Source organism: Crinia signifera, chromosome 8, assembly GCF_055691185.1.
Source record: "Crinia signifera chromosome 8, ASM5569118v1, whole genome shotgun sequence".
NCBI classification, from domain to species: domain Eukaryota; kingdom Metazoa; phylum Chordata; class Amphibia; order Anura; family Myobatrachidae; genus Crinia; species Crinia signifera.
Window position 1 is genome coordinate 81,612,902 of NC_139224.1, and position 60,948 is coordinate 81,673,849.

Here is a 60,948-nt window from a genome sequence, read left to right on the forward strand (position 1 = left end):
AGTGGCTCGCTGCGCTCGCCACACTTTCTATTCTCAACTCCACGCCGACGTGGATAGTAGGGGTATGAAAAGGTCGTAGGACACGTTCCACCACCCCTCTCGCCAATTTTAGCAACTGGGAAAACAATATTCCCATCTAATTCCTTGGTTAACTATATTTGTCACAGTTGCAAAGAAGGCTATCCTGAAACACTGGGTATCGAAATCCTCACCCTCTATATCAGAGATACACGGAAAAATGGTACTATACTTTGATAGAAAGTCAGCCACTACTCCAAACATGGAAACCGGTATACATAAATTTTACAAACTATGGGATGACTTTTTTGAGACTTTAGATCATACAACCAAACAACATATTTTTAGTATCTTTGACAAAACAGAATGGGCGCTCCATAGGCAAATCTTAAACACAACGACATTTCCACCACATTGAAGAGTTATAAGATTTATTGAGATGTTTAAGATGCAACTAAGAAACATTTTGTGAACGACATCAATATCCTCCTCCCTCCCTTCCCTACTTTCCCTATCCTCATGTGTCTCCCCTCTGTCTACTTGTTATGTTTCATTCATATTTTACTAAATAACCTATATTGGATATGTCTTTTGCAGAAGGTATAGTGGTAAGAGCTGCCCTACTGTAGGTACGCAAATATCCACTCTCCTAGTTAATTTATATCGAAACACAATGGGTTTTCTGTCTCCTTATTTAAAGGAAGGTTTTATTATATGGTTATAATAATTTCTGGAATGACAAATATATTTTTATGACGTTATGTACCTTCGATATGTGTACCTTGTTGCAGGGCAATCGTGTGAGCCCTATATTCATCTGAAACTTCAAAATCTTATTCAATGCCTTGTAACATTTGACGTTATAGGTTTATTGTACTATGTTCACTGAAAAACGTTCAAATAAACAAACCAAAAAAAAAAGTAGGCAAGTATGCCCTGAAAGTGGGAAGAGGACATTTGGACTCAATTTGGATATGGAAAAAAGTCTGGGGTGGTTCAATACTTTTGGAACTGAATTCACTCATGCCTAGAATAAACTGTTTACGAAACTGTCAAAATTACAGAACAACATAACAATAACATCATATATATGACCTCTGACGAAGTCCTAGTGACGAAACACGTTGGGGCGTGGCCTGGCCACGGAGAAAGACTGAGAGTGTAACCGCTCCAACCTGATCACTGCGTGAAGCAGATCGTGTATGATGTAAAACACCAGCGGTTGTGCTAAAATGCGGTACGTGATATTTTATCCAGTTCATTCCTGGAAGGATTTTTAAACAATAAACCTTTTATAAGATGATGCTGTGCACTATGGAGCACTTCTTTGTTTTGTTGTTTTAGTGTGTGTATATATATATATATATATATATATATATATATATATATATATATATATATATATATAGTCCAAATAGATAATGGCACTCGCTATAAATGCAATCCTGGTCCTGTTGCCATCCGCAATTAGGAGCACTCGGTCCCCACAAATAGACAATGTCCGGTGGCACTCAGGAACTTGAAAGAAGGACACAGCCACAGGCGCTATTAAGCGTTCCTGAGTGCCGCCGGACATTGTCTAATATTTCATAAATAAAGACACAAAACAAAAGTGGTCTTTGGTCTTAAAAAAAATAATATATATATATATATATATATATATATATATATATATATATATATATATATATATATATATATAGCAAATTTCCAAATAAATGAACCACTCTCAAAACGTGATAACTGTATTCAAATCATCAAAAGTGGATAAAACGTCAGCATAAACTTGTCAACAGTTTCGGAGCATTGCGCCCCTTCCTCAGGACAACTGACAGTGCAAAACTCAAAATAAGCAGTGGAGAAATAAAAAATAAAAAAAACCTGTCAAAGCTCGCCAACAGCATTAATTACACCACAATGTGTAATGGACAATATGGTGTGCATAATCTAGGCGCAGTTGCAATCCAGTGCATGGATTTTTATGGTATATATTTATATTTCTTATACTTGAAATTTGAAATAAACAAAATAAAACACTATGCTTTTTTTGTGTGTTGGGGGGAGCCAAAACATATTTTTGCACCTGGGCCCACAACTTGAACATGGCAGGAATAGACAAGTCAGGACTCGGCCCTGTAATTGAATAGGGCAAATCTGACCTAATTGAATACCCCATATGTACTATTTACTTATTGTCATTACTTCTGTGCATGCAATGTGGGTGTACTTATAGTACAAGTGAGACATTGTACTTGTTTTGTTAACAAAGAGCAGCCAAACAAATGCATTGCCACATGAAGGTCACCACTAGTTAATTTTTCACAAGGTTGTCCTTTGTACAACTGGATAAATCTCAGACACCAATTTATCTGTTTCTATCGCTTCATGCCTGAGAAGCAGGTAAGCATATACTGTATGTAACAGTATTTTGGTGGTGTGCAAATTAGCATATGTCTAGTTTACACTATTTTCTACTAGTGTGCCAGGAGTTGAACAATGTACAACTGTTCTATCGATATATGTCATTATACCGTTCAATACTCAGCAATAAACCAAAGGTTATACAAGCAGATGCTCACAGCATAGACACAATCCACAGAGGACTGTTAAATAGCTGCAAGCATTTCTTAGAAATCCAGCAAAGTTTGCTGTTCAAGGCAGTAGTGTCATATTTTAGCCTGTAACCTATTACAGTGTGCTAAAAATACACATATATAATGTGTAAAAATGAATACTCTATTCCCCAATAAAATTGTAGGTCTAAAAGCATAGTTGCCTTCCCTCCTGTATTCTGCAGGAGACTCCCTGAAATAGCAGCAATCTCCCTCTCTCCCTCATTAGTCTAGAATTATCCCTCATTTTACCTAGTCCACATTACACTGTTATATTTTTGGGGAAAAAAGGAATGAGAGACAGATACATTTACAATTGCTAATCAGCAGCATTTCCCAGCACTTTAGCAAGTATAGTAGCTCTTACTAACTGCTTTGGGGCTCATCTACATTTGAATATAAGTAATTTTAGAAAATTCCTCTCAGATATAGCAGTACACACCCATACATTCTTGGTGCCACGTTCACAAATCTCTTTTCACAGTCTCTCCATAGATGGAACCATTGGCGGATTCAGGGGGGAGGGGGGGCACGTGCCCCCCTGTATTTTGTAGCTGAGGACCAGGGCTTTTCAACAAGCCCAACCCCATGTCTCTAGCCCCCCGGGAACCGGAGATATAGCCTGGCAAAGCTGTAACGTTTTTCCCCATAGGATAATATGGGACCCGTTAATTCCGACCCCCACCCGGTTCCGATGGCTGCCAATTTCCCCCCTGGCATCACAGAAGCTTGTGGTTGCACTCATACAATTCCAAATATTGGTCCTTCAATATGATACCAGGCTGGTCTATATCGGTTAATCGGTTCCAGAGATAATGCGGGTAAACTGATTTTTTATTTTTAAATGTAATTTCATGGTTGTTCCTGTTGAGATAACTGGTTAAAGGGGGGGAGGGGTGGTTGTCTCTCCCCCTCACACCAGAAAGTGCAAGGACTAGGCTGGTGTAAAAGGGGCCAACCTGGGAATGCATTTTCTGGTGTGAAACAGGTATTATTTCAAATAGCCGGGACCTGCAGTGCTCTGAATACAGCCAGGCTCTGCCACTGTCAGTGGCTATCACTTCTGCCTGGCGGCGGCTGTACCCCCGTTTACCACGAGCATTTATCCCCGCAATGAGCATATAATCCCGCATGGCAACGAGCATGGAACATCTGGCAATGAGCATGGAACCCTTGGTAATGAGCATGCAGATAAGCAGCATTTATGTAGCATAATTTTTAATAGGCATTATGGTATTTGGCATAATACATAATGGACATAATGGTGTGTAACTTAACGTATAATGGATATTATGGTGTAAATGTTTAATGCGCGCCTTTGCTGGACAATGTCCCTGTTTATGAAGCGTATTGTGAATTTTGGCTCAATCCATGTGACATTATGTGAATTTTGGCTCAATCCATGTGGCATTATGGGAATTTTGGCTCAATCCGTGTGGCAACATGTGAATTTTGAAACAATCCATGTGGCATTATGTGAATTTTGGCTCAATCCGTGTGGCATTATGTGAATTTTGGCTCAATCCGTGTGGCATTATGTGAATTTTGGCTCAATCTGTGTGGCATTATGTGAATTTTTACACAATCCATGTGGCATTATGTGAATTTTTTCTCAATCCATTTGGCATTATGTGAATTTTGGCTCAATCCGTTTGTTATTATGTGAGTTTTTGCTCAATCCGTGTGGCATTATGTGAATTTTGACACAATCCATTTGGCTTCATGTGTAAGGGGCAAGAATAATGGGGTCTAGTATTTTGTTGCATATTGTCTAGAAGTTCTATATGGTGTGGTACACTACACTCAAGGACACGCCCCCTGTTCAGTGGCCACACCCCCTTTTCCGGAGCGCGCCTTCGGCGCGTGCACAACTACATCCTTCACTTTTGTCGCCATGGTGGGCCTGCATACTTTAAATGCCAGGGCCTAATTTTAATCCCATTCCCACCCTCTCTCTGCCGCTCTCTTAGCATGTACACTGGCACCACTAACACCGCCCCTCCCCCACCCAAACCCTCTTTTATCGTGGTGCCCCCCCCTGTCATTTTATCCTGGATCCGCCCGTGATTGCCTTTAAACCTGGGTGGTTAGAGGTTCTACAGCGGTCCCTACTATAGCTGCATGAACTATTAACTGACATTTTTCTGATCCTCCCAGAGGTCACTGGGGTTCATTCAGCCCCTAATGAGATCCTGTCTAAGAAGTTTTTAGTCAGCGAGTCCTCGGCCCAGGAAAAGCATAGTAATCTATGGCCGAAGCTTTCACTGGAGGAGCGTCAGCGGCGTAGAAAATTAAATCTGTTCTTATACTGTGGAGATTCAGGCCAATATCTCCAGGCTTGTGAATTGCGCAACCCTGGTGGTGGCGAAAGGTTTTTTCCTATGGCCAAGTCGAGTCAGGTTGTAAGATTTATGCCTGTCTCCACTATGGCAAAGGAACTTGCCGCTGAATCATTCATTGAAAGCACTCTGATTTATGATGGGGGTCCGAGGACTAAGAAGCCCCATTTTAGGTTCAGGAATCAACCGAGGATGTTCTCATCACATATGGTAATTTCTGATAAGGATGCATTCGATCCTGAAATTCCATAAGGAGTATTCAATGTATTTCAACCTAAATCAGAGTTGCAAACCCCAAAGGGGAAATGCCAGGTGATTGGCTCAGGTAGGATGTCTAGTAGCATCGCCTCCGATGTTGAGGGTCCCAGAGTTGCCTCCGATGTTGAGGGTCCCAGAGTTGCCTCCGATGTTGAGGGTCCCGGATTGCCTCCGATGTTGGGGGTTCCGGATTGGTACCCAATGTCCCGGTCCCAGTAAGAGGCCCCATTGCCGGGGGGGCCCGCTGGGAGGCTCCTTTGCCAGGGGCCCGCAGGGAGGCTCCATTGCCGGGGGCCCGCCGAGCGAGTTTGATGCTGGGGCCCGCTGGGCAATTGGAATGCTCGGGGCCCGCCAAGTGAGGCCACAGTTTGGAACCCCAAGCGGGGGCCCACAGTCTCAGTTTGTAGCCCCAAGTGGGGCCCACAGTCTCAGTTTGTAGCCGAAAAGTGGGGGCCCACAGTCTCAGTTTGTAGCCCCAAGTGGGTGCTCAAAGGCCACTGCCTCTGCTGAGGTTCCGAAAGGCCACTGCCTCTGCCGAGGTCCCGACAGGCCGCTGCCGAGGTCCCGACAGGCCACTGTCTCAGAAAGGGTCCCGGAGACTGTTGCTCCAGGATGGGTCTCGGAGTTCTTAGCCCTACAGGAGATTTTGAAGGCCATAACCCTAAGGGGTTCCTAAAAGTCACTGCCTCAAGTGAGGTCACTGGTGCTATTGCCCCAGTTAAGCACTTAGGCCAGTCAGTGCCAAACACCCAGCCCATAGCTATTGCAGCTGGATGTGCTCAACTGTCTTCTCCCTACAGGAACTCTCCTAAAGTTTCAATTCCTAGGGGAATGGAACCAATATATGGTCTATTCTCTGATTCTGAAGCAGATGAGATTCCTAGAATATAATTCGTATGAGCACTGCCACCAATAGCTATAACTAAGTATTAGCAGAGAATAGTGGCAAACCTAATAGCAACTATTTGTGTATTACTGACATGTTCACTGGTCCTTTAAAATACTGTATTACGTGCGGCAGATAATAGGGACCCTTCACGGCGGATCTGTGAACTAGCGGTCCAGCGGACACAGATCAGCTTAGTAGCATCAAAATAAAGATTCTTTTGAATATATCCCATACAGCCACACACAGACCATGCAGACCAACACAGGCTGTGTACAGTGATTTGACACTTTTTCAAAGGACATCCATGACTATTGCAGACTGCATACACTGTTGTATACATTTTTCTGCAGACTGTAGAAATTACTACAAAGATCCCTCATCACACCTTTAGCAGAAATTACTGCATTTGTATGCCAACCACGGTCACTCGGTGTGAATCACACCTATTAATGTCATTACACGCCACAGTAGCAATATATAGCTAATTCAATGCTCACAGTCTGTTCTATCACGGCTCCACGGTAGTTTAACCATTTTTAAACACCTTTTCTATTCTTTGTACACCTAACTGTCATTCTATATTTTAGTTGTTTGATTGTGACACCTCCCACACATTCTGTGGGTGGGTATCACATTTTTTATATTTTCCTATGGGATATAATAAAAGTTAATTTTTATTGTAAATATTACATTTAGTGGAACCCTGAATAACCGTTAGAGTGTGCACCCACGAAGTCTCTTTCTTTTTTCTTCCTTGTCTTTGATTGTTGTACATGCAACTAGAGACGGGTAGCACCATCCTCAATATTCTAAGAGGAATACAGATTTATTATTAACAACACTTGAACAGTAATAAGTGGGATCTGTGCGGATCTACATAAAACTTCTATGAGATTCCTAATGTGTCTGGGCATTTAAGTAGGAAAGGGAAGAATCATCTGGCTGCTAGATCTATATTTTTTGAAGATTATTTTGAACCAGAGATCTCTTCCTTTGCTGGTGTCTCCAGGGGAAAAAAGTATAAAAGAGGCACTGACGATTGCCTTTTACCTGCTTGTAAATTTATTTTGGTCTGGTCTTGTGTCCATTGGCCACCTTCGGGGGGGGGGGCACTGTTACAAGCTGCAGTCGCAGCTTGTTTCTGTTTTTTCATGTTTTTGTTGCTAATACCCGCATACCAGGCTTTTGGATGTATTCATGTTGTAGAAAACATGGTATTGGGGTCCCTTGACCCCTCTTCAAGGGGTACTGCTACAATCCGCCTCCAGTGAATGTGCAGTTTATATATTCTGTTTGTAGCTTTGTATGTTTTCCCTGGATCTGTACTCCGGGTTTTGTGGATCCAGCTCCCTGGGTTTCATGCATACCCTGCTTCTTGGGTGTGGCTGCATGCAAGGTTATTTAGTTAGGTTCCCAGCATGCAGACCCTGCCAGTTATAGTTCTTTTTAAGCCTAGTCCTAGCTGCTTGTCAGCTTGCAGAGTTCCTAGTTCTCAGTACAGTTTGGCTTGTCTAGGCTCCTGCTCCAGAGCGGTCAAAGTCCTTTATCCAGTGTCCCATGCCCAGCTCTGCTTATGCTACAGTGTCCGTGTTCCTGGTCCCAATCAGCAGACCTGTCTACCTGCGCTGCAGCCTCCTAAGATCTGTCTGCTGTAATACCATTCCAGATAAGTCAGTGGGCTTCTCCCTGCAGCTGCTTCTTTTATTATTATTTTGTATAGTACCATCTCTGCATTGTTGCAGAAGCTCACACTGGGGGTCTTGTTGCCCTCTAGAGACCATTCCTTCTTTTCGCAGTATTTTGTATTTGTTATTTACCACCTTAGTGCATTGTTGCACCCGCATTTTGTAGACTCTGGGAGTACCCCATCCTGTGTGTCTCTTTAGTCAGCTTTCCTCTTGCACTCTCCTCGCCTTGGAGGACACGTTGTCTCGCGTAAGGCCTGGCCCATATCGGGGTTGGAGCTGGCATAACCAGCTTCTCCGAACACGGTTGTTATAGGTGAAGACTAGCACCGCACGTGTCCATCAACCACGAGGAGAGGCAACAGAGTTAGGAGTCAGGTTTGGTGATACCTTCCACAGCCTAACAGTGATGCTCCAGATACTTAACTAGCTCAAAAGAAGGCCAGTTTTATAGCTTCTCTAAGGAGCCAACCTGTCTTTAGCTGTGCTCAAATAATTGCACAAGGGTTTCTATTCATCCATTAGTCTTTTTTTTTTTTTTTTTGCAAACACAATGTACCATTAGGACACCAGAGTGATGGTTGCTGAAAATGGGCCTCTATACACCTTACCTCCCAACATGACCCTCTCCAGAAGGGACAGAATGCTCTATTCCTGGACTTCCCTTTTAATCACAGTTGCCTACCCTCCTGCATTCTGCAGGAGACTCCCTGAATTAGCAGCAATCTCCCTCTCTCCCACATTAGTCTAGCAATCTCCCTCATTTCACCTAGCCCACATTACACTGTTACATTTTTGGGGAAAAAAGGAATGAGAGATAGATACATTTACATTGAATCATCAGCACCATTTCCCATCACTTTACCAAGTATAGTAGCTCTTACTAACTGCTTTGGGGCTCATCTACATTTGGATATAAGTAATTTAAAATTACACACCCATGCTTCTAGGTGCCACGTTCTCAATCTTTTTCCACAATTTCTCTATATATGGAAGTAGCCACACCCTTTGGGTGGAGCATGGCATGCCCCCTCAATGGGGCGCTGTGCAAAATTCTGCTACCAACCATAATCTCCATGAAACTACTTTTCAAAAGTAGGCAAGTATGATTTTAATTTAAGATTACCATCACCTGTGGCGAAACGTCTTTGCCATTACCTGTTTGAAACAGGTTAAATAACAATCATACTTTTAGAAGGAAGTCCAGAAACAGAGCTTTGTGTCCCTCCTGGAATGGGTCATGATGGGAGGTATGATACACCTGCTGTATGTAAACAATCCTTTAAAAAGATGTTTGCAGCAAATATAGTCAATTACCACATTAACAAAGTATAGAATGTATTTCTGATTAATTTAATGTTATCTTCATTGAAAAAAACCCAGTGCTTTTCTTTAAAAAATAAGGACATTTGTAAGTAACACCAAACTTTTGAATGGTAGTGTACTGTATATACTGATTTGGAAATTTGGAATAAGCTAGTCTACCATTGTGTTACTGACAGCATTCTCACTCTGTGAGAGTTCTGAGTCAACAGTAACCATAGGGTGTGATGGAATACCATATTTGTATTGCGCAAGTCCATGATTGTAATTTCATTGCTTTTTTTTTTTAGTTTGAGAGGTAGAAATTCCGTAGATTTGTGAAATTTTAGATCATTTTAGACCGTAAGGTTATAAGGTGTCTTTAGTGTTTATTGTAGCACCGGTCATCTTTCAAAACCCATGCAGTTCCTCTTCCCTGCCTGGGGTGTCACTGTCTGCTTCTAGCACAGTGTGGTCTGTATATCAGCACTGATATGCAAACCAGACCTGTGCTAGAAACACCACAGCAGACAGTGACACCCCAGGCAGGGAACAGGAACTGCATGGGGTTTCAAAGCTAGCTAGAATGAACACTAGTCTTAAGATGAAGCGTTGTTTTTGTTTTTTAAATAGAAGATGCTTATCTTTCTAGAGAGATGCAGTGTAACATAATGTGTTCTGCACAAGGCAAAATGACCCCGAAACCAGACCGGACAGATGAGCCGCACGGTGTTTGTGTACATCGTGCGGCTCCGCCTCCCGAATGCCGCTATTGGCCGCCTTGCGGCCTAGCGGCTCCTGATTGGCCGCTAGGCCGCAAGGCGGCCAATAGCGGCATTCGGGAGGCTGAGCCGCACGATGTACACAAACACTGTGCGGCTCATCTGTCCGGTCTGGTTTCGCGTGTCGGTTTGTTTTTTTGCAAAGACCCTTACCTGGACTACGTCGCCCTGGGACAGGTGAGTATGGTTTCCTTCCACAGCTTCCTCCATGGATTTCGTCGGACTCCGGACGCCGATGCCATCGCCGACAGCGACGTCGACATGGAGCAGAACGCCAACACAGGACCAGGACATCAGGACCAGGGCTACCTACGGGAAGAAGATAGGTAAGTATCAGTATGTAAGGGCTTTGTATGTATTAAAGTTTTATTTTAAGTGTGTGTCAGTGTGTTTTATTTTACTATTTTTAATACTGTGGAACTACAAGACCCAGCGGGCCCTTTAATGCCCCTCAGGCTGGGACTTGTGGTTCTCCAAGTCCCAGCTTGCGGGGGAGGCTTGCTGGAACTCATAGTGCCCCAGTATTAGACAATAGATTATTCTATTTTTTACACCACTATCAGCTCGATGCCCAGGGGCATCGAGGACAGCACCAGGCTTCAGCCTGGTCAGGTAAGTCCTGGAGGGGGGGGACCCCTTCATTGGGGGGGTCCCCACTCCCCCAGGGCCCCTGGCCAGGCTGACTGGTCGGTAGGGTTAATGTTTTGGCCGCGGGACCTTATATCATAAGTGTCCCCCGGCTGTGGCATTACCCTGCTGGCTGGTTTGGCCTGGGGCTGGTTCTTAAAATACGGGGGACCCCTAGTCATTTTGTCCCCCGTATTTTGGGAACCAGCCCCGGACCTGGAGCCAGGGGCTGGTTGTTAAAAATCGGGGAACCCCTATTTGACGGGTTCCCTGATTTTTTAATTACCGGCCACGGCTCCGTCAGCCTGGTGCTGTTACAGCTGTGGGGGGGACCCCACGCTGTTTTTTTTTTTATATTTATTTTTTTTTTCTATTTTTTTTACACTGAAGCCTGCACGGATCTGACTGATCCGTGCAGGCTTAAAGCAAATACGACAGGGAAAGCAAGGTGTATTTTCCTGTCTTATTTGCTTGGGTGTTTTACACCACTTAGCAGCCGTATTATCAGTACGGCTGCTTAGTAAATCAGGAACCACCATTCTTTTGAATGGTGATTTCTGTCGTATTCTATCGATGGTGTAGACATTCGTATTTGTAAATACAAATACGAATGTTCCATCTTTAGGAATACGAATTGTTGTATTTTCGGGATTGTAAATCCCGAAAATACAAATGTGTAAAAAATAGGTGTATTTCTGCCTACGAATTCACCTATTTTTTACGAATCCATTTTGGTTAATTTTCCCCTGTGTAACTAGCAATATGGGAGGACAGAGAAGAGTGTCATGCGCTGGTGCACCTCAAGAAATAGAACTAATAAAACATAATCTTTGATGAATTCATATTAAAAATAGCTGCGAAATAAAACCACACATACATACATACATACATATAACAACAACATGACGTTTTTAAAAAGGAAACACACCTAGGCCCTTATTCTGATCGGTGCGGATATTCCCGCATTCTTACGGAGCGGTCCGCACGCCACGGTGTTCTGCCGCGTGCGGCCATCGTCCGTAGAAACGCCCACGGGTCCTCCGCATTCGGACGAACTCACTCTTTAAGAACAGGGCGTGTTTACGGACGACATACAAACCATGCGTGTGCGGGAGAAACACTCAGATTCTGCACGGTATTACAGAGTATTACAGATTATGCTCGGGAATACCGCATCCGAACGGGAGCCAAGCGGTGCTACCGCCCGTAAGCGGAGTATTTACGCCAAACAACCCACTATTATGTATCTTCTGCAATACATCACATGACCCACTTATTCAATTACCTATCCTCATAAAAAACTTCTTATTTGGAATTGGAATCAATTAGATGCCAATATATCCTTACAAGCATGCCTAACACATGCATTGCACACATTAACCCTTACAGCAATTGAAGTGCAATGGTTTCTATTAGACCCTGTGTAAAAGATTATAAACAATCTACACATATACTGTTTAATGTGCAAAGAAAACCAACAACTGTGAACTTGCATAAAACATTTATTATAAACCAAAATTAACATGTCAATCACAAAATATAAAATTATAAATTATATCAGGAGATCGCGAAGGTCCTGCAGATCTGCTAGTAAGAGCCTCAAATGGTGCTCCGCCCGCAGGAGGGCCCCAATAACTCCCTCATCTGCCGGTGTGGTGTCATCTGTGGGCATGTCAAAGGGGCAAAAATTAGTCATGATATTCATGCATACATTTCACATACTGCTACATAAATTGCACAAATGCTAGGTGACATGTGTATATATATATATCTATGTAGAGAGATAGAGACACACATAGATAAATAGATATGACACATACATATCTACATACATACACACTTATTTACTACATACTGTGTTTTTGTCCCTCTACCCTTTACTCTGCAGAAGACATAACAGTCATAGTGTTTCTTCTCAGTCACAACCCACCCATGACTAACCAATGACAAGCATGTCATGGCCTCCGTCAATAAGAACTTGTCACAATCTCCTCAGTCTAAGTTCAGTGATGGTTCGTGGCATGGGAGTTATGCAAATGTCAGGAATGCACAGTACACATCCTCCAAATCATAATTCTGTCTAAACCAACCTACAATTCTGTGACGGCAAAAAAACAATCTGAACTACAGGGGGTGTTTAGGTAGAGGAGGCTCCTGGGACACTGGCAACTTGTGACTCCATTCCAAGGTAGGCCGGCCCATACTCCATTTATAGCATACATCCTATAGTTTAGAAATAACATTCACCAACAATATAGATTCCACTATTTGATGGGTCATAATCAACGCTTGCAGCAGGTGAATTTAATCCACAAATGATCCACTCATCCCTTTACTCCAGGATCCTGTTTAACTACAACGGTTATGTGGCAGTCAAAATGGAGCTCCAAGCCATCCCACAAACCTGTGTAATTCAGAGGTGTCCTGGATGAAAGGGATGCCTTGGACACCCCATCTAACCCGTACCTGTATCTGTAGCTACCCACTTTGGGGTCTGTATTAATAGTATTGTAACAACATTTATCATCACCAGTGCTACATAACAAATACCAGTACAACTACTTCATGAATGATGCATTATGTAAACATACCGATCAGATGTGACTCCGGGGCCTGACATGCCTCCTCCCCCTCGGAATCGGACACCTCTGGGGCAACCGTGGCCTCCTCAGCCCCCTCCTCCGCCAGCTCCTCCGCCACCATCACCTCGTCCACCTCCTCCGCCACAACCAACTCCTCCACCACCACCACCTCCTCCTCCACCTCCTCCTCCACCACCACCACCTCCTCCTCCACCTCCTCCTCCGCCACCAACACCTCCTCCTCTGCCACCAACTCCTCTTCCACCTCCTCCACCACCACCTCCTCAGGCACCTCCTCCTCCTCCACCACCTCCTCCACCATCTCCTCCACCATCTCCTCCACTTGCTCCTCCAACATTTCCTCCTCCTCCTCCACTTGCTCCTCCTCCACCCTTGCCGCCACCTCCTCCTCAGGCTCTTGCCCCTCCTCCTCGGCCAGGGCTGCCTCGGCCTCTTCACGTGGCTGTCGGGCTCGGGCTCGTGCTGTGTGGTAGAAAAAAAAAATCATGGTCAATGTCGGGTCATTGGGGCACATGTATTAATCCATAACAAGACATACATGGAAGGGTGATAATGATGGCAAACGATGCTGGAAAGTAGCTCCTTACTGTTAATGGACTCCAAAATGTGACATTTAAAATATTATGTGATTGTTAGTAATTTGTTCAAACATTACAACCCTGGCATTTATCAATGTGTAACACATATTAGATCTGGCACATTGTATGCATCAGAATCATCAATGCTATGTCATTACATATAAAAGCCACATGACTGCATGTTAACCAGGAAGAAGCACACATAACAGTCTATGGACTTTTAAACCCATGGACACCCACTTATCATGAGACACATTTTATTGTTTCTATATGCTATGTTGTAAGTGCGAAATTTCATAGCTAAAATACTCACAAGCAGCTATTTCGCCCCTAATTTGCTGTAACAGCTGGGGCTGGCGCCTGCGGAGGTCCGACCAGCGCCTCTCGAGCTGCCCGATGCTCCTCCGCACCCGAGTGCGGGCGTAAATCCTGCGCCCTGCCGCAGCATAGGCCCGGCGTTTATGCCGGTTGCTGATAAAGGGCCCAGCACGGCCCAGCCTTGTCTCCATGACGGAGACAAGAACCCTCAGCTCCGCAGGAGAAAACGGGTCTGCCCTTCGTGTCTCCGCCATGTTAACAATGGCATCAATCAACCAATCAGGTGGTGGCATTGGTTTATCACAGTTATTTGTGTTAATAACTTTATTGTTCATCTTTACATGAGCAGCGTCTCTGCGCCAACACAAATGGTGACAAATTCGCATGCCTTCAAAACAGTAGTGCTGATGTATGGCAATGAACAAATCTGATATATATAAAACACAGTGTGTATGCACTTAGCAAATCCAATGACGCCTCGCTCCGCCAAGCAACGCGTGCTATAGCTTAGCAACGCATAGCTGTACTTAGCATTACTTACTCTATGCATCTATGTGTATGCGTACATTTATGTTTAAAAGACACATACACATACTTGCAGGTATCCTGAGTCCAGCATTATACACCAGCGCTGGCTGCCTGGCTGCCTGCCTGGGTGCCTGCCTGCCTGCCTGCCTGCCTGCTCCTTGAAATGTTTAAACATGTTAATAAATTCAAATATCATATATATATATATATATATATATATATATATATATATCTGCAAACAAATCATACATCAACACAGGAAAAAATCCCCAACACATTAGAGAATAAATCAATGTACTCACCAGTCATCAGGGATAGTATCAACTACAATAATGAAGATATAACAAACACATAAGATCCCTTGTAGAAGGTATAATAATGAGCACCTATATTGTACTTCCCCCAAAACTAAGCACATATGATAAATATCTACTATTTCTTTGCCATTAGGAGGGCAGGCTGGATAATTGTCGTTTTGTAACACTGACAACTACCACACTGTACTTATTTGAAGGGGTGATTTTTACAAGAATTGGTGTGTTCTGGTCAACTAGATAAAATGTACCTGAAGTATCTTTGCGCCACAGAGTCCCGCAGCTGGTATCCCCTCCGGCATTCAGGGGCGCGGGATGGGCGCATGGGCGGATCTTGCGGCTCAGATGGTACCTCCCACTCATCAAAGGGTATCTCACGCCGCACAGCAATGTTGTGGAAAAATATACACAGGCCCACGATCCTCGACACCATTTGAGGCGCATACTGTAAGTCACCACCAGTGCGGTGGAGCACTCTAAATCGACCCTTTAAAAGGCCAATTGAGCGCTCCACCACTTGCCTGGTGGCAACATGCGCCCCATTGAATGCCTCCTGTGGGCCCGGTGCTGGGTAGCTGTACGGCGTAAGTAGCCAGGGCGTACATGGGTAACCGGAGTCACCCAGAACCCACGCATCACGGCCTTCCAGCTCTTGTAGTCTTTGCCATATCCCGGTTTGTCGGATGACATGAGAGTCATGGGCACTTCCGGGAAACTTCGAGTTGAAGGCGAGAATCTCCATGGATGGGCCACATACCACCATCATGTTCAGTGAGTGGAACAATTTGCGGTTCCTATATATCTTCTCACTTCGAGATGGAGGCACAAATGGTACATGGGTGCCATCCACAGCCCCTATCACATTAGGGAAGCCAGCAATTTGATGGAAGGCCTGCTGGCTTCTGCGCAGGGTCTCGGTGGCAAATGTCATGGCCATGAAGTGCCCCTTGCGCCTGAACATGGCCGACGTCACACGCCTCAGGATTCGGCAGAAGGCCGGCTGAGATATTCCAGCAAGTACTGCCACTACTTGTTGGAATGATCCTGAGGCGCAGAAATGCAACACCGCCAGCAGCTGTGTGTGAGGCGGAATTGCTGTCGTGATCCCGTGTAGAGGTTCCAGATCGCTCTCAATTAACGTGAGCAGATCCAGAATTACATGTGGCGGTAACCGGTACCTAGTAAGTACCTCATCATCGGGCATAGCAAACAGAGTCACCCGTGTGCGATAGATTCTAGCACGTCCTGGCCTCCTTGGGCGACGAGTGGGGAGAGCCGCAAGTGCCCTTAGCCTCCTTTCCATGTAGCGCATCATTGCTTCAGCAACCTATAAAGAAATGAACATAAATACTGATGCACCTATGCACATAATGGCCATATCCCACTACAAATAGATTTGTAGGCTTCAATACGTACAATAGATGGCCGCCCCGTGAAATCCCGAACATCCATTTGACCCTATAATGATGTAACAATAATATGAACTCAATACACACCGTCCTAAACACACAGATAAAGGTGTCAGCATTTTTTGCCGACATCATGTACTATGAGACATTTCATCTATTGCTGGGACATGTTGTCCTGCAATAGATGAACCCACACAGGTTTAAGACCTGTGAGTGAAATAGTGAACATGTGACATGTTGCAATAATGCTACAAGCACTTTGCTGGCCCAACAATCTGTAGTCAGTGAGGCAATGGTGCATACATTCATACACTTACATTGTTAATGGATAGCATATCTACATGGACCATGGAAGAGCTTAACTTAGACCCTGACAAGTCCAGATCTGCTGACAAATGATTCTAGCAGCAACTCACTATTTATAGGCCTCTCACATGTGTGGTCTATAACAGTAGTGATGAGTATTGCATGATTTGTGGCCTGGATTTTCTAAGGGATTGGGCTACTTTTAGCTTGCAATCAAACTCCACAATACCACAGTAGTCATGAACCAAATGTCATGTCATGCTAGCAAATAGCATGTGTATTGTGCAATAGTCACAGGTGTATCAGAAGATTCTATGCAATGTTAGAATTGGTGACCAGTATTTCATGTCGAAGTTTCGCCAGGTTTTACACAATGGAATTTCCGCCACCGTATGCGGCGCGAAAAAACAGCGACGTACGCACACGCACGGAACGCAGCTGCCGCTGATGTCCGCCAAACAGGATACACAAACAGTATATAAAGGTGTATTAGAAGGTGACAATGTTGTTGCTAACATGTCTGGATCACAACCAGAGGTGGACCCAGACCTGCAGCAACTATTTGACCAGATGGACTCCAGCACCACCTATGTGCCACTGCACATGCAGGCAGTGGGTAATGAGGAGGCTGCTGGCCCTTCTACAGCAGGGGAACCTGCACCTGACCATTCTACAGCAGGGCAACCTACACCCGGCCCTTCTGCAGCAGGGCAACCTGCAGCTGGCTCATATGCACCATCAGCAGAATCGTTTGGAACACAACCGGGGACTTCACAAGGTAGTACCATGGCCAGCACTTCAAGTGCAGCGACACGTGCCAGGGGGCGTGGCCATGGACGTGGCAAGGGGACAGCGAGGGCAACAGAGGAACCAACTACAAGAAATAAGGCATATGAAGCACAGGAGCTTGCCATCCTGGTTCCCCGAGCACGTGATTGGATTGAGTGTCCATCGGAGAAGCTGACACACACACGCAGATGGAAGATTTGGGAACAGATAACGGCAGAGATTAATGAAGTTGCGCCACAAGTTCGTGAGACGGACCATGTGAAGAAGAGGCAAGTTGTTTTGTGATACATGTGCCCAGTAATAGGCAAGTAATGATTGAATTCATGCTTAGATGGATTTTGCAAATGGCCTGTGAAGTTGTTACGATACACAGACATTATTGCCATGTTATTTAGTTGAGAGTTAGAGTACGGTGATTGTGAATGTGTATTGTAACGGTTGAGATCATAGTTGCATGTAATGTTATCTTTTGGACATTAACCACATGTCATAATATGTAGCACAGAGCAATGGCTGCAACAGCTAACATCTGGAGTGACAGGTATTAATATGTCAACTTACATTGCAGGTGGCAGGACTTCAAAACCAACCTGAAGAGGAAGATGACCAAGCGGTGGCAACACAGCCAGACATCTGGGGCCGGGCCCATGCCATCAGGGCTAGAGCTCACCCCCCTGGAGTTGATGGCCGAGTGCTGTATATCAGTTGAGGAGGTCAGGGGGGTGAGCACGATGGATAGCGAGGCCCCAGCTGAAGTGTTTGCGTCTTTTCTGGAAGGTAAATATTGGTCATGCCATAAACTTGTGCAAGTAATTATCTTAGAATGTGTCCTAATTGTGTTTATCATTTTCCACAGACACCCCACCGCTTGGTGACGACTCTGCTCAGGAGGTGGAGGAGTCCGTGCCACCTGGCCCCAGTGGTAGGCCTGTGCAGCAGCAGCCATCGGCCCAAGCCGATTTTGCCACCTTGGCCAACATGCTTGGGGACATCAACCAGCAGGGAGAGTTGGCATCAGAACGGATGCGTAGGACCGAGGAGATCATGGCGAGCTTGGTCAGCACCCAGCAGGCCATCGCTGCGAGCATGCAGGCCATGGCTGCAAGTGCTCAGGTGCTGGCCGAGCAAGCCACCCGCCAAAATGATCTCCTCCTCCACCATAATGAGCTTATGGTGGAGCTGGTTACCAGCAACAGGGTCCTAATGTCATCCGTTTCTGGTGCATTACCACCGGCAACACTCCCTGCTGGCAGGAGGGGTAGACCAGCCAACCCCTCTACATCATCTGCTCCACCTGCCCCAGCATCTGTCCGTGGCCGAAGAGCTGCTGCACAGGCCAAGGAGCCTACCAAGGCCAAACGTGGTCGCAAATGAACTTGTGGCTGCATTAATCTCCACCGTTATGTGTTCCCAAATCTTCCATTGTGCTGTGTGTGTCAGCTTCTTGTGTCCAATCACGTGCTGAGGGTAACCAGATGAGCCCTTGCTTCATATGTCCTTTTTGGTTCCCCTGTTGCCCTCTTTTGCCTGCCATTACTGTCAGCTGTACTTGAAGTGATGTTGCTAAGTCCCCGGTTGTGTTCCAAATGATTCTGCTGATGGTGCATATGAGCCAGCTGCAGGTTGGCCTGCTGCAGAAGGGCCAGGTGTAGGTTGCCCTGCTGTAGAATGGTCAGGTGCAGGTTGGCCTGCTGTCGAAGGGCCAGCAGCCTCCTCATTTCCCACTGGCTGCATGTGCAGTGGCACATAGGAGGTGCTGGAGTCCATCTGTGTGCAATTATATTTGTTTTGTATTCTTATTTATTTTTGTACATTCCTGCCATGTTGTTTTTGTTTGGGATTTTTTATTTTTTGGTCATTGCATCACAGTGGCATTGACTGTGACATGTATAGAAATAAATTTGTTTACTTTACCAAAAATGTGTGGTTTCATGAGTACATGTCGAATACACATGTGTATTGCTAGTATTAATATTCAGTCATGTCCATTGTTAGCAGTTTTAAAGTGTGTGACAAGTACAGCATATGTGGGGGATTAGTACGGTTTCCTTGAAGCAGCAATGGTTTCAATTAAAGCACTGACAAGCGTCCTATTAGTGAGTAATGAGTAAAGGAGTCGATTCTATTGGGTTCAGGTGTTAATGCTTGTAGTCATTAGGCGTACGTTCGCCTACCGCATGAACGAGTGGTGTCCGCAAAGCAATAGTACACTTGTGGACACCGCACATTTCTTCCCTTTTTGATCGCGTGCATTCGGAGTGGTATCCGAATGTACGCCCCCCAACATAAGTGTACTCCCCCGTGTCCGCCCATGTTTCCGCCCCGTTTTGCCCACTTTGAAACTACGCCCATGTGTCATTCCGCATGACACCCATAATACGCCCATATTTCCCGACTGATTGCGGGGAACAGTTTGGGACGGGATTTGGCCGAACTGGTACGGAGTCAAGGCCTGGCACATGCGCGTTGCGTTCTCCACGCATGCGCAGACGCCGTAAAGACGCCATCCGAAAGTATGCGGTAAAGTACGCGTCAATCAGAATAAGGGCCCTAGTGAGACCAACTATAAGTCCCTATTGTCGGTATTAAATTGATACAGCACTACACATTGGATACTCAGTGGGATTGTACCAATCCTCCAATTTGCAGGAATTTATCCCTGTTAGTACCGCTAACGAAATATTCACAATTTAAAGTGTAGATACAACTGTAGTGTGATAAAGTGGAGCATAAATTGCCAGAGGGCTTTCACCCGTAGCAGCAGGCTGCACCGAGAAGCGGGTGTGATTCCCGTCTCAGTGCACCCGCTTGTTATGGGAGCTGCTGGCTGCTCCGTCTGCGTACCGTGCAAGCTCAGTGACGAGGTGTGCAGAGTGCTACTGCCTCGTTGGCTTGGTATGCAGAGAGAGTGAGGACGTGAACCTGGCGCCAGGTGACACATAACTCAGTCTGGATCTCCGTGTCCTACGGGACCCGTGTTAGCGCTGCCAAATACAATTCAAAAATACATTTGTATGTGGGGAGGGGATAGTGGGGTATTAAACACACTAGGGGGAGTATTCAATGCCATGGCGAGCGCATGGCTGCGAATCCTGTTTTTGATTCGCAGTGCGCTCGCCATGATTTTTCACTCCCCTTCAATTCGCTGCCAGACGCCAGCCCACACTATTCTATGCGTCAGGGGCTCGCTGCCCCTGACGGCGAATAGTGTGAAGAGTGACGAATCCCCCTGCGCAGATGCTCCATGCCTGTCTGGAGTCTGCAGGGGGATGGGAGGGACTGGTGTCGCGGCGGGGGGGGGGCGCGCTGATGCAGGCGGGAGCCTCCGCACAGCCTGGGGACAGGTCCAGCAGCAGCAGAGCCTCCGGCTCAAGCAGTCTCAGCGCTGACATCACCTTGCTGTGGCTGCCGGAGTCAGAGGTCTGCTACTGCTGGAGCCATCCCTGTCAGCTTGTCCCCCGCATATCTCTCCCCCCTCCCGTCCCCTCACCTCCCTCCCTTCACCTCACCCCCAGCAGAAGGGCTTGCAGGGTGCTGCTGGGGTCGGAGCCGCTGCACTCACTGGTCCTGATCATCGGGATCAGTGTGCAGTGAATATATGAATATTAATGAGCGGCTCCGGCTCCCGGCCCCCTGCTGGCGAATGTGTAAAAAAAAAAAATATATATTGTTTAAAAAAATATATATATATATTAAAAATATATTCATGTGCTGCAAGTATATGAATAAAAATAGCATGCCCCTTCATAGGAAAAATATTCTGATTTTTTAACACCAAAAAAAAAATTAAACACGCTTTAATTTAAAAGATCACATTACAGTTCACCTAAAAAAGATGACGAATGCTAAAATCATGGCGAAAATCAATGGAGAAAGCAGTTCTCCATTTGAGCATTGAATACACTGTCGGCGAATTCCACTAAAAACCCCATTGAAAATCACAGGCGAATTGTGGAGAATAATTTACGGCGAATCGGCAGACATTCGCTGTTCATTTGTGGCGAATTGCCTCCATTGAATAGGGAGAATTGTTTTTTCTAACAGAAAATTCGCACACAGCTTCCTTAGGACCACCCGATGGGCATCCGTAAGCTCATTAAGTACCCAACACTTCATACATATTCATGAGATGCAAATCAGAGGGGAAGGGGTGTGTTCCACTCATGTCATTGTGTCAAGTGCGTGCAACCTCTTACAATTGGTGATGTAGTTTCATTATGTGAGTTGCGACGATATGAAATGATTGCACCCTTGGTTCAATGTTTATATAATAAAACTCGTTTTCACACGCATCTCGTGCTCAAATAAGTTATAGATTTATCCTGTCCCTGTCGACAATTTTAGAGACATATTTCCAATATGCATCATTATTATTATTGCTGGATCTGTTTCAAAAAGTGGTTGTTACATTTCTACTAAACACTGTTAATCTTATCATATACATTGTTTCGATAGTAATCTTGTAATTACATGGGTTTCTCCATATGAGAGTAATGAATGAATAAGAAAGATGGAAAAAGACATCATTTAAATAAGATAAAATAAAGAAAGAAGGGGGGTTTGTTTATCGCCACACTCGGCCTTGAGATTGGCGTGAAGTATTCCCAAATACAGTGCAGATTAAGGAGTAGGTGGCCAGTGTCTAATCGCAAAATCTAGATTTCCTGCCAATCCCTACAATTTCCTCTGCTTACATCGTCTGCAGTAGAATGATATAGAAGGATTAATTTAAAGTGCCTCTACCTTTATGCATTGTATTATGCTCGTGCTATGTTGGTGACTGCCCACCATTGATGATTATAGTTCCGTATTGAGATATGTTGTGAACATAGTGTACTGGTGTGTGGAGCGAATTTGTAATCCAATGTCCTGTGATTAGGTGTAGATGTGTGCTGGTGATGCTAAGAGGTGAGTATTCCATTACAGTATGTGATTTGAATGAGGAAATTAACAGTGAAAAAACGAGTGTGATATCAAGAAAAAACTAAGTGTAAACCCGTGATGTAGGTCCTCAGACAGATGAAGGTGTGTTGTGATAGTGTGATGAAGTAAGAGATATATAAAAAAGAAATATAAAAAATGTATGAAAAAATGTGATAAAAGTGCGTCAGTCAGTCATCGCTGAGCAGAGATGTGCATATATGTAATACGATTTCATGAGATGAGTATGCATAATCTTGCATCTATGGCAAGATGTCAGATAATTTCTAAGTATTATCTATGGCTGGTCCCTTGGACTGAGAGCTTAACAGGCTAGAAGGTTATAATATAGATAGAAATGTACTCTAAAGCCAATGTTTTTCCAGGTGGTATTTATTAGTATACTGTGAAGATTTGTAAAATGTTTAAAGCAGTATACATTGTCAATTCAGGTTGGCAGACATTTGAAAAGAAAACTGTCTGATGTTGAGCATGATGATTGTTGTAATCTGGTATATAAGACCAGACACGAAAAACCAGTGAGACTTTTATAGACTTTCTATAAGAAGACTGTATATATTTTCTTTGTTGAGACCTTTCGGGGGACATGCTTCCCATTAAAAATATTAGTCTCGTTTCCTTTTTGAGAAGTTCTTTGTCTAGGTCACCTCTACGTATTCCCATGATGACTTGGGTCATGCCATAGGCCTTCAGGCCATTGGGACTCCCATCGTGACATCTGAGAAAGTGTTTCGCTACCGGTGTTAAAGTCTTTCCTTGCTGTTGGTCTCTCCTGGCATTTTTAATGCTCAGGAGGTGTTTGGATAAGCGTCTCTTCGTTTTTCCGATTATAATGTTTCCCGCATGGGCATTCGAGGTTATAGATCACCCCTTGGGTGTCACATGTGATGTGCTGGTTGATTTTCCACACTTTCCCGTGTTTGTCAGTGTATGATTGTTGAGGTATCATGTATGTGCACATTCGACATGTGCCACATTTGAATGAGCCCTTTTTGTTGGTTATGGCCTTGGCTTTTTTCTCAAAGTGACTGTGTACTAGGTGATCTTTAAGGTTACTGCACCTTCTCCAGCTTATGTCTATCCGATTGCCCAGGTCTCTTCTAGGTCTTTGTCCGTCTTGAGAATATCCAGATGTCTATTGAGTGCACCCTGGATTTCTCGCCATTCCTGGCAAAAGGTGCCAATGAATCTGACTTTATCTTGGGAGTTTGTCTTCTTATGTTCTTTGGGGACAAGTAGTCTCTCTCTATCGTAGGTATGCACCTCCCTCCTAGCCTTACTTATGCACCTTTTACTGTAACCCCGGTACTTGTTTCCTAGCACGGCCACACCAATTTCCATCGGGGTGGTCGTGTTGGAAAAATTGCGTCGATCGCATCGCATGCGATTTGGTCGCATGCGATGCGATCGACGCGACCGACCCGATTTTTTTTTTTTATTGAATCAAATGTGAATAGGGTCCCTGGGACCCGATTTTACATTGGATTCAATGTAAAATATTCCCTAGACCCCCAAATTTAACCCCGTGAACCCCACCCCACGATAGACGCCAAACCGAAGCGTGGCGAGCACAGTGAGCCCGCGAGGGGCGGCGGTGCGTGTCCTCCGACCTTTTCATTCCCCTACTATCCACGTCGGCGTGGAGTTGAGAATATATAGTGTGGCGAGCCACCGAGCCCGAAGCGTGGCGAGGGTACGCGTATAACTTCACAGGTATACGCGTCCCCTCGCTCGCCACACTATATATTCTCAACTCCACGCAGACGTGGATAGTAGGGGAATGAAAAGGTCAGAGGACGCGCATCGCGGGCTCGCTGCGCTCGCCACGCTTTGGGTTGGCGTCTATCGTGGGGTGACGACGGGGCCATATATAATGTGAAATGGGTCATATTGGCCCATTTCACATTTTTCTATTTTTTTCCTATGTGAGATGGACTTAATCAAGTCCATCTCATCTTGTGCCATTATAATGGCACAAGACCGACGCGATGCTCCCGATTTCAATGTTAAAAAATATTTAAACATTGAAGCCTATGGCAAAATCGGGGGCATCGCGTCGGTTGCGTCGGGACCAATGTTAATGGTCCCGACCGATGCGATGCCCCCGATTTTTCCTTTGCCGGCAAAATGGACCTGATTTCAAAGGAAATCGGGTCCATCGCGGGGATCGTGTACCTTAACTTAAAGGTACACGATCCCAACGATTGTGGCCGTGCTAGGAAACAAGTACCGTAACCCCTATTTAGGAGTCTGAGGTCTAACTCATCTGCCCTTTTCTGGAGCAATTAAATTTTGTCCTGAGGTACTCCCCTTTTGGTAAACCCCTAAGGACTGGGGGAAAGTGGGCACTGTTATTGTGTAGCAATGGGTTGGTTGAATTACTCTTGCGGAATAAGTCAGTCACAATTGATCCATCGGTAGTGATGCTGATACACAGATCTAAGTACTCAACTTTTTTTGGGCTGGTGTTGTAGGTCAGTTTAAGGTTCAAATTATTCTTATTCAGTTTGTTAATGAAATCCATGAATAATTTGATGTCACCTTCCCACATGATGAGCAGGTCATCTATGTACCTTAGCCAAATCAATATATGTTCCGTGTACCTCTCATTGCTCTTTGTAAATACGTGCTCCCGTTCACACCATCCCAGGTACAGGTTCACATATGTGGGGGCACAAGTGCTCCCCATCGCGATCCCCTGCACCTGGAGGTAGAAGCGGTCCTCACAAAAAGTAATTCTTGAACAGGACAAAACGCAAAAGTTTAATGATAAAGGTGTTTACTGGTGTTTTGCGCTCCATGCTGAGAAAGTATTCAGCAGCCTGTATACCATTGTGAGGTAATATGCTGGTATACAGGCTCTCAACATCACACGTGATGATCCATGAGTCTGGGCTTAAAACAATGCCTTGGATCTTTTTTTTAGGACATCCATGGTGTCCCTTACATATGAGGGCAGGATGGTGACATACTCCCTTAGATAAAAGTCAACGAACTGGCTGGCTTTCTCAGTAAGACCCCCCATCCCGGACACAATTGGTCTCCCGGGTGGGTTCTTTTCGCATTTATGAATTTTGGGCAGAAGATACAGTGTTGGGATCCTTACTGATTTCACCTCCAGAAAGTCAAATTGTGACTTCGTTATCACCCCTTTTTTTTCTGGCCTCTTCCAATATTTATAGATACAGTTCAAGGAAATCATTGGTGGGGTTGAATGTCAGTAACTTGTAACAGGATGTGTCATCCAGTTGACGTTTTAATTCTTTCCTGTACAAGTCTATGTTCCACAAGACAATATTCCCCCCTTTGTGGGAGAGTTTTACAATTGTGTCTCCCCATTTTTTTTATTTCCTGAAGTGCTCTTCTCTCTGTGTCAGTGATGTTATCCTCATAATGACAGAAAGGCTTGTTCTCTATCTTGTCCAGATCTCTACTGACCCCCTCCAAGAATACTTTTGCTTGTGGGCATATTGAGGAGTCTGGTAGGAAGGTGGATTTCTTTTTTAGTTTGGTATTAATTATTTCCGCCTCTGCCTGGGAAGGGTCACCAAGGGGTTCAACATCGCGACCGTCGGAAAGGTCTTCAAGTAATCTTAAGGCTTCTCTGTCACTTTCTTCAAGGAATAGATCAATACGGGGTTGAGTGGGGTCTTGGTTGATATACCCAATATTCTGTCACATAATGTTGACACAGTTTTCTTGTCTTTTCTTATAGAATTTCTTAAGGAGCAACTTCCTTACAAACAGGTTAAGATCTTTCTCGCATTCAAATCTGTCAAGGGGTTTAGTAAGAGAAAAATCGGTGGGATTTACCTCCGATATCGTCTGGTCTCCCTGTGGTCTTCTCGCTACTCTCTGGGTCCCCTCTTTCCTCTTCTTTCCCCTCCTGATTCTCTTATATCTCGTCCCAGGTTGTCCCTGACATCCCTGGGACTGACCCCTAAAAAATTCCGTCTAGATCTTAGACTGGGAAATTTCCGATTGAGTACTCTCGGATGAGTCAATTTCAGCGGTAGTGTATCCTCTGGTTGTCTCAAAGGGCTTTCTTTTCTGTGGAAAATTCCACCTATAGACCCTATTGGTGTGGAAGTAATTTAAGTCTCTCTGTAATTTATTCTTTTTGCGACTGATAATCTCATTTTCTATGTTGTCCAAATCTGACTTGATTTTATGATATATTTTTTGGAATTTCTCCAATTTTTCAAAGTTTTTCAATTTGTCACTTAGAGTTGAGATATCATGTGCATGTTTTTTTAGCATCAACTCATCATGTTTGATCAGTATACTTATCAGGTTTAATGAACAATTCGTGAGTGTTTTTTCCCATTCTATTTTTAGGGATTCATCTGCAAGTTCAAACGAGGGGAAAACTTTGGGTCGAAGCCCTCTGGGTGTGATCTGTTTCATGTAATTTTCAAAGGTCGCTTTATTCCAAAACGCCTTTGTTTGTTTGGTAAGCGTCGTTTTGAGATTGTATAAATCATTCACCCAATCTTCCTGTGTAGTGTCCATGTGTGTAATATCTTTATCCAACATTGGCCCTTATTCACATTGGCGCGTACACATGCGAATTCGCACGTTTCACCCTGCTACCCCCATTGTGCATGTGCAGCTAGCGCACTGCGCATGTGCAATGTAATTAAAAAATACTCGCAAGCAAACTTTCGCAGAGATTTCTCCATGCGAACGAGTGCATCGGTAGTAGGCGTGCAGTGGGCGTTAGCATGGGCGCGACCATTATAATGAGCAAAAGTGGGCGTACACATGGGCGTTCACTATGAGTGGTGGGAGTGCTTTCGCATGAGTGCAAGAGGGATTGTTCCCCTCCAACGCAAAACTTTTCGCCAGCTCAAAGCAGGTTTTTAGTTTCGCACACCTTGCTCCTTGTAATGTGCTCATTCGTACGGAGCAAACACACGCACGAAATGGCTAAATCAATGGGTAAATTAATGGCACCTGCACACTATTGACACCAATACATGGTTGATTTCATGAGACAATTACCTCAGCACAACTTCTGATTGCATACCACCAGCAATCAAGTGTTAGCAGATACAAACTTCTTCTGTTGCTAAAGTTATTTTGACCAAACCAATGCGCTAAAACCAAACAAATCCCACCCCTATAAATTTGCCTTATGTAACATACCATCACTATTGTCATTTCTACTCTGCTATATTTAGCATGTTGCCCCTGTCAACATTAGTCGACATGTGTCACCTCACATGCAACATAGATATCAGATACTTCCTTTACAACACAACACATGTGCATACTAGTATTTGGTTTGCTAACATTTGGGGAGTAGAGCATGTTCGTTAGCAACAAGAAAAGGGAGTGAGTGGTGCGCTATCAACAGCAGCTGGCACTGGGTTGTCAGACCCAAAATGTATATTTAGGAAGAAAAAAGTAATGTGCCAGCGCTGGCTGAATAATTAGAAAGACCAGACGGTGTCTCAAAAATATTACAAATTTAATTAGACATATATAAAAACAATAATAATAATCAAGAAAAATAATAAACACATAAAAATAATGATAAAATTAGAATTGAGCACAGAATGCTTGATGAAATTTTGCGGAGCTCCACACTTGTGGAATAAAAGTGAAAGTTAGTGATATTACCATCTGTAGACTTAGGTGTATTGAATGGAAACACCAGAAGGAAGGTGATGATGAAGTCCCATTAGAAACAACCTGAGAAGGAATGCAGGTGTACTTCTCCCTATTTGGCGTCTTCTCCTTATATAGGCTGGATGATTAGGAACTAAACTGAGGAAGCCGGACAGCAAACATCCGGGGAAACGCGTTGAGCTGCAATTAACCACCATCTTCCATCTCTCCAAGTGATGCCCCATCTCCCACAGACGTCCACCATCTCCTAAATCTCTCATTGGATTACAAATTGCTTATGGGACTTCAGTTTAGTTCCTAATCATCCAGCCTATATAAGGAGAAGACGCCAAATAGGGAGAAGTACACCTGCATTCCTTCTCAGGTTGTTTCTAATGGGACTTCATCATCACCTTCCTTCTGGTGTTTCCATTCAATACACCTAAGTCTACAGATGGTAATATCACTAACTTTCACTTTTATTCCACAAGTGTGGAGCTCCGCAAAATTTCATCAAGCATTCTGTGCTCAATTCTAATTTTATCATTATTTTTATGTGTTTATTATTTTTCTTGATTATTATTATTGTTTTTATATATGTCTAATTAAATTTGTAATATTTTTGAGACATCGTCTGGTCTTTCTAATTATTCAGCCAGCGCTGGCACATTACTTTTTTCATGTTCGTTAGCAGCTTGAGGTGAGTGTGCGTGCGCAAATGTGTGGGTGCGTGCGACCAGTTACACGTACGCGCAATGATAGACCACCCCCCTTCTTAGTATGGTTGCGTGCGAATGATTTCGCAAGCACTGTAGGCGTGCCTTCGCCCGATGCGTGCGTGTGGTTTTTTCCGTAAGAGTGCTTGCGAATGTGCATGCGAGCGATTGTCTCTAGATTTTTCTTGAAATTGGTCTGTCTATCGCTGAGTTCCTGACTCAGACTAAACGTTGTAGAAGACGATGCCATGTTTGGAAAAAGTGACATGATAAGAATATTTGTATTCTGTTGGGGTATGAGCTATCCGGTGCCTCACACTCGGGATACAACTCAGAATAATATTCTATTTGGTATTTCACACAAGTGTGCCGTGCTGACTGATAGAAGATGAAATTAATCACCATACAATTTGGACAGAGAGATAAAAGGTTTAGTCAGTCGCACTGAAATAAATGTTTGTCATGTATATAAAGTGGACCCTCTTTTTCTTATTGGCCTCAATTGGTATAAGGTATGAGGGTGTGTTCTATTTCACAAGTGATCTTCTAGAAGGTGCTAAATAAATAAGAAGTAGATTCTGATTGGTTGCCCATAGCAACATCCCTTGTGAAATAGAACTCCCATGTTAGTAAATTTCTCCACAGTCTCTAATTGTGAATGTTATCTGTGAAACAAATCATGTTACACTGTTTGGCTAGGAAACACTGTATCAGAACATTTTATTATGCATATAAAAACCCATTTTAATTTAGCTTGCTATATATCATTTTAATTAGCAAAAGCTGCTTGTACATCTAATTAACACCCCAATGTGCAGAACATGCATTTAATGGGGAAGATAATGGAAAAGTTATATGTACAGTATACAAGCTATATTTACAAATCAAAGTATAATCTTGCATTTTTAAGATGAGAAATAATGTTTGGGTGAGTTATAATTGGCAAAAAAAATTAATTGGCATTAAATTTGGCAATTTTGTATATATATAATGGTGTGGGGTATAATACTCCAATGAGGGCACTCACCACAATCTCAGAAGATTTCCTTTTAATAAGGGTACTTTACTACATTAAACAGCTTGTAGTCTACGTTTCTGGCCTTTCTCAAGAGGAGACATCAGTTAACATCCACACAGCTCCAGAGTCAGGATATATAGATATATATATATAGATATATATATATATATAGATATATATATATATATCTATATATATATATATTCTCCTCGTTTTTTTTTTTTTTATACCATTTCCTGATCAGGCAGTTTAGCATCCAAAGCAGCTTTGGGACATACTGTACAATACAATACAATACAATAGTAGTAACAGTGGAAATGAGAGCATGAGTACAAAGCAATCTGCAGTCCTGCAACCATACGAAGTCAGACAGTACTGTACTGTATATTTACATTTATAGTTACCTTGTGTGATCTGTATTCAGTGATCTTGTAGCCCAGCACTCTGTATTCAATGATCATGTAGCCCGTCACTCATCTGTAAAGCATATTATCACTGCCAAAGGCATAACTAACATAGGTGCAAGGGGTGCAGCTGCTATGGGGTGCAAAGCTGATGAGGACCCACCTTTACTGTCTAAGTAACATAATTAACATATATTTATCACCATCAGTTGCTAAATGGGGACCCTTACTAACTTTTGCTATGGGGCCTACAAATATCTAGTTACACCCCTGATTACTGTACTTTATTTCTTTGGAGGCCTAAAACATGTGCAATGGTGATTTTGAAAAGCAACATCTGGTGGATGAACTCAAGCATTACACTCACTGGCAACGCCATACACCACACTTCACTTAGCCACACTGTGCTACATTGTGATACACTGCAGTGTGCTTTGGGTAAGGTGAGCGTGGCTACATCTGTAGCTCCTGTGCTTTCAGTCTTGTTCTTATTTACCTTACTTAATATTTCCATGTCTGTACTTTTCTTGTTAGCAAATCATGGTGGTGAAGAAAGTTGCTGTGATTGGAGCAGGAGCCAGCGGTTTGGCAGCCATAAAGTCTTGCATTGATGAGGGACTGGAACCCATATGCTTTGAAAAGAGTGATGATATTGGAGGTCTCTGGAGATATAATGTAAGTATAGAATGTTTTTTTGCAATTATAAATAGTTGCCAAATGCATGTAGCAGGCAAGAAACCATTAAGAGAACTGCAAACCGCGTGGCTGAACAAATGCCAGAATCACCTACAACTGCTCACTGCCTATAACTGCTTGCAGTCGAATTTGAATGGGACTGCAAATTAATTCAAAAAGTATTACTATTTGTTATCCTGTCACACATCCATTCACAATTCACAAACCATTGAATGATTTTCCAGTAAGTCTGACCCTGCCCAACTCTGCAACAGAGAAAGGCTGATCAAGGCCGGCACTGGCATCATACACCATCCCTTAACACACCTGGGCAATCCTGCATTTTTTACTTTCAGAAAATGTCATGTGTCCATCTCCAAACACCAACTGCCATTTTTGGGGCAGCAAGGATGGTGTCATGGTCAGCATTACTGCCTCACAGCGCTGAGGTCATGGATTCTATTCCCACCATGGCCCTAACTGTGCAGAGTTTGTATATTCTCCCCGTGCTTGCGTGGGTTTCCTCCGGGTACTCCGGTTTCTTCCCACAATTCATAAATATACTGGTAGGTTAATTGTCTGCCAACAAAATTAACCTTAGAATGTCTGTGTTCGTGTAAATGTGGTAGGGAATATAGGCCCTTATTCAGATCTGATCGCAGTACAAATTGTTCTCAAAATGGGCAATACCATGTGCACTGCAGGTGTGGCAGATCTACACCTGCAGTGCACATTGGCTAATGGTCCGATTGGCTCATGGACCAATCAGTCAAGACTAGGGGTGGCCATGGTTTGGTTAAACCATCGATGGTCATCAATTCAATAGATGGCTACCATCTATGGCCACAATAATTTTGGTTACTGCATTAATGGCCATCCCTAAAACATAGGCTGGTTCATGGGGTGTGCGTCATATGTGGCTGTATATCCAGTCACTTCACTGCACTATCTCCTGTGCATTATTTGGTTATTTTTCAGATCAACCCACTATCCCTAAACATGACAAAAACACATCATACTAACAGTATATCCAGTAAGTGTAAAGCTATTCAAAAATAATGGATCCATGAATCCACACCCTCTGTTTCTATGACCACGTCTAAATTACTTTAAATTACATCAATACGAATTGCCGTATTTTCAGGATAGTAAATGTCAAAAATAAGTGTATTTCTGGATACAAATACACCTATTTTTTTTACAAATTTCCTTTAGTAAATTTCCCTCAATGTTTTTACTCAAGTCATACATATCATACAATCATAAAAAATACACCATATTGGCCAATATCATTTAAAAAAAATTCATATAAATGATTTTTTTATTAAACTGTACTGCCGCTATATATCTATCTACTGTTTGTCCGAGCCAAGCCTCATTTTCAGTGCTGCTTGTACAATTTCTTGTGAGTTTCACTGCACACATGTGCTGTTTGTCAGGGCCAAGCCTCATTTTCTAGGTTGCTTTCAGGGTGAACGCAACCTTGAAAACGAGGCTTAGCCCCGACAAACAGCATATGTGCACAGTGGAACACACAAGGATATTTTTAATAACAGACAAAAAAAAAAAAACAGTGTTACTGTATACTTGTTCTTAGATGCTGTATATAGGGGCAGTACAGTTTAATATAACAATCTTTTATATGATTACTCTTTAAAATGATATTGGCCAAAATTGCGTATTTTTTCTTATAATTTTAATGTGTATGTATAATGTATGAATTAAGCAAAACCATTATTCCGAACAGCACGGTTTCACTTGTTCATGTTTTTTCCAGGACTCAATGAGTCGATATATACATTTGATTTAATGGTGGTGTTTTCTGAATCCATATGGATCTGCACACAACGTAATTAATGATAAAGGTGATGCAGCAATTGCTCAGTCCGTAGCACACTATTGGCAGTCATTGGCATATCTTTGCACATACATTGAATCAGGCTATAGTTTCCTATAAAAGTGGAGCCAGGCATTTTGTATCTAAATCTGAATTTAGCACTTGGCCACTGATGTATGCATATTATCTTCAACATATGTATCATGATTTATTTTGTTATTTCACACAATTGTGTTTCCTATAACAGGACAATCCTGAAGATGGTAGAGCCAGTATTTATAAATCTGTCATTATTAACACATCCAAGGAGATGATGTGTTATAGTGATTTCCCAATCCCGGAGGATTTCCCAAACTACATGCACAACTCCAAAATCATGGATTATTTCCGGATGTACGCCGATAACTTCAACCTTCTGAAACACATCCAGTTTAAGGTACAACACAGAATAATTAACCCCAACATCACAGGATTTGTGTTTGTAAATACTGTACATATGTTTCTTAAATCTATCAAATTATAGATTGAATGTTGGCAAGCCGAACATAAAACATTTGTCTTCATATGAATTACTGGTAGGAAACCTAGAAAATATTTGATTGCATTGTGATAGGCCCTTATTCTGATCTGATCGCAGTACAAATTTGTTCTTAAAATGGGCAAAACCTGGCAGTGCATCAGCAGTAATATCATCACATCATCACTGGTGGCTTGCTGTGTATAAGCAATAACATGATCATCACATCATCACTGGTGGCTGGCAGTGTATCAGCAGTAGTATCACATCATCACTGGTGGCTGGCAGTGCATCAGTAGCTATATCACATCATCACTGGTGGCTGGCAGTGCATTAGTAGCTATATCACATCATCACTGGTGACTGGCAGTGCATCAGCAGTAATATAATCACATCATCACTGGTGGCTGGCAGTGCATCAGTAATATCATCACATCAATACTAGTGGCTGGCAGTGTATCAGTAGTTATATCATCACATCATCACTGGAGGCTGGCAGTGCATCAGTAGTAATATCATCGCAACATTACTGGTGGCTGGCAGTGCATCAGCAGTAATATCATCACCAGGGCCGGATTTAAGTAACAGGCCGCCCATGGGCACAACATTGTGCCCCCTCCCCCAACTTGCTGATGACCCCCCTTGCCACTGATGTAGCCGTCAGTCCCAGGTCTGGAGGAAGCGTCCTGTCCTCTCCTCTTCCCCAGTGCTGGAGATGTCACTGCTGCCACTGCAGCTGGTGCTCCAGTCACTTCCACAGTCACTGCCGTAGTGCTGCTGGGATATAGAGTAGCAGCCCTCCGTGTTTCAAGGACCCCCCCCATGAACCCCTCCCATGATTCGCGACACACACTTGCATTTTGTGGACCTCCCACGACCCCCTCCCGCAATTCGTGAACCCCCCACGACCCCCCCTCCCACATTTCGCAGACCCCTGCAAGAAGGGAGGATGTCATGCCGCCCCCAGCAGGTGCCGTCCATAGGCACGTGCCTCATGTGCCTAGTGGGAAATCCGGCCCTGATCATCACAACATTACTGGTGGCTGGCAGTGTATCAGCAGTAACATGATCATCACATCATCACTGGTGGCTGGCAGTGCATCAGCAGTAATATAATCACATCATCACTGGTGGCTGGCAGTGCATCAGTAATATCATCACATCATCACTGAGCTCGTTGCCTCGTTCTGAGCTCCAAGTCGGGGCGGGAATACCTGAACAGTGCTCGGGTCCGACTTGGATCCGAGGTGTTTTGGGGTGTCTGGATTTAGGAAATGAGTCTGCACACCACTAATCATAATGGGTGGCTGAAAGTGCATCAATAGTAATATCACATCATAATTTGTGGCTAGAAAGGCATCAGTAGTGATAATATCACATCATATTGTAACTTGTGGCTGGCAGTGCATAGTGCATCAGCAGTAATGGGGCCTGGACCTTTCTTGTCAAAGTAACATGTGCTACTAGATCTATTTCTCAACATTGGGTGGTTGAATAGGGGCCCTTACAAACCTTTGCTATGGGGTCTACATATATCTAGTTACGCCACTACTTAGGAAGTATGGTATGTATACTTTTAGATTATTCTATTTTATGGAGGTTTATTAAAACAAAGCAGTATAAAGTATAGATGTGCAGTGAACAGGACAGAGCCCCAACTCCCAGGCGCAGGACTTCCAAAAACCCGAGCAATTTTAGCACTTCATTTTTTTATTGTCATAAAAAATAGGTGCATTACATCACAAAAGGCACTGTGGGCAACATATTTGTAGTCATGTATATTAATTTTTGCTAGATTTGACTTTTAATTTTGCAGTACAGGTTGAGTATCCCTTATCCGAAATGCTCGGGACCACGAGCATTCCGAATAAGGGAATATTCCGGTTTTTGGAATAATTTTTTTTTAGCTATACTTACCTGTCCCCGATGGTCCCTCGGCGTCCATGGAGTCCTCCGGCGTCCACGGCAGGCCACCAGCACCGTCTCCGGCATCTCCAGCGGTCCCAGGAGTGCTTTGCGCAAGTTCCCAGGCGCGCCGGTGACGTCACCGGCGCACTCGCGCAAAGCACTCCTGGGACCGCTGGAGACGCCGGAGAGGATGCTGAAGGCCTGCTATGGACGCCGGAGGACTTGGTAAGTATTAAAAGAGGGGGGGGAACAAATTTTTTTTTTAATTATTCCAAAAAACCACGGTTTTTGGAATAATTCGGATACGGGATACCCAACCTATACCATTTATTCTTATGTGGGTCTTTTCTATTATTTTATCAGTCTCATAGGGTTAACAATACCTCCCAACATTGGTGGCAGTGGAGGAGGGGCAGTTAGGCATGACCTTGTGGTCAGGGGATATGGCCTATGGTAGCAGTGCTTCCATTAGGTAACCCCTCCTCCCATTTACCCTGCTGTGGGAGGCATGGCCAGTGCTCTGAGATCTGTGGTTGATTCCCCCAGCCCCTGTCTCACTGAATAGACGTTTATTCACCGCTGCTCTCCGTAGCAAGGGGGACATTCAACTGCCCACCCTCTAACTGCAAAATTCGGGACATTTGGGAGGTATGGGCTAATTGTATTGCTTGATAGTTTTAACATATTAACATGTTACTTAATACAGTACTAATAAACCTATTTCAGATCACTGTTTGCAGTATAAAGAAAAGTGAAAACTTCTCAACCACTGGTCAGTGGGTTATTACCACTGAGAAAGAGGGGATGCAAGAAGTAAGCATCGTTGATGCAGTGATGATATGTACAGGACATCATACATTCCCTAATTTACCTCTGTCCTCTTTTCCAGGTAAGCGTTCTCTGTCAATATTATTGTTGCTGTTATTATTATAATTAGTATTATTTGTAAAGCAGCCCTAACTTAGTATGAAGCTTTGCTTTGGTGAATAATTAGACAGAAAACCAAGGCCCTTATTCTGGTTGGTGCGGTAATATCCGCGTGCGTTCGTCCCGCCGATGTTTTGTGTCTGCGCATGTGCAGAGGCGTCTCTGCGCATGTGCGAGCGGGGCGTACGGCCAAATCCCGCATGAAATGTGAACACTCCGAACAGGGGGTGGAGAGGGGCGTGCATGCAAACGCTGGGCGTACGTATGGTAATGTGGCCGTGACGCACGTGTAGGGGGCGGACATATGACATCGCCGGATGTCAGCTGCCCGCCCAGATCCCTGCTTTTGCACGGAGAAATGTCCGTGTGGTCTGAGGTTGCGGGAGCTGGTGGAGCACTCGGTCCTGCATTCGAAGGTTTGCGACCATCGAATGTTGGGGGAGGTTCCCTGAGATGGAGGAGGCGTATTCCGTGAGAAATACACGTGCGGTCCGTTCAGCCAGCTTCTTACCGCCTACGGACGGAGTTGGCGATCCGTATGGAAGGCGGGGTTTCGCACGCACGGTCCTGGCCGCATATTCGGATCCGGCCGCACCGATCAGAATAAGGCCCCAAGTGACATTATTTACTAAGATGGGAGTTCTTTTGAAAATGTGATACATTGCTATAGGCACCCAATTAGATTCTATTATCTTCTAAAAGGTACTAAATAAATAAGAAGTAGATTCTGATTGGTTGTTATGGACCACATCCCATCTTCAATAGAATTCCCATCTTAATAAATAAACCTTCATGTATGAAGACTGACAAAATATAAGGGAATGTTGCTATAAAATGATAGTGGGTGAGTTAGCAATGGATTGGACTGTCACTGACAAGCTTTGGTTACAGGGCTGTCCCCAAATGTATCTTTCATTGTCATCATTAAGTAAACCTTTGGGGTTACCACAGAAACAGCAGTCTCATTCTCTAACCAGCAAAACACTAAAATATATAGTTTTATTCATCATAAATTAGGTAAATCTGGGCCACAATGCCTGCTAGTGATGTAATCCTGCTACCTTTTCCTTCGCTAGCTGTTCGCAAAGTGATTGACAGGAACCCATTGGCTAGGGGAGGTAACTGACCATTTAGTTGGACTGCTCAGAGAAAGGCGCTAGGCGTGCCTAGGTGAATAGAGAAAACACAAACTGCTGGTCTCCAAATATGGTGGGAGGCGGTTTTGGGGACGCTTGTCTGAGCTGTTATTACCAAAGCTGCTGCTACAAACAGGATGGTCAATTTTGGAAACCAATTGGAGTAAAAATAAAGAAAGATGCAGTGCTAAAAATGATTGATTTACAGATTGGATTTCCTTTACCATTTTATTCACTAAAACATGTGGTGAAATAAATCATTATTATAGTAAAAAGCAATCATTACTCAATAAAACTTTTTCTTAGATAAAAGACGGTAATAGTAATAATCCACCCTGTAATAAACGTTTTTCAAAGGAAGTCCGTTCCTACAGTATGTGCCTCAGGATAGTTCCATATTAAGTAGTTGCAAACAAGGTCAGTAAACTGATATAATTACCTTCCATTCAACATAGTTTGTGCTTATGGTGTCCCAATTCTCTCACCTATAGGTGATGGCTTGAAGGTCCCAATTAGCACAATGGCCTCTGTATGCAGATTGCAGAAGCCAAAATTCATCACAAATATGGGGGTAGATGGGTGCACAAAGGTTGATTCCTTAGCAGGAAAAGAGAGGCTGGAAAGTCTTAACTCACAAAATTGTCAATAGGTAGTTCCTGGGGCTGGTTGGGACTCCTTAGTAGATATGAAGCAGGGTGGATGTAAGCAACAGGCCTTATGCGTTTTGCTACAGCAGTAGCTTTATCAAAGTAGCCCCGATAAGCCTGTATTCATCAGTCACCAAATAAGTCCAAGGCTGCGCCGGCGCTTGTGATGAGTGGTGACCAGTGGAAAAATCAATCGATGGAGAGCGTCTTATGAATTGTTTCAGAAGATTCATAAGACGAGAAAATTAAATGTGATTAAGCAAAATATTATACAGTACTGTACATTGTACTGTGTGATTGTCAGTTTGCTAACATTCTTTGTATAGTAGGTTTGTAGGAACCTTCTGCAAAAATTTTACGTATTCTCAATGACGATGAGGCACCTTTTGGTCAAATGCCACTTAGAAATGATAAAAAAAAAGTTTGTACTATGATTACGTCTAACAGTATATGTTCCGAGATGTTGAACTTGGGAAATGGGACTAAACAGGGATGCCCTGTTTCACCTCTGTTTGCACTTTTTATAAAACCTCTTGCGTCATGCATTAGTGCTAATTGCACCATAGCTGGAATATCTATAGGGGTAGATCTCTAGTATAAGATTTCGCTATTTGCGGAAAACGTACCCGTTATGTTGTCTAACCCAACTATGTCTCTACCATCCCTGTTTTGCAAAAATAACCAATTTGGTGCTTTCTCAGGTTATAAGGTTAACCATAGGCGCTCTCTCTACACATCCTGCATAATATCAGGATTGATTTGGAAACCACTTACAATTCCAATGGCGACCCACATAGATTCACTATCTAGGAATTTATACCACCAAACAATATTCCCATCTGTATCATGTGAACTACACCCTCCTTCTTTGAAGGCTTCACAGGGACATCGATCTGGACCCCAATGTATATATCATGGAAAAACAGGCTTAATGCAGTAAAACTTAATGCTCTACCCATGCTCGACTGAGCCTTTTGATTCTATCTAAATTTATACACACGGTGGCCTCGGCCTTACCATGTTTAAAACTATATACTATGCCACACAGCTGAATCATATTATCTCCTGGCATTCCCCGCTTGGTATAAAGAAGTTGGTTGACATTAAGAATGTGTTATCCCCAAACTTGAGAGTGGACTCACTCCCATGGCTCCCTCTTATTCATAGACCAGCCTTGGCCTATGTTCACCCCACTATCCACTTTACACTAATGATCTGGATGAAATTAATAAACATTTTTCTCTCGCATATTACAAATCCCCACTCATGCCTTTATGGACACACCCATTATTTCCCACAGGGTTTTCTGATAGATGATCTGCATAATGGCTTTCTTCTGGTGTTTCATATTTTTTTTACATATTTATGGCGAAGTTGTGGTATGGTGCGTTTTTATTTATACATTTGTTGGGAATGCCCTGTGATCCAACAGTTCTAGTAAATGGCTGTACATTTCATGTCAACTGTTACCTCTTGCAGTGTTTCCTTGGATACGTTACTTCTTTATCTACATGGCCCATTACATTTGTGTGTAACACATTGGAAGTACTTACACTCCCCAGCTAAAAGTACATTAATTTATACAGTAGAAATACAAATCATACCTGATTGGCTATGTGCAGCTCCATAGACATCCATGTTATGAGAATAATATGGGTGTCAATGATCGGTTCCCACCATAGGTGTTAATGTTACATTTTTAACATTGCTGCCTATGGAGGGAGCCACTAATTGATCCTGACCGCAAAGTCAAGTGGGGTCAAACACATACTTGACCCCATTTGACTATGCAGACAGGATCAATTAGCAGCTCCCTCCATAGGCAGCAATGTTAAAAATTGAACATTGCCAACTACAGTACGGTGGGAATTCTACAGGACAAGGGTACCGAACCGTCGGGTCAAGATGTAGGTCAGCTATATATCTTTGTGTGGGCTCTGTATGTAAAAAATGTTCTCTAAGTTCCAACATGCGGCCCATGATTGCTGAGACTCATAGTTCCACAGCAGAAACCACTAGGTTTATCTTTATTTTACACAAACATCAGCCCGGTGACCAAAGTCCAGGGGCAGTGGGGACAGCCATGGCCCAGGCTGACTGGCCAGGGGTTAATACTTTGGCTGGGGGACTTGTATAAAAAGGTCCCCCCAGGCTGTGGCATTACCTTGCTGGCTGGTTGGGCCCGGTGCTGGTTCTCAAAAAGGCTAAAGCCAAATATGCCTGGAAAGTCAGTTGTATTTTGCAGCCGTATTTTCGTGGAAATTACAGTAGCTGCCGTATTGCGGCAATTAGTGGATAAGGAATCACCAATCACTCAAAAATAAGACACCAGCCAATCTGAAAGCCAACGTTTCAGAGCCGATAGGCTCCTTTATCATGGTGCAGGAGACTCCTTTATCAAGGTGCAGGATGCCCCTTACTAAATTGCAAGAGAATTGCAAATAAATCACTAATCGCTATTCACACGCAAATCCATACATAATTCCTGAACCATCAAAAGGATTTTTCTGTCTTTGCAAATCTGAGTAGCTCCGAGGATTCCACTAATCTGCAATTTAGGCAGGCTGTTCAGCACTGATGTAAGAGACCCATCCTGAAAATGCCAGGGCACCCCTAGAAAACTGCAGGTTTCCACCCCCAAATGCCAGCTTCCTGTTCCAAATTGTGAGAGGACTACAATTACGATCTGTGCCCATTTTCTAACGCTACTTCACATCGCACATGTGCAATGCATATGGTACACATGCAGTCGTTCGTTAAAAAGTAGATTTCCAAATTCAATGATTAGCAATCCATGCTGATTTAGGCTCTTGGTGGTATAATAATGATGTCATGTCAGCAGTTATAGGTGGCAGTCCCAGTGTAGAAACCACTGCTACTAAATTATGAACACAATTCTCAGTGTTTGCAGCTTATTGAGCAAACAGGCTAATTAGCTGCTAGGCATATTGATGCTTTTTTAGAGGCTGACTGATTTCATTGACTGATTTTAATTAATTCAATATGCAAACCCCCCCATAAAAGCATGGCCTTGTAAAATGTATGAAGAGTGTTTTATTTTTTATTTCCTTTTTAGGAATAGAAAAATATAAAGGGCAGTACATGCATAGTCGGGATTACAAGGCACCAGATGATTTTAGAAATAAAAGAGTTGTAGTGATCGGAATTGGGAACTCCGGTGGGGACCTAGCCGTGGAACTAAGCAGGACAGCACAACAGGTACGTGGCTTTTATGGGATACTTTGTCACGTGGCATAGCCAGGGGTAGCCAGTCCTCGAGAGGTACCAACAGTTAACATTTTCCAGGTCTCCTCAAAGAGGCTCTGATTCAAAACCATTTGGAATAGGCTGAAATCAGTGCCCCTTCCAATGGTGGGGTGTCTGCGGATGCGCAAGTGCATATTCGTGTATGTGCAGACCCCGGCAATGAATGGCTTCAGCTTTACTTACTTTCCGGGCCGTTTATTGTGGGAAGGGGGGCCAGGAGCAGAAATGGGGCTGAGACTGACTTGAGGGTCTAAGTCAGGAGAAATCATTCGATGGTCGGCAACCATTGAATGATTTCTCCTGCTAGCAGATGCATGCGAGGGGATGTGTTAGCAAACACATCCCCGGCTTGCATGGTACCGAGGGGATTTGGCATCAGGTAGGGGTGGGGCAGTACACATTTGATGGGGCGGCATTTCAGCACTTGGTAAGCAGCAATTTTTGCGGCTTACCGAGCCAAGCTGAATGAGGTCCAGAATCAAGTAAAATAAATGAGCTCCACCTGTGGTTTGTCAGTGCGCAATGAATGCACCTGTGCAGCATCTACAGTAGGTGGTATGGAAAACGTTAACATTTGGCAGCTCTCGAGAACTGGAGTTGGCTAGTGGTATAGGCAGTTGTGGTGGTATGTAACGTTATTAAATGCTTAACTTCTAAGCAGTAAATAATAGATATCTGACTCATGTATCAGAATGTACTTAGTAAATGTGCTGGCGTGGGTTTAGTCAGCCCAAACTATTCTGCTAAGTTAATTTGCCTTTACAAAAATTAACCCTAGTGTGGAAGTGTGTGCATGTAGATGTGTTTAGAGCAGATGAGCCAAGTGGTACTTATGTCCCATCAAATTCTATGAAATGTCAAAAAGGGCCTTGCAAATAATCTTCAGAGTGGTGGTTTAATCTTTTACCCACCACTTTATGAAATTCTCACATATTCTGTTTACACTGGTACACCGGCATAACTGTACCCATCTCTGCTCTGAACAACACTGTGAGCTTGTGAATGAGCTCCATAAAGTGGATGTAGTCCATAGAATACACTGAAGTATATTTCACAAAAGAAATGTAGCAGGTCTAACAAATTAGTGTCAAATCACCCACACCATCTTGGCGTCACGGCTACCTGAAAGATGTCAATAACAGGTTAGCACACTTGACACCATCAGCCTCACCGTGCTCAACAATAAATGCATACCAGAGAAGGGGAGAAGAAAAGGAACCGCAGCCGACCAGACCTTGAGGCACACTGCACAGAAACCCCCGGAGTAAACTAGCAAGGATGTCATGTCAGACTGAAATTAAGCTAAATTGTGCCCCCGGGGGAAAGTGGACCACCTCAAGACTCCCGCTAAAGTGAGACGAGTACTTATGCATCCAGTTGGCTACAGTCAGGCAGATGGACAGATAAACCAGGCCGAATGTATCTGCTGAATGCTGCCGAACGCCATCGACCCAGAGACTGTATCGCTGCGTCGGAGTGGCCCGCAGCAGCAGCAGACATGGCTGCCCCGATCCAGAAGGAGTGAGTTCCAAACTCCCTCGGATCGAGGCCAGGGGAGCCCAAAGCACGTCCCAACACGTGACAGAACTGGTACTTGGTCAATGAAAAACCATCTAGGTGCATTAACCACGCTCCAGGGCGGTTGGGTCGCACCAGTGCAAAGGCTCATACCATCGCCACAGCTAACAGCCGTCTCACTGTCGACACTGAGTGTCCACCGGAGTACAAACTCCACACAAAAGCCATCATGACCTCACGAGGAGTTTTACCTGCCTGGGGGGCGGGCAGTTTGAACTGCTCCCACTCAAGCTAGCCGGCTTGATAGCATTGAAGTGTCCAAGGCGCAATGGCCCACATGGCTAGTTCCTCCATGCTGGCCTGATCCCCTGCCAAACATAATGAGGACAGGGCTCACCAACCAAGTCTGCCCCCGGAGCTAGAGACCGAAACCTAACCCAGTCTCCTCTGGACAATGTATCGGCAATCGAGTTGATGGCCTGCACCACCCCCAGGTTATCACACCAGAAGGTGATGCAGGCATCGCGCAAACTATCGCCCCACAGCTCCATAGCCACCATGATTGGAAAGAGGGCTAGCAGCAGCATGTTCCCATGAGACCCTCCCTGACCCAATCCCCCGGCCAGAGGGCGGCACACGAAGAGCCATGCAGGAAAGCCCCAAAAACTACCCCCCCCCCCGCAGCATTGGTGAACAATTGCACCTCACCACTGCTCCGAGAGGGGCCAGGCCAGATCAGGACCCCGTTAAACCGCCTAAGGAACACCCCACACACCCGCAAGTCACGCTTCAATTCTGCATTCAAAAGCACAAAGAATGGTGGCCTAACGCTGCCCTCTATGGAGCGCTCGAGTTTTCAACAGAAAAACTTGCCCCATCAGAATTACCCTGCAGGCAAAATGGAACAATCACAGAAGGGACTACAGCTGGTGCACCCGAAGCTTACCGGAGACCAGAGACCGCGCAATTGCCCCTTGTAGCCGTACAAGCTTAGCAATGGGCAAGCAGCAGCATCCAGCAACCGTATCAATTTCAATGCCCGAGGAGAGGCACGTGACCGCCCCTCCCTCTTGTCCATCGCTATCGGTACCCTGAAATTGCTAGACAGCTGTTGCATCTTGCCCAGCAGAACCCCGCACCGCGGTAATCCTTTTCCGCCTGCACCGTCATCGTAAAGAAGTTATCATATTTCCCCTCCTTGATCCTGTCTCGCATGCTGCACCACAGTCCCGGCTCTCCCGTCTACTGCTGCTAATGAGAAGTGACACTCGGAAAATGGCTGCCCCCATACAGCAGACCATTTTTAAGGTTGCTAGAGGAGGCTGCTGCCTCCTCTAGCATCCTCAAAGACTGTCTGCAGTATGGGGGCAACCATTTTCCGAGTGTCACTTCTCATTAGCAGCAGTAGACGGGAGAGCCGGGACCCAGCGCAGACAGAAGAGGCAGGGGCAGAAGGAAGTGTTAAACAATAGCACCCCCCGGCGCTCACACCCTCAGCACTCCCTGCCACCTGCGGGACTATAGTTACGCCACTGACTATGTGTCTGAAGATTTTTACTTCAAGATGTTGAGACACTGTTGCACTAATGAGGCTTTGTAAAGAATGGAATAGATACTATTCTGCAACGGTGTTTTCTTATACCCCTTTTAATATTGCAGCTACAGTAAGTACCGGGTACAAGCCGGTTTGACCCTGTAACTAGTGCGATGTAAAAGGGGTTACCGTGTCCCTAAAATGGGTAGCAACATGGCAATAAGAACCTGTAAGAAAGTAGAGTTTTAACCAGTTCGTTGCCGTGTTGCTTGGTGGTGTGAATGGGTTAAACGGGTCGAGCTACCCATTTCCCGTTCACACTATGGAGGAGGCAGCGCTTGTAGCAGCACCAGCTCTAAGTGCTGACTCCTGCCCTGCCCCCGATTACGCGCCGACTCCCCGCCACGCCCCAGGATGACATCAGCGAACCGGCAATAATGCCGGTTTGTTGTGGGGATGTGAACATCCCAAAATGCAGGTTCGCGCCGGGATTGACCAGTTTCCAAGTCCCGGTGCAAGCCTTCATTTGTGATTTGAAAGCAGCATTATTATAACTATTAGTGCTTGAAACTGCCAGCAGTGTATGCTTCAGTCTACCTTGCCCGTGTATTCTCCTTCCTAAAAGTATATGGTGTTAAGCCAACAGACGGTTCATTGGAAAACATATTTCCTATTACAGGAAAAAAATATTTATTTAAGGAAGGATATAATAAATAATTTTTGCATTTAATAGGAAATGTATTACAGTGAACCGTCTGTTGGAGTCCAGAAGTACGAATGGAAAAGGATTCCTTGATTCCTGTCTATTGATTTAAAAGTTATTTTGGTGTATTTCCATTGGGTTTTCATCTAGACAGTGGCGCTGGAACGTTTTTAGGTTGGGGGGGGCAAGATATAATTTTGGCGCCCCCTAAATTGCTATGTTACCCCCTGATAGTTAATGAAATATGTTTTCATCAATAGTAATAGAGTAACAGAAAAACACTATAGTTTTATTAACAAAATAACATTTGTCCAGCACATGTCCCCACATCCCTCATATGTCCAGCACATGCCCCCACATCCCTCATATGTCCAGCACATGTCCCTATAACCCTCATATGTCCAGCACATGCCCCCACATCCCTCATATGTCCAGCACATGTCCCCACACCACTCATATGCCCAGAACATCAATTGTTCACACACTCCCCATAACTTAATATATCCCCAATGTATATTAACTCAAATTGTGAGCAAGTTTAGAGATCTCCTCAACTTACTTTTTTTGTTTTGCTGCCTGGATCCCTCCCATACACAGCAGGGCAGACACGCTGGCCGCAGCAGGATGGGGTTGGAGTGCGCTGGGGACCTGGATGCTGGATGCCATGCCCATGCGACATCGTCGCTGAAGCAGCAGGGGGCGGGTGGCCGCGGCGTCGGACACTGTAAGTGTCAATCAAACACCGCTGGGCAGGGCGGCTGGCAGGGAGGGGACTGAGTCTCACAGGGAGGACGGATGGAGAGACCCGGCGCAGCGGCGCCAGCGCGCATAGCACTGCAGGATATGTGAGTGTAGAAAAGACCTCACACATACATCAAGACACAGACGGGCCCACGGTACTTTAGCGCCTCAGTAATTTTGGGGGGGGGGCAAGCTGCCCCCTCGCCCCCCCCCCCCCCCCCCCCCCCGTTCCGGCGCCCATGCATCTAGATGAATATAAGATCTGGCAACTTCTCTTTTTAACATTAGATAATTTGTGATGACAACCTACAGTAGTAAGATTAATTTAGCTGTGATTCCATGGAGTTTGCCTCTAGTCTCATTCTACAGTCTGCTGCACCAATATGCAAAATCTAAGGTTTCACAATGCACTTAAGCTTTTGTTCTATAATAATAAAAATTATTGTTCTTTTTTAAGGTGTACTTAAGCACGAGAAGGGGTGCCTGGATATCAAATCGTGTGTCTGATAATGGCTACCCTGTTGATATTGCTAAGCTTTCTCGTTTCACAAGCCTAATGCAAAAAGTTCTTCCTTCTTTTCTGATCAACTATGTGACAGAAAAAGCTATCAACAATAGATTTAATCATAGTAACTATGGACTCGTGCCCCGACACAGGTAAATCTTGGAGTATTTTTTAAACAAACAATGCTCTTTATTCCCATAGTCATTGTTTACAGTATATTATTTCAGACCTTTTGTGTAGTGTATACAGTATATTAAAGTATTAAATGTTATAATAGAAACTAGTATTATGAAATAAATGAAAAATGGATCTGAAGCATCTGGTTCTTTATTCATTTTAAGACAGAAAAAAAAACCTGTCTCAGGTACTTCAGGTTGAGTATCCCGTATCCGAAATGCCCTGGACCAGAAGAATTTCGGATAAGGGATTATTCCGTATTTTGGAATAATTTTATATTTCAATGTTGTATCTTGATGATGGGACCCATGTGTGAACATAAAATGCATTTATGTTGTAAATGGGGTAAATCCCGGATCCAACCCGGCTTGGATCCTTGTTCCAAATGCCAGGTCGGATCGGGGATTTTTGGTGTAAAAGGGGTATAACAGTCCAAATCATTGGCTTGGAGTAATGTCGGCAGGGCTATTTTTCAGCAGGCTCCAGCAGGAACTGAGGCCCTTATTCTAGTATACTCTTTCTGCCAAAATCTTTCTTAGATGGACAAAACCATGGGCCTTATTTTGGTTCACTCTTTCTGACAAAATCCTTCTTAGATGGACAAAACCATGTGCACTGCAGGTGGGGCAGATGTTACTTGTGCAGAGAGAATTAGATTTGGGTGGGGTTTTACTTCAAAGTGAGATCTATATTGCAGTGTAAAAATAAAGCAGTCAGTATTTGCACAGAAACAAAATAACTCACCCAAATCTAATTCTCTCTGCACATTTTACATCTGCCCCCCTGCAGTGCACATGGTTTTGTCCATCTAAGAAGGATTTTGTCAGAAAGAGCGAACTAAAATAAGGCCCCATGTGCACTGCAGGTGAGGCAGGTGTTACTTGTGCAGAGATAATTCGATTTGGGTGGGGTTTTACTTCAAAGTGAGATATATATTGCAGTGTAAAAATAAAGCAGCCAGTGTTTACCCTGCACAGAAACAAAATGACTCACCCAAATCTAATACCCCTTTCACATCACACTTTTAAAACGGTATATTGCCGTTTTTTTTTTTCATTTTAAAACGTTTAAGGCTGCAATGTGAAAGTGCCAGAGTTGATTTACTGGTTAAAGTTAACCGGTATTTCAACACGGTTAAAAAGCAGTCCTACACGGTTCAAAGCCGTTTTTTTGGCAGTTTGAACAGCTCTATTTCAATGGCTTGAAACGTGTCCCTTGGGGGTTAAACGGGTTGAATGTTTGAATGGTATTAAATGATTTTTAAAACGGTTTTCACCTGCAATGTGAAAGGTCTCAAGGCTCAGACCCGTTTTAAAGTCCCATTTAAGAATACCGTGTCATTACCCATTTCTGCAATGTGAAAGCAGTATAATTCTCTCTGTCAGGGCCGGTGCCAGTCACCGGAGCGCCCCAGGCGGGGGGGGGTCTGGGGCGCCCATGCGCTCGGGGGGGGGGGTCATACGGCCATACGCCCGCCGCTGCTTCATTTAAAAGGGGGAACGGGAGTTGGTAGCGGGAGATGCGGCGAGGGGCGGACAGTGATGGACGGGTGACTACCGCACCCCCTCCTCACCCGCCTCCTTTGGAGCGGCGGGCAACTGCTTATTCCCCCTTCCCCCGGCTTCCTCGTCCTGCACTGCATGTCCTGATTATGCCGGGGGACCAGGACATCCGCGGCGCAGTCTGACTGCAGGAGCCGCTACCAGCTGCTGCTCTCCTGCAAGGTCCTCTGGCTGAGCAGACAGGACAGCAGACAGGACAGTCGGCCAGGTAATTACCCGTATGGTGGCTTCTTCTGGGGTGCCCCTGACTGTAGGCTGGGTGCTGGAGCCCCATGTGCGGTCAGGCGAGGTGTCACCTAGGGCGGTGAGGTGGGGGTGGCTCTATAGCACAGGAATAGGTGCTGGCTTATGGAATGGGGGACGGGAGTTGATAGCGGGATATGCGGCGGGGAGGGACGGATGGTGACTATGACCAGCACGGGGGTGGGCTCCAGGGGATGTTCGTCTCACTCACCAGAGCTCCCAGCGCCTTTCTTCCTGCTCTCCTCGGCGGGACTTGGAGCTTTGCTGGTGCTGCTGATGATATTTTTTATGCCGCTCATTACCGCCCTCCAAAGGCCGGCGCCCTAGGCAAATGCCTAATGCTGCCTAGTGGTGGCGCCGGCCCTGCTCTCTGTACATTTTAAATCTGCCCCCTGCAGTGCACATGGTTCTGTCCATCTAAGAAAGATTTTGTCAGAGTGAACTAGAATAAGGCCCTCAGTTCCTGTTAGAGCCTGCTGAAAAATAGCCCTGAATGTCGGACTATTCCTGCTTATAGAACTGCTTCAACTGAATGAACTTTCTTGCACCAATACCACACTTGAACAAGCATGTCAACATTAAGAAAATATTATGATGAATGTCAGCAAAATATACCACCCTATTGGTAATCTGGCTTATACAGGTGGTGTTTAGCAATTCTTCTTGGAGATAAGTGGCATCCTTCTTGCTATTGTTCCAATTACACTGTACTTGTTCAGACCATATGATGTTACCTTGGGGTTAAGTAGTACCTCAGTAAATTTGATAAAACCATCTGTGCTGAGCCATAGATATACTTAAAATATCGACCGCTGGTGTGACTTGAGGACCGTGTTTGGGAACCTCTGCTGTATTTGGTATGTCAATGTTTTCATGAATTCTGTTTTTATCATTTGTTCTATAAAACGTTGGGTGATATTCTATGTGCTGCGATTTGCTTTTTTTTGCGTTAATTAGTCAAAAAAATGGCGATATCGCATTTGTCCTTCAAAACGCATATTTAATAGGATGCGCTAAGGGACAGAAATCGCATATTATGTGCGTTAATGCATGCTGACCAAAAGTGCGAGATTAATTCGCATTTTTATCGCATCCAGATGTTTTCGTACAGAACAGTATACAACTCGCTTATTTAATGCAATGCGCATTTGCAAATCGCACTTTTTAGGTGTCTAATTAGCGGATTCAGTATTGAATCCCGGCGGTCGGGATCCCGGCGTTCAGAATCCCGACGCCGGAATCCCGACAGCCGAAATGCCGACAAGGGGGGGACGTGGATCGCCCCCCCTTGCGGGCCCGGTGCCTCGCTACGCTCGGCACGCTATTTTATTCTCCCTCCAGGGGTGTCGTGGACACCCCAGGAGGGAGAAAGTGTCGGCATTTCGGCGGTCGGGATTCCGGCGTCGGGATTCTGAACGCCGGGATCCCGACCGCCGGGATCCCGACCGCCGGGATCTTAACTGCATCCCCTAATTAGCGCACTTATTTCAGACCAGGTTCTGTTTGGCGAAATAGCCAGAACCCTGCACAGATCGCAATGTTCTGTGCAGAGTTCTGGTGTTAAAAAAAAAAAAAAAAAAAACGGTTAATGATGTTGCCCATAGCAATCAATCAGATTCGGTACTTGTTTCCTAGCACGGCCACAACGATCATGATCGTGGGCATCGTGAGGAAAAATCGGGGGCATCGCGGCCATCGCAAGCACTAAAAAATCGGGTGCGATGGTCGCGACGCGATGCCCGCGATTTCCCCATAGGGAACAATGTTAAATGCCTCAATTTAGCCGCGATGCCCCCGATTTCCCATAGGAAACAATGTTAAATGGGTCAATTTACCCAAATCATCATAGGGAACAATGTTAAATGGGCCATAAACCCCCCCAAAACACCCCTGAACAGTGAAATGTCCCCCCAAAAGTATTTTACGCCACCCCACGATCAACGCGAACCCGAAGCGTGGCGAGCGTAGCGAGCCACCGAGCCCGAAGCGTGGCGAGCGCACGCGGATACCTGTGAAGCCCGCGAAGGGACGCGTTTACCTGTGAAGGTATCCGCGTCCCCTCGCGGGGCTCGCTGCGCTCGCCACGCTTCGGGCACGGTGGCTCGCTACGCTCGCCACACTATTCTATTCTCAACTCCACGCCGACGTGGATAGTGGGGGTATGAAAAGGTCGGAGGACGCGTACCGCCGCCGCTCGCCACGCTTCGGGTTCGCGTTGATCGTGGGGTGGCGTAAAGTACTTTTGGGGGGACATTTCACTGTTCTGGGGTGTTTTTGGGGCTTTCTGGCCCATTTACCATTGTTCCCTATGATGATTTGGTGAAATTGAGGTATTTAACATTGTTCCCTATGAGAAATCGGGGGCATCGCGGGTACATTGAGCCATTTTACATTGTTTCCTATGGGGAAATCGTGGGCATCGCGTCTGGACCATTTAAGGCTTTTTTAGCCGCATACGACGCGACCGACGCGATTTTGACTATTTTCAATGCATTTCAATGGGAAAATCGGGGGCATCGCGTCGGTCGCGTCGTATACCACTAAAAATTACACACGATGCCCGCGATTGTGGCCGTGCTAGGAAACAAGTACCTCAGATTCTGTTTATCCTTTCTATGATGATTTAGGAAATCTGCTCCAAAATGATTGGGGAAATTTACTAAGATGTGTATTCTACTTCACATGTGATGTTGCTATGGGCAACCAATTAGAATCTACCTCTTATTTGTTTAGCACCCTGTAGAAGATGGTAGACAGGATCTGATTGGTTGCCCATAGCAACATCACATGTGAAGTAGAATACACATCTTCGTAAATTTCCCCCGATATGTTTCAAAAATGTTTTAATAACTATTTATTTTTCTTTAGTTTATAATGTGAGGAACTAAATGTTTTTTTATTTTAGATTCAATAGTCAGCATCCAACCATCAATGATGACCTTCCAAATCGCATCATCTCAGGCTATGTTCAGATTAGATCCAATGTGAAAGAGTTTACAGATACTGGGGTCCTATTTGAAGATGGGACAATGGAGAAAAACATAGACGCCGTCTTCTTCGCAACAGGATACAATTTTTCTTTCCCGTTCTGTGAAGTAATTAATGCTAGGAAGAACAAGATTTCCTTATACAAATATATGTTTCCTTACCATTTGGAGAAGCCCACCTTAGCGGTAGTGGGACTTATACAGCCTCTTGGTGCTATCATGCCGATTTCTGAGCTCCAGTCTCGCTTGGCAACACGAGTTTTTAAAGGTACAATATTTAGTGGTAATACAGCGTGTTTACCCTAGTAAAGTGTAAAAATGTAATACTGTAGTATTATATATAGATATACTCTACTATTCAATCATAAAATACAGTTGAGAGGTAAAGAGTTATTTGCTAATCAATCCAACCATCTCACATTAAGGTATCATGAGGTAATGCTCTTTGTTGGGTGTTTAAACAGATGAGGCGACCCATGTGCGGCCTCCTTCTTTCGGGCCCCATCTTTTCGGCTGGCAGACACACAGCCCTTTAGAGTCTGAGCCTTTAAAGGCTCAGACTCTAATGCACATGAACATATCTCTGGAAAAATCGTACAGCGGCCATTTGTTCGGTGACTTTCGCAACGCTGCCGCCACCATTGTCGATCAACTAATCCAATTTGCACCCATAATAAATATGCCCCTAATTCTATAATGATATATTTATACATGGTACTCCGAGCCAGTGACATAACTAGGGGGTGCGGACAGTATCAGGTGACGCCATCAGAGGGTGGTATCAAGTGCTGGGAGAGTCTCTGAAGACAGCCCAATGATTAGCCCAGCGATCAGAGATTCCCCCCCACCCCAGTGAGAATTACCCCACTCCTGTGAACAGCTGTGAATACATTCACAGCCATTCACACAGGGGGAAAACCATTTGCAATAACTTACCATTGAATGGTTTCCCCCTGTTCGCAGGTGCCAAGTACTGTAAGTCTAGATTTACCTGGCACTGTGATGGCCGAGGGGAAAAGGAGGCAGCTGAAATCAGCGGCTGTCCCTCTCAGCGGCTGGGTGCCTCCTGCGTTATCGGGGGCACTACCAGAAAATGCTGCCGTGCCGCCTACAAATAGCCGCCGGCTGTCAATCACCTTACGAACGACCAGCGATGGCAAGCCGCCTCTGGCTTGGTTCGCAGGGAACCACACACATGCACACTCAGGGCTTCCAAGAGAAATCATGGTCCCTGATACAACAACTTTCTGGGGCCCCCATGGAGGGCGCTCCCAGCAGACTCCACTGATGCTGGCTCCCCCAAGCCACCGCAGAGTCTGCAGACCCATCGCTATGCCACTGCTTCCTAGGTGGGTGCTTACTGAGTGGCAGTTATTTTTTATTATATATATATATATATATATATATATATATATATATATATATAAGAACGTTGTTTGTTCGGCACTCCGGAGGAGAGGACAACTTGCTGGGGTGCCTTCAGAAGTAAATAATAATACTAACACGGTACCTCCTGGTCTGGTTAGGGCCAGGTAGGAAAAAGCGGCACTCCACAGGCTCCAGTAGTGAAAAAAGAGAAATTTATTCCATCAAGGTACAGTACATCATAGTCGACGTTTCAAGACCTACAGGTCTTTTCCTCAAGACTAGTACCATAAAGTGCGTATAGTGCTGTGCTGGTGACCCAAAAGAAAGCAAAGACTTTCTTACCTTATATAGCTGATCTGTGTAACGATGTGAGCGTGCAGATCCCATCAGCGTCCCGCAGTCGAGCCCCCGGAAGTGCCGGTGACGTCACCGGATACCTCCGTCTGTGTCTCCTGGCAACCACCGGACGCCTCTCCTGTGGTGCGCGTCGGGTCTGCGTGTGATCAACTGTAAATAAGACCAACAAAAGGTTGGATATGTGCAAAACAGTGTTGTAACAAAAGCGAACTGTGATCAGGCTATGTGTCTGATGTTTGGTAAATATTGTCTGTAAAAAATTTTAAAGTGCAATGTGTTAACCCATTCAAGGGCTGATTCTGGGCATAAGTATATCTATAAAAAACCAGCCACTGTCTAAGGTTATGGAATGAATGGGGTTGAAGGCTATACATGTATAATAAGCAATATAATAAAATCGCTTAATAAAGAGCAGCACTGTAAAAACATTATATATACATCATAAGAGCACAAAAAAATATATATAATCTTGTATCAAATGATTTGATACAAGATTATATATATTTTTTTGTGCTCTTATGATGCTGCTCTTTATTAAGCGATATATATATATATATATATATATATATATACAGGGTCCGGCACTCCCAACAGCCTTTTAAACGTGGTCGGTGCCTTCACAGCAAAAAAGCAGCAATATGGAGACCCAAGGTGCGGCACTCACGACTCTTGCAGAGATACTAGACTATAGCCAGTAATTTACAACGTTTCAAAATTAATTTCTTTTGTCTTCAGAACCTGAAGACAAAAGAAATTAATTTTGAAACGTTGTAAATTACTGGCTACAGTCTAGTATCTCTGCAAGAGTCGTGAGTGCCGCACCTTGGGTCTCCATATAGATAGATAGATAGATAGTGCAGTGTTGGGGGCGGCGGCACTCAGAAATAACCGACGTTTCAAAGGAACGTTCTCACCAGCACCAGATAAAAAAAAGCCCACAGGCTTTGAAACGTCAGTAACTCACACCGCCTGCAGTCTTGTATTTATTTCTGAGTGCCGCCGCCCCCAACACTGCATTGTATATCACTGCTAACCCTGCACCCACTGCCCATGCACACTATACTATCACTGCTAACCTTGCACCTGCTCCCCACACACACTATACTATCACCGCTACCCCTGCACCCGATCCACACACACACTATACTATCACCTCTACCCCTGCACCCGATCCACACACACTATACTATCACCGCTTCCTCTGCACCCAATCCACACACATACTGTACTGCCACTCACCCTGCACCTGCTCCCCACACACTATACTATCACCGCTAACCCTGCACCCGCTCCCCATGCACACTATACTATCACTGCTAACCCTGCACCCGCTCCCTACACACTATACTATCACTGCTACCCCTGCACCTGATCCACACACACTATGGGCCTTATTCTGATCGGTGCGGATATTCCTGCATGCGGACGGACCGCCGATGTTGATCGTCTGCGCATGTGCAGAGGTCACTCTGCGCATGTGCAGGCGATTTCGCCGCACGGATTCTTTATACGCCGCACAGGGGGCGTAGAGGGGCGTGAGGGGCTACTTAGCCTCATTACCCTATGCATACGCCCCGCGTTTCATGGGCGTTCCCATGCAAACGCGGGGCGTATGCATGGTAATGAGGCCGTGACGCGTGGGTACGGGGCGGGCATCTGACATCGCCGGATGTCAGCTGCCCGCCCCCATACATGATTTCACACGGACAAGTGTCCGTGTGGTCTTGTGTTGCGGGACCTGGTGGAGCGTGCGGCCCTGCATTCGATGTTCGGCGACCATCGAATGCAGGGGCTGCTCCCAAGACGGAGGAGGCGTATCCCCGTCCAATTTCATGCGGATCGCCACATATCCGCGTACGGACGGCAGGTGGCGATCCGTATGGAAGGCGGGGATTCGCATGCACGGTTGCGGCCGCATATTCTGATCGGGCCGCACCGATCAGAATAAGGCCCTATACTATCACTGCTACCCCTGCACCTGATCCTGCTACCCCTGCACACACACACTAGTGTGCTCGTCTATTTCCATCCTCAGCTCGCGGCCACGGCCCCTTCCCGCCGCTCAGCGGCCGGGACATTGAATCCCGACTGCCGAGCTCCAGCGAGAACGGGACAGGGCACAGCTGTCGCGCTAGCTTGACAGCCATGCCCCTGACATTGAATACCCCCCTAAAAGTGGCCAGATCTAATAAAATGTACCTTTAACAGTGAACGGGGAACAATCAATTGAGGTCAGAAAAAGAATTAGGAAACCTGTTAAGTAAATCATAACCTGGGTACACACTGAGCGATAAGCTGGCTGTTCAGGCAGATCGGATCGGCATATAGCCTACAGTACATAACCAAGTGTGCAAAAGTGATATGCGTGCTCTTGCGGTTACATCAAAACCTCCCTATCAACACCATACATACTAATGAAGGAGAGAACAGTGATTGTTCCGCCCTTCACTAACCTCGCTTCAGTGTGTATGGGCAATCCAGGCTGGCAGGGATCTGTTCCAATGTCAGAATGAATCCCTAAAGCTCCAGTGTATATCCAGAGCGCTGACAGACAATGTCTAAGTTGACAGTCAACACCAAAAGGTCTACGTGCACAATGTAGACATTGACAACAAGTAGACACAAGCAGTAATGTTGACAAGGAAAAGGTCAACACATGAAAAGGTCCACTTGAGTTTTGAAGAACTTTTAAATTCTCTCAGCCAATTAGCGTCCGGCATGTCAAAATCAGCAGCGCTTCCCGCCGCCAGGCAAGTAGCGTAGCTCACTACAAGGAATAAAGCCGCCGCGGTGCTGCCCGTCCCTTGACCCCGCTGCCCATCCCCCTGCTGCCTGGACTGGAACCCCTGCTGCCCGGTCCGGAACCCCCACTGCCTGTCCCTGGACCCTGCTGCCCGTCCCCCTGCTGCCTGGACTGGAACCCCCGCTGCCTGGTCTGGAACCCCCGCTGCCTGTCCCTGGACCCCGCTGCCCGTCCCCCTGCTGCCTGGTACGGAACCCCTACTGCCTGGTCCGCAACCCCCGCTGCCTGTCCCTGGACCCCGCTGCAAGTCTCGGGACCCCGCTGCACAACATTATGTGGGCGCAGGGTCTGCTCAGCCTCCGGTGCCAGGGGCAAGGCAGGGGCGACCAAATGACTGCCTTGCCCCGGGCACCGGAAACCCTAGTTTCGGCCCGGTGCAGTGAATATATGAATATCTAATGAGCGGCTTGGCTCCCGGCCCCCTGCTGGCTGCTCTGTGTAAAAAAAATATATATATATATATATATTTTTTAAATTAAATATATATTCATGTGCTATAAGCACATGAATAAAAATAGCATGCGCTTTCACAGAATAAAATTCCTGATTTTTTTACACCAAAATTAAAACAAAAAAACTTTTATTTTAAAAGTTCACATTCCACTTCCCCATGAAAAGATGGAGAATTGCTACACGGCGAAAATCACATAGAAAGACGGCGAGAAGTGTACGTTGAATAGGGTTGCTCGCTTTTTGAGAGCAAAAGTCTCCGTCCAACGCGAGAAAAGCACAAACTCGCCATAAAACACAGAGAATTTTTCTCATTGAATACTGCCCTTAGAAATAAAATTTGATAATAATAAAAATAATGTAGATGGGGTTGAATGGATGAAGGGGGGTGGGACTGAGTGGCTGAATGAGGGGTGCGGTCAGGAGGGGAAGCAGGATACAGGAGCCTTACCTAGTTTATCAGGGGGCATGGAGGGTTACCCAATTTCCAGAAGCCTCCTGGCCATTCCAGGAGAAGTAGACATGTATAATTAAAATTTGATCCAAAGATGAATAGATAAGATCAAATATTTGCATAGTCAGAGGTGCTGCTATTTGGCACCTGCATTCCCTGTATGAATGTAACGTCTGCCATCTACTGTATGAGAAGTACATGTATTCACTTCTATACATTGTCCTTACTGACTCCATACATTTCCCTGAAGTACAGTAGTACATTTTGTACATTTTATGTATATTATAGAACATGAATAGCAGAGCGTCCATGCAGTACTACATGATGTGTTTTCACATTTCATATGATAATTATTGTGTTCCAATCAATCTTTATAATAACCGATCCTTTGTTTTATCAACCTAGGTTTGGTCAAACTGCCCGACCAGCAAAGCATGGTTATAGATATCGTAAGGAAAAAGGACAAGCTGGATAAACGGTATGTATCCAGATCTTGTAACTAAAACTTGTGTGTGTGTGTGTGTGTGTGTGTGTGTGTGTGTGTGTGTGTGTGTGTGTGTGTGTGTGTGTAATTTAGAGACAAAACTACAATTCAGTGTCAGTGATGCCCCAAAAGTCAGTAATGCATCACTTTCATCAGAATCTACTTCTTTATTTAGCACCTTCTAGAAGTTTATAGATATAATCTGATTGGTTGCCCATGGTAACATTTCATCAATAGAACTCCCATCTTAGTAAATAAACCCCTAAGCTTCTCAGACATTGAAGCTGAGCAGATCCAGCACATTTGTCCCACCTGCAGTGCAACATGTTTTTTTCCATGAAAAAAATGTGCTTTGCAATCCAGTCTGAATAAGGCCCAAAAACAGGTAGCAGAGCATCTGCAGAAGCAGCCGAAAACTTGTTGGCCACAATCTGCTACCCCTGCAAGTCCCCTGTATTTCAGTTATCTTGATAATGAGGTTCTACTTCTTGTTGGCTGCTCCTGTGGGACAAGTGATGCTCTGCCTACTGTGACTGCACGTCAGTGACCTCCAGTACTAATTACCCAGGTCATGGCTTCTTGGAGGTGCCTGTCTGGGCCTCACTTCCTCATCACCTTTTTATTTTACTCTCTGTCTAACTCAGCACACGCTACTATGTACTGGGCTGCTTGTGGGTGCACGAAGGCTGCTGTCACTGAGACTGGGAGGCTGCTGCCACACCTCCTCTGGGTCTTCCTATAAAATAGGGTGTGGCCCAGCTGGTACAACTTCCTCAATTTTACAGGGGGGGGGGGGGGGGGGGTTCGTCCAGGCTGTCTACAGCCATGCTGTCCTATCCGAGAAACTTTAAGTACTGAGTACTAAATGATATGGGTATCATCAATGCCTGATGCATTGAATAAGATGAATAATGTATTATTTATTAATTAACAGTTTCTTATATAGTGCAGAAAACTTAATTGCGCTGTACAATTGAAAACATTGATACAACTGGACATTTATAGCAAAAAGGTCCTGCTTGCAAACTTACAATCTACATAGATGTAGTTGCTTCAACAGGTTATTCAGTCAAAACATGGACTTACCACTTTGTATTGACATTAGATATAAAAAAAAAATGCTATTTAATTGGGCTAATTTTTTTTAACGATATTTGTAATGTGGAAGCTGCGGGTTTTGCATCTTAGAAGTGGGACATTACAGTAGATTCATTGTCCTCTTATTTTATGATAATAGGCCACTATTGACAGTATGAAGCCATTTTCCACTGACTATCACATTTCATCTAGCAATTCCAAATCTCAATTTATGTCACAAGAATACTGTACCTGCTGCTTTATAAATTTGCTTTTCTTTCCCTTAAGCTATGTGGATAGTCAGCGTCATACTGTACAAGTGGACTATGTGGCATACATGGATGAACTGGCCACTCTCGCTGGTGTGAAACCAAATCTGGCAGAAATATTCACTACAGATCCACGGTTGGGTTTCCAGGTGTTATTTGGACCCTGTACTCCTTACCAATATCGACTTACTGGGCCCGGGAAGTGGAGTGGTGCCAGAGAGGCCATCTTGACTCAATGGAAACGTATTATAAAGCCAACAAAGACCCGAGTGCTTCAAAATGAAACAGCAAATATGTCTTTTACAATAATGCTGAAAGTTTGTGCTGTTTTAATTGTCTTGACTGCTCTATATCTATACATTTAAGTATTGTTAGTTACAAGTAGGCAATGGTGTACAACCAGTGGCATAACTACAGAGGGTGCAGGGGATGCAACTGCTATGGGGCCCGGTGTCTTTTGGCAGCCTGAAGGACCAGCTTGCTATCCCCTGCACCCTCTTGATTTTTTTTAAATAGTTCAGCAGCGTGGCCACAGGCATTGGCTGTGCCGGTGTCTCGTGTCCCCTGGCAGTGGTGGTTGGAGCAGGAGACCAGGCGCAGCACAAGACACACAACTGACTGCGCAGCACACTAGAGACTGGGCACATATAGAACTCAGCACCACCCAGGAAACCCAGCACATGATAACATACAGCTGCTGCCCTGTACAAACCGGCCTCATCACTACCCTGTGGAATACCCTTTTTCTTGCCCCGTCTCTCTTTTTTTCTCTCACCCCATTTCTTTTATTTATCTTTTTCTATCCCCATCTCTTTTTATCTTGTTCTCTCTCCCCTTCTTTCATTTTTTAACTTGCCCCATCTTTATCTTTTTCTCTCCCTTCTCTCTCGCTCTCTCGCTCACACTATCTCTTGCTCCCTGCCTCTCCCTTGTATCCTCTCTCACTCCCCGTCTCTTCCTCAGACCCTCACTCTCTTTCTCCCTCTATTGACAATTTTATGTGTAGGGGCCCCTTTTCAAAATTTTGCTATGGGGCCCAAAAACTTCTAGCTACGCCCCTGTGTACTACAGTATATAAGATATATTTATAACCTACAGTATATATTTGAGAAATGTCATTAACATGCACTTAGTAGAAGAATCTCCATGCCACATAACGGTAAAAAAAAATAAAGGATAAAATAAGGATTAATGTTTGGATAAAAGTCAGTATATTCTAATCAAACTAATTTTTATTTAAAATTACTAAAATTCTATGTTACTACAATATATATAATTGAATTAATGTTGAGTCAATGAAATTATTTGACACAAACAAAAAAAAATTGTTTTTATTAAGAATATCTGTACCACCAACATCCTCTGTATTATGTGTATTGTTTTTTAATGTCTTTAAAGCATCTTGAGTCCTGTTGGATAAAGTGCGCTATATAAATTAAACTTGCTTGCTTTTTTACTTACTAATGTCATATGAATGCCAAAAAAATAATATAATACAAACACATATGTTGCAGTAAGACTAATATTAGAAATTCAAGATTAATTGTTTGTAAAGGATAATAAGATAATTGTGCACTTTTGGTGGGAAGTTATATTCAGTGTAATAATCATTATGGGGCAACAAATAAAAATAAATGCAAATAATTTGACATTTATCTAAAGCACAGGTTCTCAAACTTGTGTTATATGTTTTGCAGGTCTCACAGAATCACAAGTGAAATAATTATATCAACCTGTGGATCTTTTAAAATGTGTCTGTGAGTAATGAATGCACCTGTGCACCTGCCAGGTGTGGGGTCCTGAAAGGACACAAGCATTAGGTCGACAATGCAAAGGTTGACATGAATCACCCTATAGAAATAGAATGACTGTTTTGCCGATCCACTGCTGGATTGTTGGGCAGAGGTTGGGGTCTCGGGGTACACGGACAGAGTATTATTATTTTTTCGTTTTGTATGTTTAAATTTCTAAAACTGTACAACTTCATGATCTAAGCATGGAAATGTGTTATTATACCAGGCATAGTTATAAAAATCTGACCTTCTCTTTATACAGGTAGAATTGCATTTTATTATACGCTTATACCATATCTTACACAAAACCACACAGTCAAGACAAAGAAAATATACATTGTTCTTTATTTGAATGTTAAATTATGTACAGATCAAAGATATTTGTTGTATATCATATTGTACTTTATTTTCTTGATGATTATTCAAGTTGTATGTACATTTCCTGCTTATTTGAAGGTGCTTAATAAAAAAAAACAGGTGGACATGAGTTTTTCACTCTTTTTGAGCCCTTCGAACCTCCCACACAGGACCAGATGAAGCCTTCGGCAGGCCCGGGGTCACTTTAGACATGGGGGCCCCCTCCCACTTGTCATTACTGGCCGCAAACTGCGTGGGAGAATATTACACTGTCAAAACACAGAGTAAAGGCAGTATAAACTTGGTCAGTGGGTAACTGATTAATCGAATCCCCCCTCTGTACCTTACTCTGGAGGAGCCGGTGCCTCTAATTAAAAACCCTCCTATGATGAGGCCACTACTACTGCTGTCCTCTATGGACCTGAAAAGCATATGATGAGCTCCGCCAAGCAGAGCTCAACATAAACCTCTCAGCCTCTGACCTCTTGTGCAAAGTCACATAGTACTTAGTCAACTGCCAGTAATGCACTGCACACTTCAGTGTGCCTTCAGGCAATCAGTGTGCCTTGGCTCCGGATGCTCAGCACCATTAATAATTGTCAC

The 60,948-nt window shown here is 44.4% G+C and overlaps 1 protein-coding gene across 3 annotated transcripts; it reads left to right on the forward strand.

The window, feature by feature from the left end:
- The first annotated feature begins 2,357 nt into the window (after positions 1-2,357).
- On the forward strand, positions 2,358-60,470 carry LOC146026249 (flavin-containing monooxygenase 5-like). Of its 3 annotated transcripts, none has more exons than XM_083156737.1 (9): positions 2,358-2,418; positions 30,584-30,724; positions 32,809-32,997; positions 35,713-35,875; positions 40,773-40,915; positions 45,917-46,116; positions 50,852-51,201; positions 56,771-56,843; positions 58,215-60,470. In XM_083156737.1, the coding sequence occupies exons 1-9, from the start codon at positions 2,404-2,406 to the stop codon at positions 58,558-58,560; spliced, it is 1,620 nt and encodes a 539-aa protein (XP_083012863.1). In that variant the 5' UTR covers positions 2,358-2,403; the 3' UTR covers positions 58,561-60,470. The 3 variants fall into 3 exon arrangements, with proteins under 3 accessions (XP_083012863.1, XP_083012864.1, XP_083012865.1); XM_083156738.1 differs by lacking the exon at positions 2,358-2,418 and adding an exon at positions 3,143-3,451; XM_083156739.1 differs by lacking the exon at positions 2,358-2,418 and adding an exon at positions 26,637-26,751.
- The last annotated feature ends 478 nt before the right edge of the window (positions 60,471-60,948 follow it).

Coding starts and splice junctions, on each gene's coding strand:
- LOC146026249 (XM_083156737.1), top strand. Junction 40,916..45,916: donor TAAGCAGGACAGCACAACAG/GTACGTGGCTTT, acceptor TTCTTTTTTAAG/GTGTACTTAAGCACGAGAAG. Junction 46,117..50,851: donor GGACTCGTGCCCCGACACAG/GTAAATCTTGGA, acceptor TTTTTATTTTAG/ATTCAATAGTCAGCATCCAA.